The 71,930-nt window shown below is 46.9% G+C and overlaps 1 protein-coding gene across 1 annotated transcript; it reads right to left on the bottom strand.

Annotated features, from left to right (window-relative positions):
• Nucleotides 1-13,160: 13,160 nt before the first annotated feature.
• Nucleotides 13,161-67,778, bottom strand: ST6GAL2 (ST6 beta-galactoside alpha-2,6-sialyltransferase 2). The gene is made up of 6 exons (XM_055539097.1): nt 67,663-67,778; nt 39,038-39,944; nt 32,433-32,530; nt 30,722-30,823; nt 26,219-26,393; nt 13,161-13,577 (listed from the first exon to the last, which is right to left on the bottom strand). The coding sequence occupies exons 2-6, from the start codon at nt 39,894-39,896 to the stop codon at nt 13,324-13,326; spliced, it is 1,488 nt and encodes a 495-aa protein (XP_055395072.1). The 5' UTR covers nt 39,897-39,944; nt 67,663-67,778; the 3' UTR covers nt 13,161-13,323.
• Nucleotides 67,779-71,930: the final 4,152 nt, after the last annotated feature.

Here is a 71,930-nt window from a genome sequence, read left to right as displayed (position 1 = left end):
TAGGCCCATCTTACAGTTAATCCTAGCCCGAGAGGAAAAACCTTCATTATGATCCCTAGAGTCTGGAATGTTGGAGCCTGAAGGCATTTCTTTCCAAGAGCCCACAGTCCTGGAGGAGGGTTTGTCCTTCTTACTCACATACAGGACACCTGGCTGTTTGGGTTTTTCTGGTTTCCTAGTTGGAGAAGGCAATGGCACCCCACTCCTGTATGAGTTTGAGTGCTGCCTTCTCCATTTCTACAGAAAAAGGCGTTGATATTTCAGTAGAGGTGGCATTGAATCTGTAGATTGCTTTGAGAAGTGTTATCATCTTGGAATTTTGCTTCTGGAACATGTTTTTTTCAAGGTGTGAATTATTGAATTACTTGAGTTTTTAATTTCATGTTTCCATAAATACAACCTCACACTGATGACTAATCTTTATCTACCAAGCAGCATGTTCAATGACGCGGTCGACGTGTCAAGCACATGTAATAAGCTTCATAAAGTTACTGCCGACATAATTTACAGGGGAAAATCAACTCTCAAAACCTTCCGATAGAAGCAGAACATATTATGTCTTTAAAAGTAGATGTCTTTTCACAATGGTTCAGAAATTTTCAAATGGAGAGAAGAAACTCAAAAAATTGTTTACTGAGGTGTCAGATGTTCATTAAATGTCATGTAAAATTAGCAGGATGATACATCTGATTCTGAAGCTCTGGAAAAAGTACAAGGAAATCTGTGTTTGGGAGGAAAGTATACAACCACACACACACACACACACACACACTTGTATATGTACACGTGTATGTAAATTATATACATAATTTATATAGTTATTTGTATTGTATATGTAAGTTATACTTGTATATGTAATTTATACCTTATCTCATTTCTGATTTTACAATAGCCAAAGTATTTTAGCTTTCCATCAGCCTACTCTGAAATTTTGAAGCAAATTGTAATTTATATTTATAATACTAACTTTAATAAACGTTCTAATTTTTCCATTTAAGTTAATTTCTTACTTACAAAAACTTTTCTAATGAACATGATGTCAAATGATGTTATCAAAATATTTCAATAGCTGTGATTAAAAGTGGTTGCTAGAAAGATACAGAAAAAAATTTTTGCTAGAAAATTGTCTAATTTTTGAGGAGCGCTTTTGATTGATTGGGATACTAGTCAATCCTTGGTTGCAAGAGATAGAAACAGACTTAGGCAAGTTCATCAGAAGAAGAAGGATGTTGAGCTGTTGATGACAACAGTGAGAGGGCTGAGAATCAGTCCTTTTTTAAAATTGGAGGATAATTGCTTTACAATGTTGCATCAGTTTCTGCTGTACAACACAGTGAATCAGCTACATGTGTATGTATGCACCCCCTCCCACCTGGACCTCCCTCGCATCCTCTTCCATCCCACCCTCTAGGTCATTGCAGAGCACTGAGCTGAGCTCCCTGTGTTTTACAGCAGCTCCCCACTAGCTATCTGTTTTACACATGGTGGTGTATGTATGTCAATGCTACGCTCTTGATTCGTCGCACCTTCACCTTCCCTTGCTGTGTGCACAAGTTCATTCTCTACACCTGCGTCTCTGTTTCTTCTCTGTAAATAGGTTCATCAGTACTATTTTTCTAGAGTCCACATATACGCATTAATCAATAATTGAAAATGAACCAACTGATGAAGAATTAATCTCTCATATATATGAAGCAGCTCAGAGAGCTCAGTATCAGGGGTGTAGTCCTGAGAAGTAGGAGGTGGGGCTGTGGACAGAGCCCAGCTCGGGGCCACTCGTGACCTGGCCAAGATGCTGTCACGGCTCATGTCTCAATGATCTTGGGGAGTTTGTGCCACAAATGCAAACCTCAGAGTCCAGGGGGAGGACATGCAGTTGGTCAGTGCACGGCTGTGTGCCCACCCTCTTGGTTGTAGGCTGGGAGAGGAAGCACGCGGTGTTGCCAGTTTCCCTACTGCTTCCCATGAAGACTTGTAAGGAGGCATTCCTCCCAACTTGAAAGAATGTGTGAATCAGGTGGGCACATCCTCAAAACTGTGAGCTATTTCCTGCACCCACACCTTTGATTACTCAGCACCTGCCTAAACCTTCTTTCTACCTTCACACTTTTGAAGTGACAGCTCCCACCTGAAATAACACAGCCCTTCTCCACAGGATCCGGTCCAAGCCACCATCATTCAATCAACCAGCTCCAGGCATCTCAGGAGACACAGGGGCTTCTGCAGCAGTTGTAATGCCCTCGAAATATTCTGCAACTTATAGTCACAGTTTCAACATGAATATCACTAGGATACCCTTTATGCCAGGGCTCCCAAACCTCCAGAATCTAGTACCTGATGATCTGAGATGGGGCTGATGTAATAATAATAGAAATAAAGTGCACGATAAATGCCATGTGCTTGAATCATCCCGAAACCATCCCTGTCCACGGAAAAATTGTCTTCCATGAAATTTGTCCCAGGGACCTCTGCCTCATACAAGGTGGGGAAGAAGGAAAGGGAAGAGAAAGAAGACCATTAAAATTATGAACAGATGTTCCTCGAGGCAGGGAAGGAAACATGCACAGAGGCCACACTCCCATTCCATTTTCCCGAGGATAACTCAGCTTTTCATTTGCATCTTAGCCTCAGTGAACTGGCCCATGTTCAGGTGTCACACAAGGCATGGCAGCCTAAAGACCAAGGGTTGTCTGGGCTCCATTCTCCTCTTCCTACTCCCATAGTGTAACAGCTCCCACTGTCTCCTCCATGGCAGGACCATGGTACCCCAGCAGACTCTGCAACCTCTCTTCTCTGCTCACTTTTTTGGCCACATGACCCAAGAATACGAATGGCCAAGATGGTGGTGATGTTGCTGTGTTCCCTGCTGGAAGCCTTCCTCTCTTGGTTAGGAAGCCTCCAAACAAGAAAAGCACTGACACTTCCCTGGCAGGCCAGTTGCTAAGTCTCTGCGCTTCCAGTGCAGGGGGCATGGGTATGATCCCTGGTCAAAGAACTAATTCCACATGCCTCATGGTGCGGTCAAAAATAATGAATAAATAAAATTTTTTAAATGAAAGGTTTAAAAAGAAACAAAAGAAAAGCACTGAATTGCAGCGACCAGCAATAAAAATATTTCACTGGGTCTGTCGAGAAGGCCAAGCTTTATCTTGACTGTCTTAGGGGCTCCAATTAGGCTGAGAATTAAGTTGACAAACAGTAGGTTTACAGAAGGGTGTGCAGATTCTTGGGCTTCCCTGATGCCTCAGACAGTAAAGAATACAACTGCAATGTGGGAGACCTGGGTTCGATCCCTGGGTTGGGAAAGCCCCCTGGAGGAAGGCATGGTAACTCACTCCGGTATTCTTCCCTGGAGAATTCAATGGACAGAGGAGCCTTGTGGGCCACAGTCTATGGGGTCATAAAGAGCCGGACACATCTGAGCAACTAAGCACAGCACACAGCACAGTGCAGATTCTTGCAGGCACGTGGGAGCCTCTGGAGGCCTCGGTGCTCGTATAGCACGTTGAACAGAGTTTCCGTCATGGGGAAGAAACTAAAATACTCAGAGGCTAAAGGAAGGTCAAGGTATTTCATCAGAGTCTGTACAGATTTCTCTCCACCTCGACTCCCCTTCTCAGGGAATGGCAATGCTTCTTTTCTCCTAGAACCAGAGGGCATCATTCATAGAGGAGCTTCATTTCCTGCCTCCAGGAGGAAAATAGGTGATCTGAGCACACTTCTTGCACCTGCTGTCTTTCAGGTGCCTTTAGATCAAAATAATCCTTAAGCCAAAGTGGTCTGTTTGAAATGGCCTATTCTGCTAGCCTCCGACATGAGGCGTGATCATAAGATGGGTACCCTCGTTTTGACCTTAGATCTATTTATTTTGGCCAATGATGAGAAAGCACCATATACTGGTGGCTGATTCACCACATACATCAAAACCCTGGACAGTATCCCAAACTTGTGTCAGCACGAGTCTGTGTGCCCACACACAGTGAGGCCAAACAAATGGAAACACTGGAGTTTGGAGCAGAGGTTTGTTGCAGGGCCCTACAGGCAGAAGGGTGGTTCATGCCCTAAAAAGCCCCTAGCTCCCCCAAACTGCCTGAAGGGTTTCAGCAAAACCTTTTTAAAAGCAGATAAGGGAGGGGGTCTCAGGGTGTGTGATCAGCTAGCCCACAATTCTCTGATTGGCTGATGGGGAGGCTGCAGGTGGTGTCACGGGGTGAACATCATCAGTCCTTAGGCTATAGGAGGCCTGGGCTGTGTGCTCAGGGTCTCAAGTAGTTAACACCTTCCACTTGGTGGAGAGGGTGGTTAGTCTGCAAAACAGCTCAGGAAATGTGCATCAAATACTGCCGTCTATGTATTTCAGAGGAGCTGCAGCAGAGAGTGTTGGGGAGGGGTTCTGTCCCCACCCCATCCCCAAGGTCCTATGAGTCCTGCTCAGTAACAGTACCTCCAGCCACTGCCCTGCATGTCCCCTGGACCGCACTCAGACCTTAGACAACATACCCCTGCTGGGACACAAAGGGATTGAACCTGGGTCTCCTGCATTGCAGGCAGATTCTTTACCACTGAGTCACCAGGGTGTAAAGGCTCAAAGCAGAAGCGATGTGCTGTTCATCCCACTCTTCAGGTCCGTTGGCCGGTTCCTCTGCTGGCTTCTCCTGGGTGGTTCCAGGGCTACATGCAGCCGTGGAGTCACCCAGACTGGATGGTTCACCTCATCCCCACGTCTGATGGATGGTGTCAGGCCAATAGGCCCTGATGTTTCTTGTAGGCCAGCGTGACTGAGCGACTGACACTTCCTCTTTCACTACTTTCAGCTTGCTTTGCAGCACTTGCTCTGCAGATAACTGCTGTACCAACAGTGCAAATGTTCAAAGAGAGCGGAAAGCTGTAAAGAAGAGGAAATAAATAGGAACTGAGCTATTGACAACACTCCCCCGTTTGCCGATTTATTCTGTTTAGTGAGAGTTTGTGCAGATTCTGACCAGCATCGCTGAGAGGTGATTAGCTCCTTCCTGGGGGCAATACAATGCAGATCTCCTTATAGCAGTCACAGATCCTCTGTAGGCGGGAAAAGGGTCAGAAAGAAGAAAAAAATTTTCTTTCATATTTACCTGGGCTTCCTTATTTCATGCAAGAGGAGGATTCCTGCTGTATTTTGTTTAGAGAGACTTGAAAACAAATCATCCCCACAAAGACATAGTTTCATTTTACTTTAAAATTTAAACGTCTGAAAGTCTGTGAAAAAGCAACCATCTGCTCTGTTTAGCATCCATGAATGTCCTCTTCTATTAATTATTTAGATATATTAGACTGAAGAGATCAAAATATAAAAATAATAACAAGATCAGCAACGATTCGTTTCATTAGCTGTCAGACCCTGTGCTAAATAATTTACGCACACTGTCTAAATTAATCATTGCAATAATTCAGTGAGTAGGTGCTGTTATGACCTCTTTTTTTGCACATGAAGAAACAAATGTCAGAGAAAATAAATGCTGTACTCAAGGTTGCCTGGCTAGTGAGGAGGTAGGCACTGACCTGGCCTTTCTCATCAATAACATGATCCCGTGCTGTTGGTGGTGACATTATAGGGTGCTGGGTGCTGAACTTACTGTATAGCAGTGAGCATCTGGGGGTTCTGATCCCCACCACATCTGGATCAATTAAATAAATAAAGCAAAGCAGGAGAGGGGTTCTCTTCTCTGACCAGCCACACTGTTGAAGCTCATCTCTTCCCACTAGACCACAAGATCTCCTGAATATTGTTAAAATTTGTTTTTTGTTGTTATGTTTATAGATCTCTCAAAAATATGTAAAGTATCAGGATAAGATAAGCTCCTCATTTTCTCACCATGCCGAGATAATCACTAGTTCTAATTATTTGGGCACTTAAAATTATTTTTAAGTCATGTATGTATTTATGTATGATATAAAGGTCTTCCCTAGTGGCTCAGAGGGTAAAGAATCTGCTCGACAATGCAGGAGACGTGGTTTCTATCCCTGGGTCAGGAAGATCCCCTGGAGAAGGAAATGGCAACCCACTCCAGTATTCTTGCCTGGAGAGGCAAGTATACTGAGGAGCCTGGTGGGCTACAGTCATGGGGTCACAAAGAGTCGGACATGACTTAGTCACTAAACAATAACAACAGCAGCCGGCAGTGCAGCCGTCTAGCAGGCCTAGTAGCTCAGAGGTGGGTGGGGAGGCCAGTAACACCGAAGCAGCACAGCAAAGTGAACAAAGGCTGAGGGACTAGAAGCTTGGATTAGATCCTGCTCCTGCAGCATACCAGTTTTCTATTTTTTTTTATTGCAGTATAGTTGCTTTACAATGTTGTGTTAGCTCCTGCTGTATAGTAAAGTGAATCAGCTATACACACACATATATCCCTTCCCTCTTCAGCTTCCCTCTCACCCCCAGCTTTCTCATTTTTGTTAAGTTATTTTGCCTTCCACTCTCTACAAATTCCCCTTATATCCATTGATTTTTCTGTTCCTTTGACTTTTGTGATCATTTCACACGTAGTGTCTCATTCTTCAAGGTGGTTTCTCCGGCACAACACCGAGGAGTTAGGATGGGAGCTGTGTATGTGTTGGGGGGAGTTTATGGGGTGTCGGCTTTCTCTTTGCATATGAGACCTGCTCCTTCCACTGGGCTGTGACAAACACAGAGACGGGCTGCTAATCAGGACGTAGAAATTGCGCTTGACACATGCAGTTCAGGGGTTTAGGGAACTGTTCTCTCCATAAATTTCAAAGCACAATTTCTCAAAATATTCAAGCAAAATGAGGCTCAAGAGTTGAGCCCTCAGGGTATGTGGGGAGTTCGGGGGGTATTTGAGCCGCAGAGTAGTGTCTCACGGAGAGGAGGCTCTAAAAAGCCTGACACAGTACTTCCCTGGTGGTCCAGTGGCTAAGACTCCATGCTCCCAGTGCAGGGGGCCCAGTTTTGATCCCTATTCAAGGAACTAGATCCCATATGCCAGTACCTAAGACTTCACATTCTGTGAGCATGCTACAACCAGGAACCAGGGCAACCAAATAAATATATAAATATTGAAAAGAAAAAGAAAGCCTGACCTAAGAGTTCCAAGCAGAGGCTTTAAGTCAGATGGGGACTGCAAGCTGGACTCCGTCAGTTCCTGATTGTGGGGTTGCAGGCTGGCGAATTAACCTCTATAATCCCAATATTCCTGAAGCTAATATTATAACTACTTAGAAGCTGGTTTGGGAGGACCACCTGTCCGCCATTAACACAATGCTTGCCTAAACGAGCTCTTGTATTTTGTATCAAAAATTGAGACTCCGCAGATCCTTTCTGTAAATAACCAGATAATACATATTTTAGGATCAGCAGCTATTAGGTCTCTGTAGCAACTACTCAATTCTGTATGGAGTAGCCATGGCTAAGACATCAACACCTGAGTGTGGCTGCAGCCCAATAAAACTTTACTGACAAAAGGAGGCTGTGGGCTGCAGTTTGCCAACCCCTGCTCAGATGAGGGGTTGGTGGAGGTTTGCTGCCAGAGGACTTCCCTCCTGCCAGATTCTGTATACCTGGGGTTTTGTAAGCACAGCACGGAGCACCCAGGGCTGTCTCCCCTGGCTTGAGGCAGGTGGAGTTGGGCTCCTGCTCCCCGCTCTTTGGCCTCATCTTTGACCCGGGCTGCCTCATCTCAGCATCCTTGCAGGGCTCCAGATCTGGTCTTCCCGAATCGGGCCTGCATTTCAATGACCTGGAAGCTGGCATCTTGTACCTTGTGAGGAAAGAAAACTGATGGTGAGCTACAGTGTGGGTCCCCTGTGACTCAGCACATCACTCAGAGGGAATTCAGGGCCTCCCGGCTGCTCACATCAGTCCTCACAGTCAACCCTGGACACTTCCCCTCCGGGATTCCTTCACATTCTAACCAGAAAATCTCTGGGAATTTCCTTCAGGGGCCTAACTAACTGATTTCCCTTCATGAGGAAAGGGCAGAGACACTAAGGATGACGTGACATAGTAGCGGGTAAGGTGACTTCAGTGTCTCCAGGCCTCCTCTAATCATTCATTTATTGTGTGTGCAGGCATCCTAAGTCACTTACTGCTACTACTACTACTACTAAGTCGCTTCAGTCGTGTCCGACTCTGCGACCCCATGGACTGCAGCCTACCAGGCTCCTCCGTCCATGGGATTCTCCAGGCAAGAACACTGGAGTGGGTTGCCATTTCCTTCTCCAAAGTCACTTAGTTGTGTCTAACTCTTTGCAATCCCATGGACTGTAGCCCACCAGGCTCCTGTGTCCATGGGATTCTCCAGGCAAGAATACTGGAGCAGATTGCCATGCCCTCCTCCAGGGGATCTTCCTGACCCAGGGATCGAACCTGCGTCTCCTGTTTCCTGTATTGGCAGACAGGTTCTTTACCAATGAGTCACCTGGGAAGCCTTTATTTGTAGTCTCTAAGACTAAAAGCTCTGTCACTCTGGAGACAGTAAATTAATCAGTGTGCTGGCCTATAGGTAATGTTAGGACCCGTCTGCCTAATTTTGCCTTTTGTGCTGGAGGGCTTCCCTCCTGCCGGATTCTGTGCACTTGGGGTTTCCTGAGCATGGCACGGAGTGCCTAGGGCTGCCACTCCTCTGCATGTCCATGCCCTTTCTCCTGGTCTGGCAGGTAACCCTCTGGTGAGGACCGCTGGCCCTACCTCTGTTTCAGGCTGGCTGTGTCCAGGCTCAGAGTTGGAAGGCATACTGTTCTTACTCCTTTTACAATCTTCCAGTTAGATCTCAGCTCTGTGCCATTTTTTTTCTTGAGACGCCTCATGATTTTGCCCCTCATTCATTATTTTGTGCAACTTCTACAAATTAAAACAAAGGCGCATCTAGACAAATGAAAACATGTTTTATTTACAGGGAAAAAAGTCTGTACATTGTGTACACATAAAAATATACAAAACCAAACTAGAAAATATCAAAGTGTTAAACTGTGTACAAACACGTTTAAAAGGTGACTCCTGGAAAACCTCAAGCCTTAATTCATGTTGAAGAGTACACATTTCATTTTAAAAAGTATCATACAAAAAAATTCCCAAAGCTGTTAAAAAAGTTGACTGGTTTCCAAGGATTTTTTTTCCAAGAAAAATTTTACAAGGATTTTTATTTAGAGTATAACACGATGTGTGGTGTCATAAATGTTAGGTTTTAACAGTTCTGATGCAGTTAATTTGTGTGAAACCTAAGCTAGGAGACTATTTTCCATAGAGCCAAATAAGCATTTCTTCCCCTAATCTTGCAAAAACCATAAATTCTAGATCAACTTCTCATCAAAGGTCAGAGTTCAGTTAGGTTTCTGATGAGGACACAACCTTTAGGTTGTAATTCTACCCTCAGAGCACCTTGTAAATATTTCTGCCATACTTTTTAATGTAGCCAGAAGGTGTGAAATATGAGTGCATGGGAAAACTGGATTTTTTTGTTTCATAGAAAGACATATAACATTTGCTTACTTCTCTTAAAAAACTGGTGCTTGCATAATTAAAAAAATTTATTGTCAAGGTTTTAGAAATAAAGTTTGATGAAAAAAAATTCTTTAAAAGCAACCATGTATGTAGATACGTATATATACAATTATATAACTATATCTACATGCACACTTGTTATAACAAGAGTCAGAACTATATCAGTATCTTTCATTCCTTAAATTCCATTAGCCTGAGCTCATAGAGAAATTTTCTGGATTTCTTCTTACTAAAAGACTTCAGTTACTTAATAAAGCAAGAATCAGAATTTATAATTTATTCCCTCAACCGATTAATATCTTTCATTTACCAGTTGTATAAATAATGCCTGAGAGACAGACACACAGACACATGCAGAATAATTTCATGATGGAAGTATCCAGAGTATAACACACAAGTGTGAACTCAGGCACACTTTCCCTAAGCACTGAATTTCAATATACAACTGCCCTTGTTGGCTGTGGAACCTCTGGGTAAGAGTCCTAAACAATCAGAAAGTGAGAAGTCGACATATGCAATCTGGTTGAATATATTCAGACACTACGTGGCTTGCACACTCAGCCACGTGTTTCTTGGTCATCACCCTACCTCCTGGCTCTGCCTCTCGCCATAGTTAAGCAGCAGTGAGACTCGGTCACTTTGGCCACCAGCCTCAACCATGCACAGTGCCTTGATCTCTAAGAGAAAGGCTGGTCAGGGTGCTCTCATCATGACGTTATCTGTGCACACGAAATTCTCCATCACCTACTATCCCTCACGTGATCCTGATACCGCCAGACTGGACCTAATTAATTCTGTGGCTGTGAGTATTCCTGCCCCTAAGGGACAGCCCACAACATCAGGAATTAATCTGTTCCACCAGAAGGAACTGGCTCATGGTCATGTAACAGAGTGACCCCGGGTGGCTTTAAACACTTACTTTCATTTCCCAGCTTTGAGAAGGCTGATCATTATTTCAGCATGGCTTTGTCTAGATGCTATAGCTACTGTGATGACGATTACTGGGGAGCCCAAGGTTAATTAAAGGAGGGTGTGGGACATGTGGGGAGGGCAGAGCTGGGGTTCCCTGAGCCCTGCATACTGTGGACAATGACAGACCCTGGGACCAAAGTTGAACCAAAGCCCCTCGCCAGCCCTGACGGAGGAGGGTACTTATGCAATTCCTCCTGTCCACCTGTGGGCCCTTCACCCTTAAGGTGATGCACAGGGCCAGCACTGGCATCCCAGGGGACAGCGTGGACGCTCTACCTATTAGACCCTCCCTTCATACCTGGGGAAGGGCTGGAGAGCCTCAAGGGGAGGACCTGAGACCTGGACCCGAGTGAGCGGTCATTTCTGGTCAACATTTCAGTATGACAACAGCAACAAAAGATGGAGTGAAGTTACCTCAAGAAGTGACGCAGTGTGACCTTCTTCAGTCCTGAGAGAGAAGAAAGGACCACCTAATGGCCTTGGTTTATGGAGCATTGCTTTACAGCAAGGGTGGAAGGTCTGGAAGGGGTGAAGCCTGAAAGAAATGCAGCGGGCACCATTTCCTTTAATTCCTTCATGGAAAGGCCGGTTGCTTATTGCAATGTGTGTATTTAGAGGGCTTAGTCACTGTCTGCTGACGAGAAGAGTCAACACATCAACTGTAACTGCCTAATAGATTCAAGGAGCTAAACAACTTAAACTCTTAAGCAGAAGAACGCCCAGCCTGCAATGTATGAATACTTGAACCACGTTGTCTCAGTGTTTTTAACAGACCCTGGTTCCCAAGAGTCTTTAAGGCCATAATAAATCCAAAACCTTGAATTAAATGTTCTTTATCCTCTTCAGTCTTTCTTATAACCTCTGTGAGCTAAAGGTACATTTTAAAAGTGCTTGGGTTACAACAAAATGTATTTGGAGGCCTTTTAAGTGTTTTCTGAGGCTTCTGAACTTGAATATCTATGCTGACCTGTCAGCAAATTTCCTTCTGCCCAGAATCTCATGCCAGCAGAAGGGGCTGTTCTGGATACAAGGAGGCCCAGAGGGAAACCCAGTAGGAAGGTGAGTAAAGAAACTTCAGTGTCATGGGCATCTGAGGTCAGAGCCTGCACAGTCTGGGGAGGGCCCAGGGTGACTGGACCAGTCACCCTGCACCAGCCACTTCGCAGCGTCAGGACTCACTGAACACCGCACAGGGCTGTGTCCCTTCAGGAAACGAGGGAGAAAAGTGGCCTGCTCATGTCTGCTTGGATATTAGTTGGCAGGCTGGACAGAACTATCCACCCCTTATCATAAATCTGGAAGCGAGGCTCTCACAGTAGGCTTGTAGTGGATATTGTCACAATCAAAGCTTTTCGATGACCCCAAATTCACTGAGACAATAAGCCATAGGAGATGTCTGGGACTTGGGCCGATTTTTGCTGAGTAGACTGACCAGAGAGGCCAGTTTCTGTCAACCATTCTTGCTCAGGAAAAAAAAAAAAATCCTAGAACAAAAAAACCTTCTGTACTAAACTTTCCTGATGTTCACACACTTGTGGAGGACACATTTAAAGAAGCTGTGACTGTTCTGGCCAAGAAGTTGTAACTGGACCGTGGAGATAGGTGTTGGGTATGGATTGAAATTGTACGTTGAACTAAGGTATTCCATAATGTTTCTGTTTTACTACATTTATGGAAAAAAAATTTTTTTTTGATGCTTTTGTGACAAAAATTGAGATCACAACCAAATGAGCTGCTATAGCTAACACACTGGGCTGACTCTCCCCTCTCACTGTCTTTCCCTCTGAATCATATACTTTTATTTTTTATTTGTTAAAGAGCAGTGCTTTCACGCAAATGTATTTAATTATATGGCTTTGTTATGTTACTGACGCACAACAGATCTGTGAAGATGATGGTGGGATTCCTAAACATCTGACTGTAGGAAGAATCAGCGGAAGTCAGTGTATCACCGTCAGGATCCCAACAGATGATATGAACCTGTGAGGAAAACACATGGAAGAGACAGGTGTACAGCTCTAGAAGCACAGGGACAGCTCTAGGCTGGAAGGACCCCCACCACCACCACCATGGGGAGTCCTAATCGTCAGTGCCTGTAGACACGCAGGCCGTGTGGAGGGCTGGCGGGTGCTGAGGCCAGAAAAGCTGGGGCCTGGGGCCATGCTGCCCACAGCCGCCTGCTGCCCCATTCTGTGCACACCTGCCGCGATGTTCCCGCGTGCCTGGGGATTCTAGTCAAGCAAGGAAATGCTGCAGGAGAGCAAAGTGCCTCCCCTGGGTGCTGCCCGGGGCTGGCTTCTTCCTGGACTATCCAGGAAGGGGGCTTCATGCTTTTAGAAATGTGTCCTGATACACAAAACTGCAAAGCCTTCGGTGGCAGCTGGGAGCAGAGGTGGAGAAGACACCTCACAGGATATCCTGTGGGGTCTGCTGTTCCTATAAACAGGTCTGAGTGTAATCCAGACATTCGTCATCAACCCTAGGCTCTTTCATGACAAATGACATACAAATGACACAGCAGATGTGTCAGGTACTGTCCCAAAGCGAGGCTGCTTCCAGGTACAAACCACATCATCCATCAGGTGTGTCAGCTGAAAGCAAAGACCAACATTCTGGAGCTATTTATCCATTTCTTACACATTTTTTTTCCCTAGCTATCTTTGAAAATTTTTCTTTTGTATCTTTCCGGAGTTTCTTTGAATTCCATTTCTATGTTCTGAATGGTCGGACACACTCAATGGCTTAGAAAGGGAAGGATCCCCATGGTCAGCACAAAGTCACAGCTGCAGACACGGGGTCACGCCGCCTCCAGGGTGCCTTCCAGCATCTCCGGGATGCAGAGCCCGGCTGGCCCCTCAGGCACCTGGCGGGCAGCGCACGGCCTGCAACCCGGGCAGCACGACCTTGCCTTTGCGGTGCAGGTCACCATGGGTGCCCACGTTGAGCCGCTGCACCAGCAGCTTCTCGTAGAGCAGCGGGTGGTAGGCGCCCAGTGTGCAGGCGGCATCATGGTAGGGCTCGTGGTAGTGACACAGGTCTGTCTGCCGCACCGACGGAACGTATTCGTACACGTGCACCTCGCCACACAGGTTCATCATCAGCAGGATGCCTGGTGGGGGAGGGGGAAGCAGAGCCGTGAGCAACTCGGGGAGGAAGGGGCATCAGTCCTCAAGGTGGCGGATTCCACCGTCGTTTCTTCCTTGTCTACATGTCTCCCTGTCCTAACCATGTGTCTGCTTACAGTCTCTTTCCCACCAGACAGCAGAGGGTTTGAGGGTGAGGGCTGGGTCACTTATCCATCTTCTTGTCATTAGTGGCATGCACAGTATTGGTGGAGAGTTAAGGATCCATGTTTGTTGAATGACTATATGACCTACTTTCTTTTTTAAAATTTTAAATTTATTTTTTAAATGAAGGATAATTTGCTTTACAGAATTCTGTTGGTTTCTGCTCAACATCAACATGAGTCAGCCATAAATATATATATGTTCCCTCCCTCTTGAACTTCTCTCCCACCTTCCTTCCCATCCCACCCTTCTAGGTTGTCAAAGAGTCTTGGTTTGAGTTCCCTGAGTCCTATATGACCTACTTTCTTAAGGAGAAGTAATGGGGGGGGGACATCTTTAGATGGGGTGGAGGGTCACAGTTAGGGCAGGAGATACCTGCTCTGTGCCCCCTGCCTTGTCAGCCCACCTTGTGACTCTAGCTTCCAGTGAGTGGCTTGTGTGAGGTCTGGGGACTGGGGCCGTGCTAAGACACAATGCTATTACACATTCACCCATCCAGCTGACCACTGGGGACCCGGGAATGAGAGAAGAAAAGACCAAGCAATCAAACTTAAGCAGAGGACAGTTGGGGCCAGATCTGCATCCCCAAGTCCAAATATACTATCTCATTCCACACCCAGATCCACCTGATTTACAACAGGAGGATTGTGATGTAACAAAGAAATGAGTGTAATGTGAAAAAAAAATTTATTATAAAATCATTAAAAGGAAAGAGATGGAGACACAGATCAAGATTCATATTAACAGTGTTTTTCTCACTGGAACTATCCATATTACTTTCTTTGATTTCTTTTATATTTTTAATATTTCAAATAGCTATAAAACTGCATCATCATAAGAGGAAGTCTCATCTGGATCTATGCTAAAAAGCGTTATTTTCCGAGCTCTGTTATTTTCCCCATCACCTCTGTTAACACTCTTTACATTTGATCTTAGCTGAAAGGGCGAGAAGCGATGTAGTAACACCTTTTAAACTTAAAATAATGTATGTGTGTGTGCTAAGTCATGTCTGATTCTGCGACCCTATGGACTGTAGCCTGCCAGGCTCCTTGGTCCATGGGATTCTCTAGGCAAGAATACTGGATTAGGTTGCCATTTCCTTCTCCCTTTTAGGAAAGGATAATCCTTGTTATGAAAAAGACATGAAATCACACAGTGAGTTCCTGTTACAGACAAGGCTGGTCTGCAGAGGACAAGCATATTTCTAAGTAATCAACTGTGTTTGCAGCATGAAAATGCTCACAACTGGGGAAAGTCCAGCACAAGGGCCTGGGGGAGCAGTGGGAAGGGCTTGGGGATGCAGAGAAAGGTTCCTGGGGGGCTGAGGGCTGAATCTGTAGGCACCACCTGGGGGGAGGGGGAGGGGAGACAGGATGACAGAGAGGCCCTGGTGTCCTGTTCAGAAGACATCAGGACGTGCTTTTACAGCCATGAAGCTGCTTGCGGCTGTGAGTAAACTTGGCTCCTTACAAGAGACACCGAGATTCTTCAGGTCTGCTTCTAGGAAATCAAGCTGTTCCCAAGAGCTATGTGGAAACATCAAGTCCCAGCTCAGTCCCCCTCCTTCCTCCCAGCTCCGCTGGCTCCCTCCTCCTCTCCCCCTTCCATGAGCCTCCCAGTGTGACCCAGATCCAGGTAGAGCCAGAGAGAACCAAGGACCAGTGCCTTCATATATAAATATATTTTAAAACAACTCTTAGAGCTTCAGAAATTTGCTAGGTATTTCATGGCCATCCCAACTGAAGGCCGACAGAGGTTTAGGAAGTGGGGTCCTTATCTTGAGTTATCTGCATTCTTCCTCCTGGTTTTTGCATCTCATTTTGTGTTCTTGTATGAACTTGCTTCCCTGGTGGCTCATGTGGTAAACAATCCTCCTCCAATGCAGGAGACCCAGGTTCAATCCCTGGGTCTGGAAGATCCCCTGGAGAAGGGAATAGCAACCCATTGCAGTATTCTTGCCTAAAGAATTCCATGGACAGGGGAGCCTGGCTGTAGTCCACAGGGTCACAAAAGAGTCAGCCATGACTGAACGACTAACACACACACACACACACATATGAACTTGTGAGTTCCTGTAACCATGAGCCTTGGTCCAGAGCATTCTAAAATTTAAGTTAGAGCCGATTCTGCCCCAAGTGTTTAAATGACAGGCAGTTGTAGCGGTGATATCAAATCGTCAGGGCAACACCTTCAAAGGGAGGGAAAAATCAGTTTGCAACTTGTAGGGTACATGTGAAGTGTGGGCAAGATTTAGAAAACCAAGTGGAGAATATTTTTAATTATTCAAAAATTTTTCAGACATCATGGTCATTTCATTTAGCATATGTATACTCTGCTTTTTAATTTACCAACCCTATATTACACATAAATTTGAGTTTAAATTTAAACTCTGCCATATAATAAATATTGAACATCATTATTAAATGTGGTTAAATCTGCACATCACTTTTCCTAGGAGTTTAGAGTACTTAGCCACACACAAAATCCTGAAATGAAATTTCTGCATGTGTTGCAAAGAGGAAGTGGGTGGACCATGATGTCTGGAGTGTGTGCCAGCCCTGGCACAGCTCAGGGCTAGAGTTGGGAGATGGGGTGTGAGGAGGAAAGACCGCAGGAGGTGGGGTTGGGACCACACTGGGAGGGACCAGGCTGTTAAGGACTGTTGGAAGCCTCTTCAGTTAAACTCACTCTGTATTCAACTGGGCACAGGCTGAGGACTGGGATTTATAAAAAGTTTCTTTAAGAAAAAAAATGTAGGGTCTACCCTGGTGGTCTAGTGGTTAAGAATCTGCCTGCCAATGTAGGGGACACAGGTTCGATTCCTGGTCCAGGAAGATCCCACATACCGTGGGGCAACTAAGCCTGTGCGCCACAACTATTGAGCCTGTTCTCTAAAGCCTATGAGCCGCAACAAGAGAAGCCACTGCAATGAGAAGCCCGAGTGCCACAACTAGAGACTAGCCCCTGCTTGTTGCAACTAGGAAAAGCCTGAAGACCCTACTAGAAGACCCAACACAGCCAAAAAATAAATACATAAATCTTAAAAAAAAAAAAAGTAAACTAAACTAAAGAACGAATGTTTACATTAAAAAACAGGCAGCAGGCCCATGACCTACCATCCTGAGGATGACTGAAGAGAGTGTCTTCACTATGGTCTGAGACAAATGCCTGCACTGCCGGCAGCATCTCTTCTGACCTGCGGTGATGCTGCTCTATCACCATGGTGACGTCAACACCAACAACACGTGGGCCACAGACATTTTCTCTGCGCTATGCTGATGAGGGACCAGGTCTGAGTTCCCCAGCCTGCCTCTGGGTTTGATGACTTTCCAGAGGGACCTACAGGACCCAGCAGAGAGTCAGTGATTTATTACAAACCTGGCTCACACTGTCCAGACTCCAGAAGGATGCAGGTGCTGGGAAGAGGCCCCACTGCTGCATGAGCATCTGGGCACAGTGACCCACCCTGCCAGAAGGGAGGGTCTCCCCAAACCCGGGCTCCCAGAAGCCAGCCAAGGGTCAACCCTGCAGGCAGGAGTCCCTGGTGGTCAGCAGGCAGGCCAGCGGGGCTGCAGCCTGTCTGCACAGATACCCTGTATGTATAAACTCACAGCATCACATTATTCCTCATCATTCCCCCAAGTCAGACCCATATGGGGAATTCACATCTGGCTACACTAAAAAAATTTTTTTTTCATTTCCTTTCTTAGGACTGTTCAGGATTACCCCAAGAGCAAAAATGAATACAAATCATCTCATGCTATCTTATTCAGTAAAGAATTTTTAGAAAAATCACTTAAGGAACTTTTATGTTACATAATTTCGTTTATGGACTATCCAAAAGGAACTGCTTTCAGCACTAATAAAATTTTACTGCTTTCAGTGTGGAGCCAGACTTTTTGATAAGTGGATCAATATTTAGACACTTTTTAATGTATTTTTCCAAACCAATCAAATGGGCATGCAGCCAGTTCCTAAAAATCTTTGAACATAATTCATGTTAAGTTTTTTGGCCAAGTTTTACAAATGAGGAGGGATTCATCTGAAGAAAAAAAAGTGCAACTTTTTATGGGCAATTATGACTCAAGAGCCATTCATCTGCCAAATTACAGGTTTTAAAATATTGTATAATTCAATATAATTATCTAACCAATTAAAAAGCATTTCCACTGGTCTTAATAAAAAGTCATAGTCTATGACTCAGCTTAACAAGCAGTGTGTACACTTATTTATTTTTCCAAAGCCTGGATAAAAAGCAAACTTCCACCTGCATGTTTGCATGTAATGTTCAGATGACCACAAATTCTGAATAAACAATGTTCTCCTAAAAAGACTCTACTTTTGGGGCTCCTCTGGTGTCCAGTGGTTGACAATCTGCCTTCCAATGCAGGGGACACTGGTTCAGCACCTGCATGGGGAACTAAGAGTCCACATAAGCAACTAAGCCCACTCCACAACTAGAGAGCCCACACCCTGCAACAAAGACCCAGCCCAGTACAACCAAAAAAAAAAAAGAAAAAGAAACCCAAACCTCTACTTTGCAGATACATAGATGTGTTTGATGTGTTAGAGTCTAACAGAACTTAATCATTTAGACTTTAATTGTGATCACACCAAATTATCTTACTTTGCACCTGGCAAAATATTTAAAATGATACCCCAAATTGTTAACAATAATAGGATTTTCTCCTTGATGAGTGTATCTTTTTAACATGGGGCAAAATAAGCTATGGACATAAATAGAACCTAATGCAAGTGATGGGAAAAATACAGGCTCTCATCAATTTTAGGTAATACTTGAACATAATTCAAATGAGAAATTTCTGAGAATATCCAAAAAACCCTGCAAAACATGTTTCTGAATGAGGGGTGAGGGTGAAAAGTTAAGGGTATTGAATGTGCTGGTCTAATGGAAATGTAGTAGCTATTCTGTGGTTTCTCCATAAATTCATCATAAGATGGAAAATTATGAAAACTACTTAAGATTACTGAAAGAGCAAAAATGACATTTTAAGTGACATTTCCAGAAGATATCTGTAATTAAAATGTGGTTTCTATGGGGATGAGATGAATTGGGGAATTGGAATATATATACTATTGATACTATTTATAAAATAGATAACTAATGAGAACCTATTGTGTAACACAGGGAACTGTGGTGAATGGGAAGGAAATGGGAAGGAAATCAAAAAAAGAGGGGATATATGTATACGTATAGCTGATTCACTTTGTTGTATGGTAGAAACTAACAGGCCATAAAGCAACTATACTCCAATAAAAATTAATTTAAAAAAATATCAAAGACAATATTCACAATAGCAGCTCAACAAAATGAGTTACTTAAATTGTAAAAAAAAGTGGTTTGGAAATTTGCATTTCATGTAATAAAATAATAATTTAACAAGCATGTACTATATTAAGTAAAATCATGTAATGCATGAATAATACTTGAAAATCAATTTTTTAGCCCATTTATATTGTATTATTTGATGGTAACATACATTCGAGATTCACTGTTTATAGGGAAATGAAAAAGTTGTTCCTCGTCAACATAATAATGATTGGTTTTACACAGTCATGTATGAGATGTTAAGCGGCTTATTATTTTGAGTTAACGTGTTATTATTTTGTGTTACCATCTGAGTTTGGATGATATATTGGAAAATTAGAGTCCTGAATGCAAAATAAAGTGGAAAAGAAATGAAGTTATGACTTGTTTTTAAGCATATTATTCTTGCCTGTATATTCAATAGCCTGAAATTACAGCGTTTGCATCTCTGAAGTCTAGAAATAGTACTTATGCTATAAACAATTGAGGCTGCCTTTTCAAAAGGTGTGAGGGGGTGTTGGTGGTTTGTACAATGAAAGCAAGTCCCCTATTAGTGCTGGTCAGGCTGGTGCAGCAGGCCAGTCTGCCTGATGATGCTCAGCCCGGAACCCCCGGGGGTGAAGCTGGAGGGCCTCCTACATCAGACGGCAGAACCATCCAGCCAGGCTTCAGGCCTCCGGATGAACTCACACGCCTCCCACACAACAATCAGTGTGTATGAAGGCAATGTGGAAACCATGGAATTCCTAGGAAATGACTCTCCATTCCCTAGGAAGGCCTCAGTGCTGTCAGAACCACCTCCCAGTACCAGGTAATGAGAGAAGGCCTCCAGCATCCAGACAGGGATGAAAAAGAGAGATGTTCTTGCCATGTGAACAAGTGGCTCCCAGTGGACTGAAGGGTCCTGACACTGTGGAACAAATGTTCCAAAGAAACGGGTCCTGTGGAGCATCCAAATTACCTGGATGTGTGCTGCTGCTGCTGCTGCTGCTGCTAAGTCACTTTAGTCGTGTCCGGACTCTGCGACCCCAGAGATGGCAGCCTACCAGGCTCCCCCGTCCCTGAGATTCTCCAGGCAAGAACACTGGAGTGGGTTGCCATTTCCTTCTCCAATGCATGAAAGTGAAAAGTGAAAGTGAGGTCGCTCAGTCGTGTCCGACTCCTAGCGACCCCATGGACTGCAGCCCACCAGGCTCCTCCATCCATGGGATTTTCCAGGCAAGAGTACTGGAGTGGGGTCCCATACATCCCCAGGATGTATGCTATTTCTTTGTATAAAAAAAGAGTTTTTTTTAATGTGGATCATTTTTAAAGTCCTTATTGAATTTGTTACAATATTGCTTCTGTTTTATGTGTGTGTGTGTGTGTTTTTTTTTTTTTTTTGCCACGTGGCATGTGGGATTGAAAGCATACCCCCTACATTGGAAGGCAAAGTCTTCATCACTGGACCACCAGGGATGTCCTATGTTACTTCTTTTTAATTAAAAAAAATATAAAGCAGAAAAAACTCAGGTTGGTGCTCTGTGATGACCGAGAACAGTGGGATGGAGAGCAGGTGGGAGGAAGAACCAACAGGGAGGGGATATGTGTATGTTGTTTTGTCCCTCAGTCGTGTCTGACTCTTTGTTACCCCATGGATTGTAGCCCACCAGGCTCCTCTGTCCATGGGCCATGGACAAGCATACTGGAGTGGGTTGCCATTTCCTTCTCCAGGGGATCTTCCTGACCCAGGGATCGAACCCAGGTCTCCTGCATTGACAGGCAGATTCTTTACCACTGAGCCACCAGGGAAGCCCAGATACACGTATCAGATCAGATCAGATCAGATCAGTCTCTCAGTCGTGTCCGACTCTTTGTGACCCCATGAATCGCAGCACGCCAGCCCTCTCTGTCCATCACCAACTTCCGGAGTTCACTCAGACTCACGTCTATCGAGTCAGTGATGCCATCCAGCCATCTCATCCTCTGTCGTCCCCTTCTCCTCTTGCGCCCAATCCCTCCCAGCATCAGAGTCTTTTCCAATGAGTCAGTTCTTCGAATCAGGTGGCCAAAGTACTGGAGTTTCAGCTTTAGCATCATTCCTTCCAAAGAAATCTCAGGGCTGATCTCCTTCAGAATGGACTGGTTGGATCTCCTTGCAGTCCAAGGGACTCTCAAGAGTCTTCTCCCAACACCACAGTTCAAAAGCATCAATTCTTCAGCGCTCAGCCTTCTTCACAGTCCAACTCTCACATCCATACATGACCACAGGAAAAACCATAGCCTTGACCAGACGGACCTTTGTTGGCAAAGTAATGTCTCTGCTTTTGAATATGCTATCTAGGTTGGTCATAACTTTTCTTCCAAGGAGTAAGCGTCTTTTAATTTCATGGCTGCAGTCACCATCTGCAGTGATTTTGGAGCCCCCCAAAATAAAGTCTGACACTGTTTCCACTGTTTCCCCATCTATTTCCCATGAAGTGATGGGACCGGATGCCATGATCTTCGTTTTCTGAATGTTGAGCTTTAAGCCAAATTTTTCACTCTCCACTTTCACTTTCATTAAGAGGCTTTTGAGTTCCTCTTAACTTTCTACCATAAGGGTGGTGTCATCTGCATATCTGAGGTTATTGATATTTCTCCCAGCAATCTTGATTCCAGCTTGTGCTTCTTCCAGCCCAGCATTTCTCATGATGTACTCTGCACAAAAGTTAAATAAGCAGAGTGACAATATACAGCCTTGACATACTCCTTTTCCTATTTGGAACCAGTCTGTTGTTCTATGTCCAGTTCTAACTGTTGCTTCCTGACCTACATACAAATTTCTCAAGAGGCAGATCAGGTGGTCTGGTATTCCCATCTCTTTCAGAATTTTCCACAGTTTATTGTGATCCACACAGTCAAAGTCTTTGGCATAGTCAATAAAGCAGAAATAGATGTTTTTCTGGAACTCTCTTGCTTTTTCCATGATCCAGCGGATGTTGGCAATTTGATCTCTGGTTCCTCTGCCTTTTCTAAAACCAGCTTGAAAAAAAAAAAAAATAAAACCAGCTTGAACATCAGGAAGTTCATGGTTCACATATTGCTGAAGCCTGGCTTGGAGAATTTTGAGCATTACTTTACTAGTGTGTGAGATAAATGCAATTGTGCAGTAGTTTGAGCATTCTTTGTCATTGCCTTTCTTTGGGATTGGAATGAAAACAGACATTTTCCAGTCCTTTGGCCACTGCTGAGTTTTCCAAATTTGCTGGCATATTGAGTGCAGCACTTTCACAGCATCATCTTTCAGGATTTGGAATAGCTCAACTGGAATTCTATCACCTCCACTAGCTTTGTTCGTAGTGATGCTTTCTAAGGTCCACTTGACTTCACATTCCAGGATGTCTGGCTCTAGGTCAGTGAGCACACCATCGTGATTATCTGGGTCGTGAAGATCTTTTTTGTACAGTTCTTCTGTGTATTCTTGCCATCTCTTCTTAAAATCTTCTGCTTCTGTTAGGTCCATACCATTTCTGTCCTTTATTGAGCCCGTCTTTGCATGAAATGTTTCTTTAGTATAGCTAAAAAAAATTCTACTCTTTTTTTAAAAATAATACATGTGCCATGCATGAGGGGTAAGCATCTCTTTGCTGCTGCTCTGGACAAGGGGATGGTACACAGAGTACATCTCTGACACACATAAGGATGTCCTTCTGTGACCCGGAAGCACAAATATGGCCTTTGGTCAGAAGTCAGGGAAAAGGCAGTAAGTTGGTACTTCCAATGTGATCAACATACCATACCCTCTCCTCAGCACTTATATACACCTGGGAATTTATCTTAAGGAAATAGTTTAAAGGGAAGAAAAGTCTGCATGTTCACGTATAGAATAAATGATAGTATGTATTAGAATTGACACGTGGATGTAGTAACAATTCATCAATATGATGGATAACATCAAATGTCTTCCATCAGAGAGGTCCCTGCCCACAAAGCACAGTGTCCAGTAGGAACTGGTTGCTCCTCCAAAAGTTCCTTTTCTTCCTGCTGTCCTTCGTAACTTTCCCTGTGGTGAAGACGGTCTCCATCCACACTGCCCAGGGCTATAGCCACTGGGAACACAGGATTTTAAGAGCCTGAAATGGGGCTCAAGCACGGAGGGAGAGATTTTCCTCCTGTTTAATCCTAATAAACTTACACTTGAGCAGCCACCGGTGCCTAAGAGCTGCCAGCCTGGACAGGACGGAGCTAGAAAATGACCACAGGTGTGAACTGGCCCCATAAAAAGGTGTTGCTATGACTCTCCTTTCTCCCAGGACCGTGAGGACATTCACAGGAGCAAGTGACTCGCCTGCAATTGGAAAGCCAGTGACATCAGAGGACTGTCGTTCAGCCCAGCCCCCACTCCTGAAATGACCCCCAACTGCAATCCCCTCATCCTGGAAAAGAAGCCACACAGGCAAGCAGTGTCCCTGAAAACTCTAAATGCTCAGCACATAGCTGTGAAAGGAAGCTGGCCACAAGTGGTAGGATTTCTTTCAACAGCAAAAACACACGGAAATGTTGTTCCCCAGCTATGACTATGTCAGAGGAAACTTTCAAACTTCATATCGGTAGTAAGTGTGTCTGAGAGCCCCCACTGTGCTCCCAAGCTCTTGCTGTGATCAGATTTCCGCCACAGGAATTCCCAGGGAGACTTGATTGGATGGCCATGTCCCATTATGCTGTCTCAGCATCATTCCATCCTGTTTCACGTTCTTCCCTAGGTCAGCAGGATTCCGTGACACCACACGAAAGACAAATCATAGTCCACCCTGGTTTTTCTGACCTATTCTAATCCCAGATGTCTGCGCCTAAGACTGACACTTTGTAGTTTGTTCCACTCATACTGGAGCTCCAGAATCCTTATTTGGTAGCTTGGATTACTGTATCTAACCTGCCATTACTTTGCCAACAAAGGTCTGTCTAGTCAAGGCTATGGTTTTTCCTGTGGTCATGTATGGATGTGAGAGTTGGACTGTGAAGAAGGCTGAGCACTGAAGAATTGATGCTTTTGTTTTTTTTTTTTTTTTTTTTTTTTTTTTGGAATTTTCATTTTCTTTATTTATTTTTTTTTTTTTAATTTTATTTTATTTTTAAACTTTACATAACTGTATTAGAATTGATGCTTTTGAACTGTGGTGTTGGAGAAGACTCTTGAGAGTCCCTTGGACTGCAAGGAGATCCAACCAGTCTATTCTGAAGGAGATCAGCCCTGGGATTTCTTTGGAAGGAATGATGCTAAAGCTGAAACTCCAGTACTTTGGCCACCTCATGTGAAGAGTTGACTCATTGGAAAAGATTCTGACGCTGGGAGGGATTGGGGGCAAGAGAAGGGGACGACAGAGGATGAGATGGCTGGATGGCATCACTGACTTGATGGACGTGAGTCTGAGTGAACTCTGGGAGTTGGTGATGGACAGGGAGGCCTGGTGTGCTGCAATTCATGGGGTTGCAAAGAGTCGGACATGACTGAGAGACTGAACTGAACTGAACTGAACCTGCCACTTGTGGTTATAATATAATTACGTATCTGTACCCTTTGCTCTGGGAATTTTGCAGTGTCTCCTAGCAGAATACCCAGAGTAATCGTTCACTCACAGAAAAAATAAAACATAACATGGACGTCCCTGGTGGCACAGTGGCTAAGAATCCACCTGCCAATGCAAGAGACACAGGTTCGATCCCTGGTCCAGGAAGATCCCACATGTCGCAGGGCAACTAAGCCCGTGTGCCACAACAAGAGAAGCCACTGGAATGAGCAGCTTGCACACCACAACTAGAAAGTATCCCCTCTTTCCACAACTAGAGAAAACCTGCACACAGCAATGAAGACCCAGCTCAGCTAAACATAAATAAATAAATATTAAAAAAAAAAAAACCTTAGAATCTGACAAAGTGCCTTGGAAACAAAGTGCATCAAAGGCATGACATAAAATGGGTGCGGGAGCTCTGCTTAAGGAAAATAACATGCAGTCATGAATTTTGTCTTGAGTTCTGCATAAAATATTTCATATTATCATAATACCTCAAAACTGCTCTAAACCCACAAGCCTCACTTTGCATGCTTCTTGGGCCTGTATTGCTGACCAACCCACGTCACTTCCATAAACATTCCTTTAGTCATGGTTACCACCTGTGCAGCCCAGTGCAGGTTGTATATTCATTAATACTAGGGTAGAGACTGCTATCAGTGTTTTATGGACAAAATTCCTATCCTGTGTTTCCACTGCAGCTTTCATATGCCAAGGGGAGCTAAGGTCTTTCTTAATATCACCCTATTCAGGTACCACCAAGACAATAACAGGACAAGAGGCTGAAACATGGGAAAAGAAATGGTTAAGACCACATTTGAGGATGAAAATCTGAGTGCAAACAATACACTAGGCCAAGTGTGATGCCCTTGTTACATGAAGTCCACTATCTTGTGGAGAGAGTGGTGCTCAGCCTGAGAATCCTGCTACTCAAAGCCCAGACCCACTGGTGACCTTGCAACCCCCAGAGGGTGGTCCAGTGGCCACGAATTCCCATCCTCGACCTGGCCCCACATCAATGTGCATGCGAGTGGTGGTGGTCCTGAGTGGCCCTGAGGTCTCCACCCCTTGAGTCTGGGGGGCCTCTGACGTCTGTGACCCACAGAGTGTCCTTGGGCTTCTGCCCTGAGAAAGCCTGCTTCCACTTCCTGTCACTGGAACACCTGCCAGGAGCCCTGAGCTTCCATCAAGAGTCCAATTACCATGAGGCCACCACCTACAGGCACATGGTCACCAGGCCAGATGAGCTGCAACCCCCCAGGCATCCCAGCAGATGGGCCCAACAGGGGGAGCAAGGTCACCCCATGGGGCAGCTGAATGCCCACAAGTGACTCCATGAGTCTGGAACAAAGGGGTCACCCAGCTGGGCCCTTCCTGACACACTCCATCAAGAGAGAAAATGAAACAGTTCATTTCAGATCTTGGAATGTTGAGGTAGTTTCTTACTCACCCGTAGAAACTGAAACAGAGTCTTTGCACTCTTTTTAGTGAATCTATCTTCCCTCTAAAGACACCCTCTAGATGCTCTTATATAGCATGGATGTACCTTCACTTAGCATGAACCTACACCTGCTGCTACTCACCCAACGTGATAGCCACATACCGATAAAGCCAGAGGACGGCGGGTTGGGCTGGATCTTCTCCTTCGTGTTCTCCTGGATGATGTCCCAAAGCTGCCAGATAAACTTGGGGTGAAGAATGTAAAATGGCTGGTTCGGGTTTCTCTGACGATGCTGAACATAAGGTGTGAACAGGTTGTAATCTGGCTTCTTGTACCACTAAAAGAAAAAAACACACAGTCAAGGCGGAGGTCCACACTGTGAAAAGGAAACCGGGCAGTGCTGGGGTTGTGGGTATTTAGAGGCTGAGGACCAGGTTGGGAGGGGGGGTTAGGATGCCCCTTCTCTAGGCACTTCTACACTGGATGAGGGGTGAGTGAGTATAGGGGCTGAGGTCCAGCATGCGGGACTGGTGATTATTCTTTAGTAAAAGGAGGGAGAAGGGCTAGAGCAGGGTCAGCAGACTTTTCTAGAAGGGGCCAGGTAGTAAAAGAGATTAGGCTTTGGGGCCATGGGGTCTCTGCTGCAACTCCTGGGCTCCACTGTATACTTACATGGAGAGCAGCCACAGATGGTACAATACGTGGCTGTGTTTCAATAAAACTTTATTTACAAAAACAGAGGCAAACAAAAAGAAGTAAAGAAAAACAAAAAAAAAAAAAAAAAAGAAGGGAAAAAAAAACAAAAACAAAAAACAGGGCCAGATGGCCCATGGCCATGGTTTCAATCACTGTATTTCAGAAATATGCTTTCCCAATCTAATCTCTAGTGCAAAAACATGTCAGCTGTTGCCTGGGGTTGGGACCAGGTCTGGGAGGTGAATGAGTGACACACAGGACTCTCTGCAATGATGGGGAGATTCTGTTCCTTCATTGTGGTGCTGAATACAGGACTGTATACATTTGCTGCTGCTGCTGCCGCTAAGTCACTTCAGTCATGTTTGACTCTGTGTGACCCCATAGATGGCAGCCCACCAGGCTCCCCCATCTCCAGGCAAGAACACTGGAGTGGGTTGCCATTTCCTTCTCTAATGCATGAAAGTGAAAAGGGAAAGTGAAGTCGCTCAGTTGTGTCCGACTCCTAGCAACCCCATAGACTGCAGCCCACTGCCCAGCAACACACACATGTACAAAGATTACACATAAATGATTGCATGAAACCTCTTCATGGAGGGGTTTGGTGGAGGGGCTTATGTAACTCAATGAAGCTATGAGCCATGCCATCATGGCCACCCAAAACCGATGGGTCATAGTAGAGACTTCTGACAAAATGTGGTCCACTAGAGAAGGGAATGGCAATCTGTCCCAGTATTCTTGCCTCAAGAATCCCATGAAGGGCATGAAAAGTCTTAAAGATAAGACATCAGAAGATGAGCTCACCCATGCACTCCATTGGGTGGCAATGAGTTGCACACAGCTTAGCGACTGAACAACAACAATTATATGAAAACATACACACTAAGGTTGATTTTTAAAAAGTCTTCAGAAGCATCTCAGGTGCCACCAAGAAGTGGGGTTTGGAGAAGGTGTGTGGGGAGGGGCTCATCAGGCTGACCACCATCCCTTCAAACAGACACCTCAGGCAAAGGTACTGGTGTTTCCGCTCAGTGGTGTCTGATACTTGTGGCCCCATGGACCGTGCCTGCCAGGTTCCTCTGTCCATGGGATTCTCCAGGCAAGAATCCTGGAGTGGGTAGCCATCCCCTCCTCCAGATCATCCCAACCCAGGGATCAAACTTGGGTTTCCTGCATTGCATGCGGATTTTTTACCTTCTGAGCCACCAAGGAAGCCTGGGCTTGCATTACGATCCTACATTAACAGTCCCTGGTTGAACGTGGTCTGTGGCTTTAAACATTTTGAGAAGAATAATTTGAACTGTGGCCCCCAAACCCCGGGGGCAGTAAGAGAGAAGCTCAAGGGTCTTTGCCACCTCCTCCAGACCCTTATGGAGCAGAAGCAGAGCCTGGCCTCCCAAGAGTGGCACAGTCACTGCCCGTGTCCATCGATCAGACAGCTCATGCCCTGAGCTGGGAAGCTTCCAAATCAGGAGGAAACCAGGCCCACAGCCAGAGACTCTCATGGGTCCAAACCAGCAAGAAAGCTGTCAGAACTTAAAACCACAGACCCTCAGACTGGAAGGAAGCTGACATGTGCAAACACCCACTTGATCCTGGTTCTCGGTAGACGGTGTGTGTGAGAATTGATTAGAGAGCTCTCTCAAAATCACAGGTGGAGGCTGGATACAGCCAGATTCCTGGGAAGGGGCTTTGGAGATGTGCAGGATAAGACTTCAGGAGATGCTGATGTGCACTCCTGGGTGAGAATAGGTGTGTGTCCAGCCTCTGTCTCAGAATGCACGGTGACAGAATGCTTCTTCCAGAGGGACAGTCCACCATGGGCAGCTCTTTTGGAAAGTTACCCCCTGGTAGGGCTGAAATCTGTTCTCATCTTCATCAGAGGAAGCTGGCATCCTCTGGGGTCACGGAGAACAAGTCCACAGCCAGTGGCACAGCTTACAGCATTGCTCATGGGGATAAAGTGCAGCCCATCTTCCTAGCCCCCTTTCAAAACAGGTAGACTGGCTTTCCACGCCAGGCTTCCCCAAAGTACAGAGGTTGTGAATGTAATTCTCTTATATATGTATTTTTTCAAATAAAGAGCTGACTCATTGGAAAAGACCCAACTCATTGGAAAAGACCCTGATGCTGGGAAAGACTGAGGGCAGGAGGAGAAGGGTGTGGCAAAGAATGAGATGGTTGGATGGCACCACTGACTCAATAGAAATGAGTCTGAGCAAACTCTGGGAAATGGTGAAGGACAGAGAAGCCTGGTGTGCCGCAGTTCATGGGGTAGCAAAGAGTTGGACATGACCTAGCGACTGAGCAACAACAACTTACTTTTGGCTGTGCTGGGTCTTTGTTGTTATGCACAGGCTTTCTCTAGTTGCTGGGAGCAGGGGCTACTCTCTAGTTGTGGTGCTCGGGCTTCTCATCCAGGTGGCTTCTCTTGTTGTGGAGCACAGGCTCTAGGTCACTTGGGCTTCAGTAGCTGCAGCACATGGGCTCAATAGCTGTGGCTCCCAGGCTCTAGAGCACAAGTTCAGTAGTTGTGGTACATGGGCTTAGTTGCTCCATGGCATGTGGGATCTTCTGGGATTAGGGATCAAACCCATGTCTTCTGCATTGGCAGGTGGATTCTTTACCCCTGAGCCACCTGGGAAGCCCACTCCCTTATATTTTGCTGGCTGGCAAGAATCTTGTTTTTTTTGCCTTTTTATACTTCTCATGGGGTTCTCAAGGCAAGAATACTGAAGTGGTTTGCCATTCCCTTCTCCAGTGGACCACATTTTGTGAGAACTCTCCACCACAACCCATCCATCTTGGGTGGCCCTACACAGCATGGCTCATAGTTTCATTGAGTTAGACAAGGCTGTGGTCCATGTGATCAGTTTGGTTAGTTGACTGTGATTCTGGTTTTCATTCTGTCTGCCCTCTGATGGAGAGGATAAGAGGCTTATGGAAGCTTCCTGATAGGAGAGAAGGTCTGAGGCGGAAACTGGGTCTTGTTCTGATGGGTGGGGCCATGTTCAGTAAATCTTTAATCCAATTTTATGTTGCTGGGTGAGGCTGTGTTCCCTCCCTGATGCTTGACCTGAGGCCAAACTATGGTGGAGGTAATGAAGATAATGGTGACCTCCTTCAAAAGATTCCATGCACGCACTGCTGAACTCAGTGCCTCAGACCCTGCAGCAGGCCACTGCTGACCCACGCCTCCCCCGGATATTCATTGGAAGGACTGATGCTGAAGCTGTAACTCTGTTACTTTGGCCACCTGGTGAGACGAACCAACTCATTGGAAAAGACCCTGATGCTGGGAAAGATCGAAGGCGGGAGGAGAAGGGGACGACAGAGGATGAGATGGTTGGATGGCATCACAGATGCGATGGACATGAGTTTGAGTAGGCTCTGGGAGTTGGTGATGGACAGGGAAGCCTGCGTGCCCTAGGGGTCACAAAGGCAGGACTGAGTAACTGAACTGAACTGAATAATCTTGTTTATCCTCTATAAGATTAAGAAGGTTTGGAGGCAGAAGCCAAAGAGCTGCACACTCAGGAAAAACCTGTGACAGGCTCCATTTCAATGAGTTGTGGAGTCACAAAACTTAGCCTGTCCCACCAAGAACCTCCCATTTATTTCAAAATATCTTTTAAAAAATGGGAAGGTGATGTAATCATCCTACAATGGAAAAACCCAGCATGTAAGCAGTCCAATTTCCGGTATGACTAGGACTTTCCTAGCATCTAGATGTTGTACGTTTTGTTTTTTTAAGTCCTCCAGAACAAAAACACTTTATCGTCAGAGGGTTGATGCTCACCATGGAGCTACTGCAACTGGGAGTCAAACAGTATGAGCATATGTGAATTTAATTAGCGCCTATGATCAGTTTCATTCCGCCTGTCCAAGTTCAGTCCCTGACTTCTTCCTGTTATGTATCAGTCAAAGGCATCGTCTGACCTGCAAGGGTCAAGGCACCAAGGAAATACTCACCAGGTTAAGATTTGCAGAATAAGGAGCTGGGTCCCAGGCCACCAAGATGACATCTTTATACAATGCACTGTCCATGAAGTGATAGCTGGGGTTGGTTAGAATCTGCAAATATATACAAAAATCACTGCAAAGCAAGGGCTTAGGTCTTCAGAATTACTATTTTTTAAAAGGTGAAAACTTGTTTTTTATAATCTCATTTATTTTTGGCTGTGCTGGGTCTTGGTTGTTGTGCAGGCTTTTCTCTAGTTGTGTTGTGCAGGCTTCTCAGTGCGGTGGCTTCTTTTGTTGCAGAGTACAGGCTCTAGGGCATGCAGGCTTCAGTAGTTGCGGCACTTGGGCTCAGTAACTGCAGTTCCCAGGCTCTAGAGCACAGGCTCAGTAGTTGTGGTGCACGGGCTTAGTTGCTCTGCAGGATGTGGGATCTTCCTGGACCAGGGATTGAACCTGTGTCTCCTGCATTGGCAGGTGGATTCTTTACCACTGAGTCACCACAGAAGCCCAAGAAGTGAAAATTTAAAAGAGGAATTGGAAAAAAATGTTCCTCAGATTTTCTGGGGGAGGGAGAGAGGCAGGCTTTACATACTAGAAATTTAGAAAATATCTGGAGAAAGGAGGGGGGAGCAGTTTCCTTTTTAAAGAAAAGAGCCCTCAATGGACCCATCTAAAGATACCAGCTCTGGATTGAATCCCCTGGTTGCTTGGCTACCCCAAAAGCCTCTTCCTCAGTGGCTTTCACAGGTCATTGAGGGCGAGCTGCAGACTTAGAAGAACCAGAATCTTCAGGTGCCTCCCTGAGACAAACAGCCTCAGGACAAATGGAGCCCAGAGATCTGGAGACTGGGGCCCTCTCTGGCCCTGGGTGAGTCCTTCAATTTCATCTGCCCATCACCTTTTTAAAACTAGAGTTTGGTGGTGGGGTGGGGAGGGAGGAATGATGCATTGATTTGTCTCAGTTTTAAGACACTCTTCTTCACATCTTAGTATTTCTGAAGTTAGGGTGTATCTCACAGTGACAGGTGTCTTAATTTGCTGGAGCTTATCTTCTCCTCTTTGAAAAGCTGTCGTCAGACAGAAGAGGAATCTTCAATCAGTGGCGTCTCTGCATTCAGGAAGCAGGGCCTGACTCTCACCTCTCTCTCAGGCTGCGAGCCCAGGGCCTGATGCAGAACGCACACCTTTTGTTCGGTAAGAAACTCACTATAAATTTCTCATCACTCCATTTTTTACATACAGTTTGAAATGCTAGAAATTGTTGTGGTTTGTTCTGAGAATAATTTTGTTATGAATTTTGGAAAACATTCTTCTTAAGAACACACAAAAAAGAATCTTCCTTTTTAAAATTTTCAAATGACAATGACAAAGTGAAATTTCTGAGGTGTTCTGCTGCCTCTTGAATTCTGTATCTTTGTCTTTCTGCCCTCCACCCCAGATTTATTCTGTTTAACTTCCTTTTTCACAGTTCTCAGAACTCAGTGTGCTACCTATATATATTTCTACCTCGAGTCTGATTTTTCCTTTTGATCTTATTTACTTTTTTTCCCTCTTCACAGCACACATGAATTCCCATGTCTCTGCATTTTTTCTCAGTAATTTTTTATTATTACAAAACCCTGAGATCATGGTCATTGAGAGCTGGGTGATTTCTCTTCATTCATCCAGTTAAGCTATTTACTTGTAAAACATACATCCATGAAAAGTCTACCCAGCTTACCTGGGAATTAATGATGCGGATGGTGGTTTTATTTCCGACATCTTTCTCGTAGCCACGTGTAGGAGCAGAGTTAAACCTCAAAACCGCATCATGCGAATCTGAGGGACACATGTGACAAAATGACTTTTTTTTTGCCTCTGCATAAAAATCAGCATTATCTAGAAAAATATCTTAAAGGAAATATTTCAATACCTGAAACTGGACCCCAGTAAAGTTCAGACACTCCTCCCCCCTCTCCACACACATTGTTCGGTATACTGTTTATTTAGAATGAGATCCTGGCTGGGGGCAAATAAACATGAAACCATATCAATCCATTACAAGTGGTCCTACAGCATCTAAGTTATATTTAGATGCTTGGTATGCATTCATAGTCTTTAAGGACATGCTTTACGTGTGCAGGAAATGTCAAGATGTGTGTGTATATCTAGACTGCTCTGTGGAGTCTCATGTGTTCCCTAGAAACAGGGCTGAAACCACAGTTAATCAGCAATAGGAAATTTCTATGGGTTTTCTCCAGTTTCAAAACAGTATGGAGGTTCTTTAAAAAACTAAAGCCAGAGCTACCATATGACCCAGCAGTCTCACTCCTGGGCATATGTCAGAGAAAACTCTAATTTGAAAAGATACGTGCACCCCAGTGTTCACAGAAGCACTGTTTACAACAGCCAAGACACAGAAGCAATCTGAGTGCCCACCAACAGATGAACAGAGAACGATGTGGTACATCTATACAATGGAATGCTACTCAGCCATAAAAAAGAATGAAAAATGACATTTGCAGCAACACGGATGGACTGAGAGATCATACCAAGTGAAGTAAGTCAGACATAAAAAGACAAATCTATGATATTTTTATGTGGAATCTTAAAAAATGATGACAAATGAACTTATTCATAAAACACAAACAGACTCACAGACATGGAAAACAAGCTTATGGTTACCAAAGCGAAAATGAGTAGGGAAGGGACAATTAGGAGTTTGAGATTAACAGACAGACAGCACTATATATAAAATAGATAACCAATAAGGACCTACTGCATAGCACAGGGAACCATACTCAATATCTTGTAATAACCTATAATGGAAACGACTCTGAAAAAGAATATATGTATGTATAACGGAATCACTCTGATGTACACCAGGAACTAACACAAAATTGTACATCAACTATATTTCAAGTTTTAAAAAAATGATTCACCCATATATAGTTTTTAACACTGTATAAGGGTCATTTGGAAACTATCAGCTCATTAAGTCATGCAGATCTTTCAAATATCTATGCATTTCATTATAAGGTATCAAATATCATATATATCACCATGGATACCATCACTTTTTAAGTTTGGGAAGCTTCAAAGCTCATGGTTGAAAGCTTTGTCACGGGCAATGAATACTGTTGGTTATGTTCCTAAAAGTGACGGGCTTACTTACTTCCTTTTTGAGAAAATACCTGCCAAATGTCCAAGTCTAAATTAAGTATATCTGTCTATCAGTCATCTGTCTCAAGTATAACTGTGTTATGTGATAAAAAGTGCTCGTTCCACTCACAGCTCAATCACAAGAGTGCTTTTCCACTGGGGGCTGGTTTGCAGAAATGCTTTCATTGTTATTTCCCATTTGGTCTTAAAAACACATGTACTTCAAAGACTGAAATATAATAAAACCAATCATTTTTACTGCTTAATCAAGGGCATCCATATTTGGAACTGGCACCCTTTCCTGTTACTGTTAAGCTTGGCAGCAAAGCATTCCATGAAGGCTAGTACCATTGGGTACCACTGCTTTCATCTGTTTTATCCACTGCTGCTCCTGCATCATCCTATTCAACTGCCAACAGCCAAAAGGACCTGTGAGTACTATAATGGAAATAGTTTTCACCTTGTGAACCCCTGAAAGGGTCTCGGGGACTCCAAGTGCAAGGTCACACACTCTATGAACTGCTGACCTGGGGCAAAAGTTGGGTGGCCTCCAGGCACTGAGAGGTAATCAGGGTGGGCACCAGGGCCAGAGGTAGGATGCTAGCACTCCTGGACCAGTTCTCTCTCTAATCCAAGCCCCCTCAACACAGCCTCCATCTAGAGGTAAGGTGAACAAACTGAGGAGGCCAGGCAGTGGGTGCATTTCTAACGGATTATGTAGAAACTTCAAATTAATCGATCACTGCAGCAAATGCCCCAGTTTTTAAAAGCTGGTGTTCTACACTGAAAGTGTTAGTTGCTCAGTCATGTCTGACTCTTTGCAATCCTATGGACTGTAACCCACCAGGCTTCTCTGTCCATGGGATTCTCCAGGCAAGAATACTGGAGTGGGTAGCCATTTCCTTCTCCAGGGGATTTTTCCCAACCCAGAGATCAAACTCTGGTATCTTGTACTGCAGGTGGATTCTTTACCATCTAAGCCACCAGGGAAACCCTGTTCTACACTGAGGTGTGTTTTAAGCCTCAGAAGGACTTGACAAGGCACAGGGCACAGAAACGTAATCTAGCTTCACTCTTCTGGAAGTGGCATGAGTTTGAAGAGTTAAGAGGTCAATTTCGTGGAGGACATAGAGAGACAGGGACAGAGACTGAACCTCCTCCAGCTGTCAGGGAGCAGAAGGGACCAAGATGGGAGGGGGAGTGTGCAGAGCACGAGCTGTGAGAGTCCATCAGGTGGATCTTGCCTGGCTGTGCCTCTCCCAGATAATCGCCTTAAAAACTGAACTGTCCATTCACATTTAGAGGGAGAGGAACGGATCAGACAGGAGACAGGAGAAGAGAACAGAGTCAGTCATTTCTGGAGGACACATTTCCAGGCAAGAGCCACTTCGCGTTGACCTTGAGAACAGAGCCAGGCTCAGCGCATCACTGAGGAAGATGAAAACCCTGCAGGGAGCAGCCGGACAGAAGGCGCAGCAGCATGAAATCCAGACCCAGCCCCAGTCGCTGCATTCCCAGAGCCCACAACCCTTCCTGAGGGCAGGAATCTGTAGAGGGAGCCCACGCCCCAGTCTCTGGGGAACAGCCTGCCAAGAAGACAGTTCTTCTTCCTCCCAAACCTGCCACTCAGGTCTTTCTCACCTCATTGTGACTTTCACAATGTGCTCGCTCCAATCTTGGCTCTGGATCAATCTTTCCCTAATGAGACCCTGATCCATCACTCCTCCACTTTAAGATTTCAGAGCTCTGCACCAGGAAGCCAGGGATGGAGTCGGAGTTTCTGAGACCCAGACTGGAGTTCAAACCCGGCTCCACCCTCTGTGTCTCTAGGTGCATTGGTTTCCTTTATCTACAAAATGGGAATTATCTTGTCTGTCACTTGGCATCACAAGGCTGGTTAACACATAAAAGCATGGAGGATGGGAACTTCTCTGCAGTAACAGGGAAGACCCTATACATTGCTGTTGTTCAGTCACTAAGTTGTGTCCAACTCTTTGTAGCCCCATGGACTGCAGCTCTCCAGGCTTCCCTGTCCTTCACTATCTCTCAGAGTTTGCTCAGACTCATATCCATTAACCAGATGATGCCATCCAGCTATATGTGGTACCTACTATTATGATCATTATGTGAAGTCTAACTTCTGGAGAATGACATATGAGAGCATGGGGCTGACCTGCCACTGGTCCAGCTTATCTATTGGCTCTCCACCCCCAGCCCCTTGTGCTCTCCCACACCAAACTGTTTTTCTCATCCACCTGCTCTGCTGGCCTTCAGCCTGGATTTACCTCCTTAGACATCAACCCTCAAGGGGTGGCCAGATTCCAAGTTCATTTCTTCCCTGTCTACGTGTCTCTCTGTCCTAATTGCGATACCAGAAGTGTCTCTTTATAGTCTGTCTTTCCCACCAGACAGCAGAAGATTTGAGGGTTAGGGCTGTGCCTCATCCATCTTTCCATCACTAGTGGTGAGCACAGTGGCTGGTGAAGAGTTGGGGACCATGGTTGTTGAATGACTATATGACTGCTCTCTTGCTTTTTTAAGCAATGGTAATAGGATGCCAAATTTCAAGTTCACCCAGGAAGACATCCCCTCCCTGCAAGGCTTCTCTCCATCCTCCCATTTCCCACATGCTGGCCGGAATCTGAGTTTCAAGGAACAGACTTGATCTCGCATTCCAGGCGATGCCTGTTAGCTTAGGGCAGACGTGTCTTGTCTAGAGCGTGCTTCCCCAGGATGGCTGCTAGTGAGCTCACAAATAATTATTATTTACAGAACAGGTGAAAAAAGATCATCTCACGACTCTAGCAATGAGTGTTCCATGTTTCCAAAACAGTTCAGTTTGCTTTTCAGTAACATATTCAAAGTGGAGGTGTTTACAGCTGCTACACTGTTCTCAAAAACAATGACAAGGTAGCCTCAGTGCAACAGAATTGGGGAAACACCGTGGCGCCGCAGCAGCCAGAAGAGGGAGCTGCTGAGGCAACCCTGAGGCATCCCTGGATCCCTTGGGGAGGGGGCCCAGGGAGATTTTCTAGCTCTGCCCTCATAAGACCAGAACCTCCTGCAAGTCTTCTGATCTTCACTTAGCCAATTCACAAGTACAATAGATGCTTAGGGGTTAAGATGAGTTTAGTTAAACAGTACAGCATGGCTCAGATGGTAGAGAATCTGCCTGCAATGAGGGAGACGCGGGTTCAATCCCTGGGTCAGGAAGCTCCCCTGGATAAGAGAACGGTTATCCACTCTTATATTCTTGCCTGGCGAATTCCATGGACAAGGAAGCCTGGTGGGCTACAGTCCGTGGGGTTGCAGAGAGTCAGACAGTATGAGCCACTAACACACAGCATGCCCAATTCCAAGCTTCCTGAAGAAACTGGCTCTGTGACTTTGTTCTCATCAAGAGAGGAGCTAACAACCGTGTATTGATAAGTGTGTGTACATTCAGTTCATGTCAGCACTGGGCATCATGAGTGCCGATGCTGAGATGCCAGCTTATGAAAATGAAAGGCTTCTTTCTTGTCTTTACAAATGGAATTGTGCTATATTATATACTCTTAAAAAGGCAGATACCAAACTGGATTCAAAGGAAATGAAGCAAAACAATAGAGAATTTTAAACAATTTCCAAGTGTTGGTTCTTCACGTACCTTTCTATGATTCTAAACATGAACCTTTGTGTGAGCGCAGATGCTGTCAATTAAATCTGGTTTCCAGAAACTAAGAAAGATATAACTGACACATCGTGTTCCCCAGAAACATGGAATTCCCAGTGCCATTCACACTCTCTTCTGAATTCTGAACAGAAAAGAATTTATAAGACTCTGGTCAAATAGAAGACAATTTACAAGACTCTGGTTGGGGATATTTGCACCCGAATAAAAAGTGAGGGAATTCTGCCTGATGGATGAAAGCAATGCAAACACACAGGTAGGAGGCAGTGGGGCTTAAAACAAAGCAAAAATAAAAAAAACCAAGAGCAAGTCGGCGCCTGCTTTAAAGCATGCTGGTTAAATTCCTCCTTCCGTGATTAATCATGTCCTGGGAACCAGAGGGAAGTGTGGCTTTACTTCACCCCAGGGGCCCCTGAGCCAGAGCTCCGTCCTAATTGGAAGCAGCCGCTCTGCTCAGCTCTGGCAGCAAGTTTCTGTGACACTCGGACAACGTGATTATGAGCCTGCTTAATGTCAGCACAGGGACACTGGGGCTCCAGGCTGCAAGCCCAGGCCTGAGCTTTGTTTTTTTTTAACTTGTTAAAAATTTCAGATTCAGCTTCATTGCCGAGACCCTGTGGGAGTGGGTCTGGGCTGTGCAGCCTGGTGATGGGGCATCAGCCACTCCTAGAGGACATGGAAAATGCCCAGGCCCCAGAGATGGCGATGACTCCTTTCTGTCCAGTGGGCAGTGACCCCTGCAGATTGCGTCCAGGGGGGCTGAGCTAACACCGTCCACCGTGAGGAGTTACAGGGGCGTGGTTTTACATCTGGCCTCGAGGCCAAGGCTGCGTCCAGTAGGCACTTGATTTCTTGGCACCTGGTACAGAAACCTGCCCAGAGGAGGGGCCGCGTGTCTGCCTAAGGAGTGGAGGAGCTACCGGATCACTGGTGCTGCAGCTGGCTGGGCTGGTCACTGGGGGTGTCGAGGGCCTGAAACTAGACTGCAGTTTCTTGAGAAGGGTAACTGCATCTAGATGTGGGAACCCTCCTCAGTTGCCTGCCGCCAGCATGCCCCACAAATTTGGGGCTCCAGGCTGCAACAACAACCCTTACATGCATTTCCAGACAGCCTATCTGCCTGTCCAGTGGCCTTCAGGTTTCCCAGTTCCCACAAGGGCAGGGAGGAGGCCTTAAAATTAACCTTTCTCTCTACAGCAATGCAGGAGACACAGGAGATGCAGGTTCGATCCCTGGAGAAGAGAATGACTACCCATTCCAGTATTCCAGTAAGAATACCTATTCCAGTATTCTTGCTTGGCGAATCCCATGGACAGAGGAGCCTGGTGGCCTGCAGTCCATGGGGTCGGAAAGAGTCGGATATGACTTAGCGAGTAAACAACAATAAAAGGAGACCTCTGCTGGATCCACCTGGGTTCATTTGGTCCCAGGGAAAGAAGACCCAAGACTCTCCAGAAACACAGTGTCAGACTGGCCGCCCTGGGGGTGGGGGTCGGGTGGCCTCGGGGACCCACCTATCTCCTCGCCCAGAGATGAGTTGAGGATGGCGCCTGCCGACGTGACCACGGCGCAGGTCCGGAGCCCGCGCGGGAGCAGCCGGCTGAGTGGCACCGGAGGGACCAGTGCGCGCCAGCCGAGTGCCGAGAAGGGCGGCTCAGTGCCGTCCAGGGTGCGCACCTGCACGCGGCCCCGCAACGCGCACAGAAGCTCTGTGCGGCTCCGCCCGGATGCGCGGCGCCCTCGGAAGCGCACGCCGTGCTTGTTGGCGCGCAGGTAGGCACCCATGGCCTTCTGCAGACGCGGGTGCAGCATGCGCGCCGACGCGTCGCCCTTCCAGAGCCGTCGCAGCAGGGCCCGGGACATGGACGAGTACAGCCGCTCCCCGTCCTCGCCCCGCGCGCTCAGGCTTTGCCTCCGTGGCCCTCGCTTTGCCCGCCGTCCGGGGGCTGCGCGTGGCGGCCGAGCCCCCTCCGGGCCTGGGTCCCCAGGGGAGAGGCGCCCCGACGTGCCCGGAGCGGAGTCCTCCGGGGGAAAAGCGCTTAGGGACGTTCTCCCTGTCTGGGCCGAAAGAAACTCTTGTTCACGTTTAAAGCCATCTCCGGCCCATGTCCGCAGGGGGCCGGATGGGAGTCCCCGGGGAGACCCCCGCCGCGAGTCCGCGCCCTCGGGCAGGCCCTCTGAGGCCCCCATGATGGCCCGCTGCCTCCCTTGTGCGGGCAGCAGCCTCCGAGTCTCCAGGAAGGAGAAGGAGCTGGGCGCGGGCTTGGCTGGGCTGCTGTCGGTGAAGTAGAGGAAGATCACCACAAAGAGGAGCCCCCACGCAAACACCCCGCAGAGCATTCCTTGTCTCCATTGCTTCAGGTGCGGTTTCATGGCAGGTCCACAGGGTCAGCGCTTGTGTCCTGAGGTGGCGACCTGGACCTGAAAACAGAGGGTGTCACAGTGAGCCACGCATGAAAGCGCTGGGGACAGTCCATCCTAGAGGGTCTCTTGGGGCGGTTGGAAGGAGCATCAGAAACCAGGATGGCCTGGAGCTCCGGCTAAATTCAGCGCTCATATGCCCCCCACTCTGGATGCCTACAGAACAAGAAGTCACATCCCCTCAACCCAGGGTCTTGGGAGAAGGGAGGTGAGCTCGGTGTACCATGAACTACCCAAGGCACCTTGGTGATGTGTCTGCCTGCCCACCACCACGACTGCTTAATTCTCCCCCCTGCCCCCCTTCCCCGACCCCTCCCCACAGCTGGTTCCAGATTTCAGTTTAGTGAAGCTGGCAGCAGGGCTCAGTCCGGGTCGCCCTCTCTCGTCAGAACACTGGCTCAGTGCTCAGATCCTGTACAACAAAGGGCCAAGTGCTTCTAAGGGAAGCTTCCCCACAGTGCCCCGATGGTCCCTAGTAAGTGATGGCCCAGCCACTGAGGCTGCAGGGGAAGGTTATGTTAGGGTGTCTGTGGACCTCAAAACACCCCCAGATGTTCACCCTCACCACCAGCCTCTGATAGAGTAAAATGGACAAATGTCGAAATTTTAAATAAGGGAGCAGATGAGGAGATGGGAGCAGATGAGGTTTTCATGCGAGGGCAAGGGGTTTACTTAGATAAGAACTGAAACCAAGTGCGCGATCCCTAGGTCAGTGTGATCACCTGAGGAAGCTACACAGAGTCTCTTGTGGAAAAAATGATGTGCTAGGGTGAGAAACCCACACGCCTTATGGCCCTGTAGCTGATTACAGATAGACATGGGTCCTTTGCTCTCTTCCCATGGAGAGGTGGGTCTGGGTCCCTCCCATTTGAGCAGGGGGAGTGCTCTGACCAGTTACCAGGCTCAGGTCCAGCAGCTTCCATGTCCTGCCTTTAAAATGCTCACGAGGGAGGAAATAATCACCAGCAGAAGCAGACATCTCTCCATGGACTGAGAGATGCCCAGCTGAGCCCTGGGTGTCCAGTTGTCCCAGCCCACTACCATCCTGGACTTCAGCCCAGTGGAACGTTCAGATGATTCTAGTTCTGTCCAGCCTCTGGCAGCAGCTGCATGTAAGACCCCAAGCGGGAACCCAGTGGAGCCAGTTAACCCTCAGAACCAGGTATGATAAAGACACTGGTTTAAAGTGATAGAAGTTGCTCTTCTGAGCCACAGGTCTGCAGCTGATTCGTTACATCAGAAACGATCATTGGAACAGGCTCTGCTAGAAAAGCCAGATGAGAAGTTCCCCAGATGCCTTAACAGTCATGCACCCTTGAGACAAGTCCAGCCTCTCAGAGGGATTATGTGAAGAGCAACATTCACTGAAGTGTTTTTTAAGTTGTGGCTTCTTAAAAGCTGCTGTCTGCTTGACACATCAAAGCAAGGCTGTAGATTTCCTTCGCAGCCACACATCAAACCCACACACAGAGCATGGTCTCACCAAGCCAGACACACTCATGCCAGCGAACAAATGTACAAGAAATAGTGCCAGCAGTTAACTTGCTCTCTCTCAGACTCTGTGCTCACTTAACATGTTTCCTTTGTTATCTTATTTGGTCTTCCCAGCACCTAGTCAGGCTTCCCAGGTGGCACTAGTGGTAAAGAATCCACCTGCCAATGAAGGAGACATAAGAGATGCAGGTTCAATCCCTGGGTTGGGAAGAGCCCCTGGAGGAGGAAATGGCAGCCCACTCCAGTATTCTTGCCTGGAAAATTCCATGGACAGAAGAGGCTGGGGGGCTACAGTCCATGGGGTTGCACAGAGTTGGACATGACTGAAGCAACTTAGCACAGTGCCTAGTAAGTAGGAAACACTGCTATGTCCATTTTATAGAGGAGGGGGTTGAAGCCCGGAGAGGTTAAGTAACTTGCCCAAAGCCACAGAGATAGCACGCAGTAGACAACACCAAAAAAGCCACCTGCTTACACTTTTAATGCTAAATTCTGACTCCATCTGATGGTACCAGATGAGGCTGTCTATTCTAAATACGCCAAACTGTGGGACTCTGAATACACATTTTCATTCCTGACTGTCTCGGCAATGTCCTGGTACTGGAAAAGCTCTCAGGGCTCACCACCAAGTTCTGTCCATAACTCGTGAGGGACAGCCAACGAGCAGCGTCCCCAGACAGACACTGCCTGGGGACCACACTGAGCAGAAACTGCTAAATGATCTTCCAAAACCTGTCCACTCAGGAGCCCGTGCTTCAAACTGTGATGCCCCAGACTGATGATCGAAAAGCTGTTTCCAGGATCTCAACATTTCTATTAGCAATCACAAAATTACCCTTAATAACAGTTATTCTGTGTTTCCTCCAGCTGAGCTCCATGCCGCATTGCTCTGACACCAACCACCGCAGCTAGCAGGGCCCCCACGGGGAAAAGACTCAGTCCCACGCGATGGCCCCACTTGAGACACCAGCCTGGAGTGGGCTCCCCAGGCCACTTGCACTTCTGGCAGTTTGGCTACTGATCTGGGGGCTCCCTTAAGTTTGAAGATTTGCTAAAGAGACCGGCAGAACTCAGGAAAGCACTAATATTAATATACACCAGTGATCACAGTCTCTGGGAAAGGGATACACAGAGTTTGAGGGCTGGGTGGGGGTAGTCCCAAGGGCAGAGGTTCCAGGCTCTCTATACCTGGGGTCTAGGAATGTCACATGAGGGACATGAATGTGTTGACCAATCACAAAGCTCCACTGAGCCCTGACCCAAGTTTAGTTGGGGTTTCACTAGGTGGACATCACTGACTGAATACTTGGCTGTGTGACTGAATTCAAACTCCAGTTGCCTTCCCACCTCCAGAGAGGTCAGGCTGGCCCAAAGCCCCCACCATCTCATCACTGGATTGGTCTTTCTGGTGATTGCCCCCATCCTGGAAGGTTCACCAAGACTCACCTCTTTAGCACAACAAAGACCCTCTTATAACTCAGGAGATTCCAACGGTTTTAGAAGCTCCATTTCTAGACCTGGGACAAAGACCAATTCTTTGTACTACAGTAAGGCAGTAGTAGCTAATTTAAAAGGCAGTCTTTCTGCTCCTGGCTGGAAATCCTCATTACTGCTGGCTGCACTGGGAATAGCTTTGAGCTAATCCTGGCAGGTCACTAAAGAATAGGAAACAGAGGCTTCTTATTTCAGCATTCGCTTCAGAGTCAAAGTGAGGGGTGTGCACAGGGCTGAGGTTGGCAAAGCCTTGACTTCCTGAGGAGGAGCTGGGGGCCAGCACAACACCCAGCTGCCTCCATTCAGCAGGGTCAGGAGGCCATGGGAACTGAGCTGGCAGGGGACCTGCCACATCCCACGGCACACTCAGGGCATCACATGCACAGCCTGCTTTATATGGATATGCCTGACCCCCAGCAGAAGACTCGAGAAACCCTTTCCTTCATGGGGAAGTGAGAGATGTGAAAGGGGGGGAGGTGAGAGATGTGAAAGGGAGGGATGTGATGAGAGGATGTCTGGGGACTCAAAAGGAGGAAAGGAGAAGCCCTGCAGGACGGACGGAGCTGTAAGGGGCCAGGACCCTGGGGGATGTGGGGTTCCCTCCACAGGTCTCTGGGAGGTGGAAGGGCAGGTCTGTGAGGCCTTGGACGTGGAGAAACGAACATTATCCCAAGGTACAGGATGACTTCTCATCAGGTGAGACTTCCGCGCCTGATGCTTGGTAATAACCTGAAGGCATGGGTTCGCTGCCTCCGCTCTGGGTGAGGCTTCAGCTGTTAATAAACTGCAGCTGTGCCTGCAGCCTCTGTCACTGCAAATCTCTGCTGCCAGTTAAGGAAACGTCCTCCAAAATGATGAAATCTCAAGGAGGTGCAGATCCTCTGCCAGCAACAGGCTGCAGAAATCATTACATGTGTCATGGTCCCAGTTATTGGTACTTGTGCAAAGATCCAGGACGCAGAGGTGGAGGATACTGTCAGAGGCAGAGCCTGGATCAGTTTTTGCCTTAAAATAACCATACAGCCTAATAGGGTTTCCCGGGTGGCTCAGTGGTAAACAGTCCGCCTGCCAATGCAGGAGATGTGGGTTCGACCCCCTGGGTCAGGGGTCGAATAGAAAATGGAATAGAAAATGGCAACCTACCCCAGTATTCTTGCCTGGAGAAACCCATGGACAGAGAAGCCTGGCGGGCTATAGTCCACAGGGGTCGCAAAGACTTGGACATGACTGAGCAACTGAGCACATGGCCTAATAGGAAGAAATGTTGGATAAATGATAGAAAAAACATTTTTCCCCCATTAGTATAGTACACCTGAAATGCTATGATGATACAGCTCAAATGGATAGTGTCTGTAACTCACTGATCTATTTCATCAGCAGCAGGGGGGCATGAATGGCACCAGGGACATACAAATAGAGGCTCATCATACAAATCATCGGTCCCCAGGCGGTGACAAAAAGGGGTTCCTTGATGGAGCACATGCAGCCTTTTCTGGGATGGTGTCTTTGACTGAGGCTGTTGAGGTCCTGCTGGCCAGGTAAGAAGCATGGCCTGTGCTGTGTGGATTTCTCTCTTTTCCTTTTAGGATTCCAACATCAGCACCTGGCCGTGCTAGGGTATAAGTTCCAATTGGGTGCTCTCTGCCTATTTCAACCAATTTTCTTTGTTCTCACCTTTTGCCTACTTTCTGTCGCCTTTGTAGCCAAGCTTCTAGGAAACGTAACATATGGACAAGGATTAGAGACAAAACAAAAAAAGTGACCCACCGCAAGAAATCATTTTGATGCTTCTACCTGCTGTGGAATTCTGATGCCCAAATCTTATATACTAATTCTCAGAGAAATGAGTCCCATTTCTGCATGGATGTTCCTCAAGAGCACAGAGTATTCAAATGCTCCTTCAAGTCATTCAGAAAGAAATCACATTCTCAAAAAGGCACAATTTGTGATAAGTTGTCCGATGAAATTATGCAATGTAAGCACCGGCACAGACCAACACCACGATGCAGCTGAGGATTGCGTACATTTGTGCTCAGTCACTTCAGTCGTGTCCAGCTCTTTGTAACTCTATGGACTGTGGCCCACCAAGCTCCTCAGTCCATGGGATTCTCCAGCATGGAGGGAGCTGAGGGTTAATACCATCTTATTAAGGCTAAAGAGAAATTAGGGCTTCCTTGGTGGCTCAGTGGTAAAGAACCCACCTACAAATGTAGGAGATGTGGGTTTGATCCCTGGGTCCGGAAAATCTCCTGGAGAAGGAAATGGCAACTACTCCAGTATTCTTGCCCGGAGAATCCCATGGACAGAGAAGCCTGGCGGGCTACAGTCCATGGGGTCGCAAGAGTAGGACACAACTCAGGGATTAAACAATGACAACAATGAAAGAAAAGTTAGTTCTGGGCTTTGCTTCTTGAATACTGTCCTACCTACTCCCTGAGGTTGACAAGCTTGATTGCTGGTTTTCTTGAATGGAGAGTGTCTTTTCTTTTCCTTTTTTTTTTTAACACACACATTCATGGATGTGTCTGCCCCCACTGCCATTCGGCCAGGTTTTCTCTTGGTTTAAGAAACTCTTGTGCCCTTTTTTTTGTGTGTGTGTTGTCTAAAACCTAAGTATTTGTTTTAACACTGAGATAATAATAAAGAAGATGTAGTGTATGAGCTACAGTGAGGCACTCATGCATCTTAACAGCCTTCAGGAGTCATTTTCTTTCAAGAATCATTTTTCTAAAATTAGCTATCATCACATCTTCAAGGAAACACTCAGCCTGCCAAGCACAGGAGGGGGCTGCCCTGGAGGCCTTCCCTTCACAGAGGACCCGCTTTTGTTTTTCATTGTTTATAAATGTGAGGAATCCTCAAGGCCAGTAACAGTCCACTCCTTATGGCATCCTCTATCCATTTCAGCCCATTCGTAGGCTGATGTCAGAAGAATAGAAAGGAAAAGGTCAGCCAGGTCGAGCAGAACTCCTGGTGGGAGGAGAACCCCTTCTCTGTCTCTTAACCAGCAGGAGGGCAATTCATCCTCAGAGGGAAGGGCACCCCACTGCTGGTGGCTTCTGGTCAGTGACCCCAGGCCCTCAAAAGGGTGCGGCAGTCCCGGATGGGAGGAAGGATGCTACCGGGGCTGGACCACGGAGGGCGCTCGCTGGGCAAAACAAACCTTAGCACCAGGCTTCCTCTCAGGGCAAAATGTGGCGGCTGGGGCAATGTCAGAGCGGAAAAGTGTGAGCCATTTGACGTCCTATGAGCGGTTCCCAGCAAAGGAGACCCCTGTCGTGGGGTCATGTTAGGTCAGGCGGGGGCAGGGTGGATTATGAACAGCAGATGTCAGGGGGGTGGACCAGACCAGCATCACTTGCTGCTATCAGCAGGTGCCCCCACAAACCACTGTATCTATACTGTCTCATTTTAATTCTTCATTTTCAGTTTTACCAACTCCAGTATTCTTACCTGGGAAATCCCATGGACAAAGGAGCCTGGCGGGCTACAGTCCATGGGGCTGCAAAGAGTTGGACACAACTGAGTGACTGAACACACACAATGTTTATAACAAACTCCTTTTTGCTAAGTCACTTCAGTCGTGTCCAACTCTGTGTGACCCCATAAATGGCAGCCCACCAGGCTCCCTTTTCCCTGGGATTCTCCAGGCAAGAACGCTGGAGTGGGTTGCCATTTCCTTCTCCAATGCATGAAAGTGAAAAGTGAAAGGGAAGTCACTCAGTCATGTCTGACCCTCAGTGACCCCATGGACTGCAGCCCACCAGGCTCCTCCGTCCATGGGATTTTCCAGGCAAGAGTACTGGAGTGGTAATGCCATCGCCTTCTCCAACAAACTCTTTACAAACATTATTAATCTCATTTGGCTCTGAATGGTTCCCTTCCTCTACACCATTCCAGAGTCCCATCTTTTTCTATTATATCTCAAAGCTGGGGATGGTGCACCTTGCTTAAAATTTTAATGAAATTTTTTCCCCCCTCTGCCCCAAATACCATGCTGAATTCTAGCCTAGGTCCCTGCACTGGTGGGATCATGTGGTCCCCTAAAATCCTGTTTCCCCTAACATCCTTTTTTATGTTCACAGAATCTACAGGGCTCTGAGCTGGCAGCCACTGGAGAGCCTTGCCCGGCTGGCCAACCACATGAATTCCGCCCATCAGAAGGGGAGGCCAGCTCCCAACACTTTCGGAGGAGCTCCAGGTGTAGAGGTCCCTGATTCCAGGGGGTTTGCTCTCTCAGTAGGAAGACAAAGTGATGATTCTGACTACCTTCGCTGTCCCAAGATGGGTGAGTGGACAGAGGAGAGACTGGGATTGAAGTCATCCTGGTTGCTTCCAAGAGGAGGGGACCAGAGGCGGTCCGTGAGGGACAGAGTGGAGTTGGGGGCGGGGCTCAGTCCCTTCTGGCCAGGGGGGTGAGCCTGGCTGTCTGGTACGCACACGGGCGACCAGGAGTGGTGGGATACCCAGATGGACAGGGACATGACCTCTCATTGGGACCATCTTCCTCAGCAGTTCAAGGTCTGTCCTCTGGCAGCAGAGCAGATGGAAAATGGTTGAAAAGGCAGAGACTTGCTGGATTTAAAATAGATAAGCAACAAGGACCTACTGTACAGCAGAGGGAACTCTGTTCAATGTTATGTGGCAGCCTGGATGGGAGGGGAGTTTAGGGGAGAATGGATACATATATATAACTGGCTGAATACCTGAAACTATCACTACATTGTTAATCAGTTATACCCAATAGAAAATAAGAAGTTCAAAAAAATAAATAAGAGACAAAGGTTCACACGGGCAAGTGGCACTGGGCAGCTTTTAGCTCTCAGAACTTTCTGCAAGGGGGGTGGCAGGTGGTGGCAGGGCAGTGGGGCTGGGGAGCCTGTTTCTGGCTGTTCAGAGATGCACAAGCTGACTGCCAGCTGGGGTCTCTGGCTGCCTGAATCTGCTCTGGACAAAGTGGTCTGTTTGTTTTATGATAATCAGCATTCAGATATTTACACTTTATACCAGTAATGTGCCAAGGCTCACAGCTGAAGTAGCTCCAACACTCACGGTGATGGGAAGGATGGGAAGTGGCATACTGCCATGGAGATGTAAGGTTTCTCCCAGATTTGCGGTCAAAGTGTCAGTAGCCAGCAGGTGGTCCTTACGAGGGGGCCTCCAGCCAGCAGGGACCCTGCTTCCTCAAGAAATGCAGGCCTCCCTTCTTCATCTGAGAGGGTCCGGAGCATCACCAGCTGGAGACGGGATGCAGTGGTGGGGGATGCTGGCACCACCCAGGGGGCAGCTCAGGGACACCGCCCCCGAGCCCAGACTGCGGGTTGGACAGTGAGACCCACGACTCTACAGTGTGTAGCTGACCAGAAGGCCCTGAGGTCGGACAGCTTGTTCTGAGCCTTCTTGTCATGTTAGAAAAATCTGTTAAGCCTCAGCTTCTTCATTCAACATGCACCATACGTGTCCTAACCCTCATTGGTCTACAAGACTCACCACAGTACCTGGCTCACAGTGAGAGTTCAAGACACAGTAGTTTTCATTTCAGGTTTGGTATTGTGTAAAAGTAAAGAAGTGACACCGTGCAGACAGAGAGAATAGACTTGTGCACATAGTGGGAGGAAGGAGAGCGTGGGACAAACTGAGAGAGTCACATAGACATATATACGCTATTATGTGTAGATAGCTAGTGGGAAGCTGTTGGGGGCTCAGCTTGTGCTCTGATAACCTAGAAGGGTGGGTGGGGTTGAGAGAGAGATTCAGGAGGGAGGGGTTATATGTATACTGGTGGTTTGTGTGATAAAGAATCCACCTGCAATGGGGGAGACCTGAGTTTGATCCCTGGGTCGGGAAGATTCCCCTGAAGAAGGGAATGGCCACCCACTCCAGTATTCTTGCCTGGGTAATCCCAAGGACAGAGGAACCTGGTGGGCTATGGTCCCTAGGGTTGCAAAGAGTCCGACACGACTGAGGATGCACACATTCCCCCAAGAGCCCAGAGAAGAGGGCGCTTCGGAGACCGCCTCTCAGGAGTCTTCAAACAACCCACGAGGCGTGTGCAGTCCATCAGAGCGGAAGTGGGCAAAAGCCACTTTCTCAAACTCCAAGCTCACGGCTCTAGCTCTGTCTGCACAGAGGAGTGCGGATAAATGTCAGGGAAGCACTGAGGCGAAAAGGAAGCTGCAAAACAAACCCAGCACATCCTACTGTTTATGTAAAATCTGACAACTCCAATACAAATGGCAGATAGAAGCTCCTTTGAGGAGGGAGGGAAGGGCCTGGGTGGGAGGAGGAGGGGTGTTGAGTTTCACCGCTCAAGCATGTCTGGAGTAAAATGGCAAAATATTCACAACCATGCAATCTGAGTTTGGAAACTCACTATTTCTGTTTTACACAGATTTCAAGTATTTACGATTTCAAACATAACAAAATTTGTCAACATAAAACTTGTCCTGAAAGTTGTAAAAACAAGAATAAGAACTCGTTAATTGTGTTTATATTTATGTTTCTGTTTCCCGATCTCTTTGGGTCGTAATTCCTGCCAATACATCAGCACAAAATATAAATCTGACAGTGAATTCCAGCCTTGGTGAGGACTTTCATGTGACAGCATTATCAGTCTGGAAGAGAAAAGCTCAAACCTAAAATGATTTATGGAAGCATAAAAGAGCTCTAAGCTCACAGCAGGCTGTGAGAAAAACATTAATTTTTGTTTTAAAACACATATACACACTTATCATGGAGTCAAATAGGAAATCAACTTGAAGAATTAATATAAAACATGAGACTTTAAAGACACTTCTCTGTGTGGAGCTTTCAACTCTGCCCTGAGCTTCAAAGCCAAGTTTTCCATCTGCAGACCTCACCTCAGCAAAGGTGCGAGGGGCTAGGTTGGACTCAGTGGACCTCAGGAAAATCCAACGTGGTCTGGATGTTTTCGGTCCAGCCTGCTTTTCCAGATTTCAGTTTCAGAACCAGTAAAATGTTTCCAGGTTATGAAATAGTTTCTGAAGTTTCTCTGCGTTTCGGCCACCCGTGATAACGTACTCTAGTTCCTACCTGCCTCTGGTCGCTGCCAGTCACTGGGTCACTGTGCCCTGGCTGAGAGCTGCACAATTGTTCTTGCATCTGGTGTGTGCATACACAAACACAGTGCTGATTTTCCATTGCTTCATTCATTCATAAACTCCACAGATACCTGCACACCTGACACATGCTGGATTCCAGGTATGCGATGTTAAACACATCAAACATACCCCCCGCCCAGGCCTAAAGTAATGTGGGAAAGACAGAACCAAGTTCACAAGTCTGGCAGGATGCTAGGCATCCTGACTGATTTTTTTTCCCCCCTTTTGCTGTACCTTCCTGAATTCACAGGGACAAAGAGCAGACCTTCTCTGACCCAGGATGACTGTCACTGAAGAACCAGCAGCCCTTTATGTTAATTCTCAGCTTTGAAGTTCAAAAGCTGTATTTCAAGGACTGTGGAGGGGAGGACACAGATTTGGAAGAATACTTTCTGAGCTGGTTTTCCCTTGCCCAAAAGGAGGTAAAAACTATCCCTGGTGGCTCAGATGGTAAAGAATCTGCCTGCATGCAGGAAACCCTTTTCGATCCTTGGGTCAGGAAGATCCCCTGGAGAAGGGAATGGCAAAACACTCCAGTATTTTTGCTTGGGAAATCCCATGGACAGAGGAGCCTGGCGGGTACAGCCCGTGGGGTCACAAAGCGTCAGACACGACTGAGTGAGTAGCACACACAGGCTGATGGAAAGGAGAAGGGGAATTGAAACAGGAGAGTGAGACACTCAAAATGCAGCTTCTGTGGAGTTTAGATAAAGCTGCATTTCTTGAAACCCGGGGATGTGGGTTGAAGATGCTGCATCAGTGGGGGGTTAGGTTGTGATGGTGGTACTGCCCGTATGATCTCTCCACCCCTACCCCTCACACACTCATCTCCTCAAGCGCTCTTCTCCCCAGTGACCATGGTCATCTGCTCCGGGGCCAACCTCAGACCCATCCTGCAATGAACAAGGGAGCACCTGAGTTCCCCAAGATACCTTGAGCTCTGCGAGGATGACTCTATAGACTCATGGTCTAGGGAAATGCGGCACGCTACCTGTGAATACAAAGTTGGATGTGGTCACAGTGAGAACACAGATCCCAGGGCTGAAGTGCACGCCCTCGTTCTGTCTTCTCCTGTCATTAAGTGATGGAAAGAGATGGAAATATCTAAAAACCCACAAAAACCTCTTCCTCTCGCGACACATTCCATGTCATCTAATGATACTAAATAGATTGAACCATATTTTACATCCACAATCTTATAAAGTCCCACAGCTGAACAGAGTGCTGCAGGAATTAAGCAGGAGGAAAATTAAGAATAGAATGACTATGCTGTAAAGTCTATAGAGTCATCCTCGCAGAGCTCAAGGTATCTTGGGGAACTCAGGGGCTCCCTTGTTCATTGGAGGATGGGTCTGAGGTTGGCCCCAGGGCAGATAACCGCAAGGTGGCTCCCAGGGCTCACAGACAGGACCCCCAGGGTCCGTGTTCCCGAGAAAAACCCCCGGCAAGTGGAGAGAAGCATGGGTGCCCCACGTATTATGGTGGGACCTGCGCTCCTCAGTCAACGTCTACTGTCTCTGTTCTTAGCTGGAAAATTAGGAACAGCTGCTCTGAATGTCTCACAAAGTGATTGTGGGGACAGATTGAGACTGGGAGCCAGAGGGACATGGAGCTGGAAAGAGCCTTATTATTATTGTGCATCGTCTTCTCTTGGTGGTGAAGACACAGAGGTTACAGAACAACACTTCTGTGAGTGGTGCTACACGTACGAGAAAAATGAGAAATGGAGACAATGGATGACACATTGGAGACAATGAAGACGTAGAGAACAATGGATGGACAGCAAGGGGGAAAGGGCCAGGGGGAGGATTAACTGGCAGATTGAGGTTGACATATATACACTATTGATACTAAATAGAAAATAGATAACTAATGAGAACCTACTGTAGAGCACAGGGAACTCTACTCAGTGCTCTCTGGTGACCTCAATGGGAAGGAAATCCAAAAGAGTGGAGATCTATGTATACATACAGCTGATTCACTTTGCTGTAGTCACTCAGTGGTGTCCTACTCTTTGCAACCCCATGGACTGTGGCCTGCCTGATTCCTCTGTCTGTGGGATTCTCCAGTCAAGAATACTGGAGTGGGTTGCCATTCCCTCCTCCAAGGGATCTTCCCGACCCAGAGATCAAACTCTAGTCTCCTGTGTTGCAGGCAGATTCTTTACTGTCTGAGCCACCAAGGTAGCCCATAAAATAGAAAGCTAATGAGAGCCTACTGCATTGCACACGAAACTCTACTCAGTGTTCTGTGGTGACCTAAATGGGAAGGAAATCCGAAAAAGACGGAACATATGTATATATATTCACTTTGCTATACAGCAGAAATTGACACAACAGTGTGAAGCAACCATACTCCAACAAAAATTAATTAAAAAAATGAAACCTCCTGGCATCTGCTCCAGACTTGAACCAAAATCCCAGAGGCAGGGCCCATGTGCCTGCATTGCATGTTGGCCCTTGGATGGCTGCATGAGTGACTAAAACCTCAGAGCAGGAGAGAGAACAGGCACTGCCCTCCCATGCAGTCAGGAGGTGGTTTGGCAGGAATCCCCAAACTACCCACAGAACCACCCACAGATGCTTGTCTGACCACAGCTTCGTAATCCCCATCACCTCTCCCCAAACCAGCCACACCCACCTTGACCCATGCAGCCCTGTGCAGCCCTGGACCCCACAGGTGAGACTGGGCTCCCAGCTGAGTGCCTCTGCGAGGGCCATTTCCTCTGCAGGAAAATGGGGGCTGTCACCTCAGGAACCAGCTGGGGCACCCTTCCCTGGCTGCTTCCTGTGCTACCCAGCCCTGCATCCGTGCCTGCTTCTCCCACTGGCAAGGGACTTTTAACACCTGAGGCACAGATACATGAATAAAAGAAACAGCAGAGTGTAATTATGCTTACAAAAACTTTCCCATAGCGTTGAACACTACTGCCTTTGCAAATCATACCCAGATTCCCATTCTACAGAAGGAAGATGTTAAGGAGCTGAGTCACAAACACCAGTTCTCTCTCCTCTGAAAGGCTGAGTGCCATCACACAGCTCAGCCGGTCTTCCAGAGGATTTTTATTAGATTCTACACAGTTCATGTGCTTCCAGGCATGGGTGCTCCCAGAATGGTCACCCCTTCTTCCTTTTTTCCTTTTCCACACTCTCTACTGGATTCTGGAATGGTCTATGATAAACACAGCTTGTAACAAACCTTTCAAAAGGAACTTCTCTAAATGCCATCCCTGCTCAGCAATGTACAGATAAAAGTTTTAAAATTGGCTCTCAGGCAAGGGGAGTGGGGAGAAGACCTGATTTTTAGCATTTGTCTTTCTATGGTGTAAGTATTTCCACCACAGCCAATTTGAATCTACTTATGTGTCCTTATTGAACTCAGAGGTGGGAACAGACACAGTATTTTTACTACACAGATGCAATAGATGCAAAGGACTCCTGAAGGAGAAAAGGCAGAAGATGTGATGAAACTTAGGAATCGATGAGTTTTGAGAGCTGACCATCTTTGTTTTTAATATAATTTAATAATTGGCTCACAAAATTCCTGGGGGCTTCTCAGGTGGCTCAGTGCTAAAGAACCCGCCTACCAGTGTAGGAGACACAGGACATGTGGATTCAATCCCTGGGTCAGGAAGATCCCCTGGAGGAGGAAATGGCAATCCACTCTAGTATTCTTGCCTGGAAAATCCCATAGACAGAGGAGCTGGGAAGGTACAGTTCACGGGGTCACAAAAGAGTCAGGCATGACTAAGCGACTGAGCACCCATGCACAGAGTTTCTGAACATTGGCAAGGGAGCTGCAGAAACTGGGGCACCTCACCCCTCCCAGAAGAAGTCTAACCTGCAAGGGTGTTCATGCCAGGGTTCCTGGTTGTTCAGACACCTGGAGGGCTTCAGGGTCCTTTAAACAGATGCAGAAGTACAAGTTTAGACCTTCGAGGAGGGTGCCATGTGGCTACCAGACAGCAGGTGTCTGTATGGCAGTGACAGGTGCACATGGGTGTCAGTCCTGCTGGTGAAGGCTCGGCTTTGGGGAGAGGGTCTCCAGCGCTGCTGGCTTTCAATGCCCAGATGACAGGATGGTGATGATAAAGCTGGTTTGCTGTTTCTTCCCAGCATGTCCTGTTACACACATTCACATGTCTTGACTTTTATCTAGGTCCCGCCTTCTTGTAAGACTCTACATCATGATGTCCAAGCTCTGGGATCCATCAGCCTCAGAGGCTTTCGCTTCACAGGTGAGGGTGCTGAGGTTCAGGGGAGGGCACGAATTCTCAGGGGAAAGTGATGGGGGCTGGCAGCCAGGTTTTGTCTTTTTATAAAACCACTTGCTGTTCAAAGTGCTGAAGGCACTCTATTTTATTTGCTTGTTCATCTGTACAGGCACTGACTCATTTCCAGAGGGCTAATAAGATTCATCCTCCGTGACTTATGGAAACCTCTGTGCAGCCTGCTCAGTTCTGGAGGTGACACTGAGTGGCCTGGCTGCATCTGACCAGCTGCCTGTGTTTAAGCCTCATCCGGTGGTAGAAGGAGTAGAGCTCACAGGCTCCAAGTGTGCTGTTGTGTCAGTGATAAACCTAAGAATGACCTGTGAGCTGGGCGCTATGAGTGCCTTAGTTTCATGATGAGAAACCGAGGTTAAGAGTCCATGGGACATTAGTCGGGCCAGCTTCACAGGCACACAACCGGGAGCCCTACAGGAACCCGGGTGCAAAGGGCCAGCCTTGGTTTCCTGCTCCCCTGTCGCTGTCTTGGAGGTCTTCAGAGTTGTGTCTTTGATTCTGTGTATTCTAAGTGAAGCTGGAAGGGAGACCAAGACCATGGAGCATGTGCTCCAGCAGAACAGAGGTGGAGTATTCTCTGTGCAACCACCAGTCCTTGCTACTCATCCATGTGCGGCAGCTGAGTTTTTGTGTGGACATAAGTTTTCAACTTCCCTGGCAGCTCAGATGCTAAGAAGTCTGCCTGCAGTGAAGGAGACTCATGTTTGATCCCGGGTTGGGAAGATCCCCTGGAGAAGGAAATGGCAATCCACTCCAGGATTCTTGCCTGGAGAATCCCATGGACAGGGGAGCCTGGTGGGCTACAGCCCATGGGGTCAAAAAAGAGCCAGGCACAGTTTAGCAACTACAACAACAACATCAACAACATAGAATGTATAAACCCAAGAGTGAACCCAAAGGTTAACTATGGACTTTGGGACATTATGATGCATCAATGTAGGTTCATCGGATTGCAACAAATATACCATTTGGGGTATGCTGATAATAGAGGATGCTGTGCAGGTGTGAGGCAGGAAGTCTCCATATGTTCTGCTCATTTTTGCTGGGAACCTTAAGCTGCTCTAAAAGTCTGAAATTTGTTTTAAAAAAATAAGAACAGAAAGAAGAAAAGAAAAAAGAATAATGACCACAAATTCCTCCAAAGTGGAGGCCTGGAATCTGAAACTTAGTCTGTTGGCTCCAGAGTTCATGTCTCTCACAGCGACTGCCCTCTACAGTTTACAAAGGGTCTCCCCATACTGTCAAGTCAGTGCCATATGGGTTTCAAATTAAATGTCCAGTTCTGACCTCCGGTGCGCTCAAAAGAAACTTTTCACAGCTCATAAATCGTTAGCACCTGCTATAATAAAGTAAGCATCAGTGTTCAAGTCTCCAAGCAGAGGTCAGGGGCTGAAATCCCCTGCCACGCCCCCACAGTGCTCTTGTAGGTATGGATGCAATGAGGTGTGTGTCAGAGAAAGAGATGGAGACGGAGGCTGATGGCAGGGAGCACGGAATCCGGCACAAGAAACGTCATCCGCCCTCCCTCAGGGGAGAGTCTGGGAGCTGCGGAGACCATGACAAGAAGCCAACTTAGTTCTCTTTTTAAGAAGGAGATGTCTGACCTCAGCACGTTCCTGTTCCCACACTTGTTAACTGTGGCCAAAGAGTGTAAACCAGGGAGTGAGTACAATAACAACCCTGTGAGATGCACGATTCATGGAAGGAGTGTCCTCGGCCCCTCTCCTTGACTCCCCAGCCCTGAGGATAAAGAGGCGGTGGGTGGAACTCCACTGCTTGATGGCAACAAGCCCAAGTCTGCCATGAAAGGAGCGACTTTTACTCAATAAATATCTACAGGATCTACTGGAGGAATGTTTGAGCTGGCGACACAAAGGCAGACTACATAAGTTTCCACATCTCAGAGTCTTTTTTTTTTTTCAAGTAATTAATTTATTTGATGGGGGATAATTACCTTACAATACTGTGATAATCTTGCTATACATTGACCTGAATCAGCCACGGGTGCACACGTGTGCCCCCATCCTGAACCCCCCTCCCACCTCCCTCCACACCTCATCCTTTTGGGTTGTCGCAGGGCTTTGGGTGCCCTGCTTCACGCATTGAACTTACACTGGTCATCTGTCTTACATATGGTAATATACATGTTTCAATGCTATTCTCTCAAATCATCCCAAATTATCTCGGCTTCTCCCACAGAGTCCAGTGTTCTTTATGTCTGTGTCTCCTTTGCTGCCCTACATGTAGGATCATTGTTCAGTTCAGTTCAGTTCAGTTGCTCAGTCATGTCCAACTCTTTGCGACCCCATGGACTGCAGCATGCCAGGCTTCCCTGACCACCACCAACTCCCGGAGCTTGCTCAAACTCATGTCCATCAAGTCGATGGACATGAGTTGGATGGTGATGCCATCCAACCAACTCATCCTCTGTTGTCCTCTTCTCCTCCTGCCTTCAATCTTTCCCAGCATCAGGGTCTTTTCCAATGAGTCAATTCTTTACATTAGGTGGCCAAGGTATTGAAGTTATAGCTGCAGCATCAGTCCTTCCAATGAATATTCAGGACTGATTTCCTTTAGGATTGACTGGTTTGATCTCCTTGCAGTCCAAGGGACTCTCAGGAGTCTTCTCCAACATCACAGTTAAAAAGTATCAATTCTTTGGTGCCCAGCTTTCTTTATAGTCCAACTTTCACATCCATACATGACCACTGGAAAAACCATAGCTTTGACTAGATGGACCTTTGTTGGCAAAGTAATGTCTCTGCTTTTTAATATGCTGTCTAGGTTGGTCATAGCTTTTCTTTCAAGGAACAAATGTCTTTTAATTTCATGGCTGCAGTCAGCATCTGCAGTGATTTTGGAGCCCAAGAAAATAAAGTCTGTCACTGTTTCTACTGTTTCCCCATCTATTTGCCATGAGGTGATGGGACCAGATATCATGATCTTAGTTTTTTGAATGTTGAGTTTTAACCTAGCTTTTTCACTCTCCTCTTTCACTTTCATCAAAAAGCTCTTCAGTTCCTCTTTGCTTCCTGCCATAAAGGTGGTGTCATCTGCATATCTCTCCCAGCAATCTTGATTCCAGCTTGTGCTTCATCCAGCCTGGCATTTCGCATGATGTAATCTGCATAGAAGTTAAATAAGCAAGGTGACAATATACAGCCTTGAGGTACTCCTTTCCCAATTTGGAACCAGTCCATTGTTCCATGTCTGGTTCTAACTGTTGCTTCTTGACCTGCATACAGATTTCTCAGGAGGCAGGTAAGGTGGTCTGATATTCCCATCTTTTGAAGAATTTTCTACAGTTTGCTGTGATCCATATAGTCAAAGGCTTTGGTGTAGTCAATAAAGCAGAAGTAGATGTTTCTCTGGAACTCTCTTGCTTTTTCTATTATCCTCTCTATGAGGCTGAAGGTAAAGACCCCCCCGAACTCCGAGGGGACCCCCTCCCCTGACAGCTGCCCCTCACCCATCCTGATACACAGCTCAGCTGGACAGAGCAGGTGCCTGGCCTCTACACTTGGGAGACAGATCATCTTTATTTACCTGTTTGTCAGGTTTGCTTGTGTTTCAGACAGTAAGGAATCTGCCTACAGTGCAGGAGACCTGTTCAATCACTGGGTCAGGAAGATCCCCTGGAGAAGGGAATGGCAACTCACTCCAGTATTCTTGCCTGGAGAATCCCATGGACAGAGGAGCCTGGAGGGCTACAGTTCATGGGGTTGCAAAGAGTCTGACATGACTGAGCACACACACAGCACAAACAAGGGAAAGGCAGGACCTCTTGTAAGATCTGAATTATTCATCATCAGTTTCTAGGAGGCCACAAAATTGTCTTGACTTTGAGGTTCCCTGCCTGAGAGTAAATCTTCTCAAGCAGTCTATAACAGTTGGAAAGAAGAAAAACAAACAAGCAAAACACTCAGCCTACTGCGAAAGTCAAGGCTGAGTTTACACTCTCCTGAAATGTTGGGGTCCACTGGAAACCAGCTTCAATAACCCATGGTTCTGAATTCCCAGAAGAACACAGCACAAGTTGGTGAGCTAGTTTGATCACAGGCTTAGGCCTTCCTGACTGGCATCACGATTTCAGAACCCAGTAAGAGAATTTTTTACCCACTTTCAGTTACCAAAGACCTTGTCCAGGACAACAACATAATTAAAAAGTGCAGAGAAACCAACTGGTGATGCAAACCTCATTAAGTTGGCACAGCGTGACTCATGAGGAAAATTAAAAGGGCTCAAGGGTGTGCAGAGAGCTAAGGTCCTACTGTTTTCACAGATTTTCAATTTTAATATATTACCACAAATAGCAGTAGCACTGAATATTGTGGGAATCAACCCAGGCCTGTGACAGTGGATGGTGCAGTGCTAAGTCATATCTGACTCTTTGTGACCCCATGGACTATAGTCCACCAGGCTCCTCTGTCTATGGGAATCTCCAGGCAAGAATACTGGAGTGATCTGCCATGTCCTCCTCCAGGGGATCTTCCCAAGCCAGGGATTGAACCCATGTCTCCTGCACTGGCAGGTGGGTTCTTTACCACTAGCGCCACCTGGGAAGCCCAAGAGTGGATGGAGGTTCCTCCAAAGAGCTTCCTTTGCCAGGTGTGTATGTCCAGAACAGACCTGGGTCGGTGAGACTTCGTGGAGATCCTGAGTGTTGCTGGTGCTGGGGGTTGTCACGGGACGGAACTGCCGCAATGCCACAGGCAGCAATGTGGCTGCTAACAACCAACGCACATGTTGTCATTAAAATCCACTTAACTGGATTATGAAAGTGATTTAAAATGACTTCCTTGGGTGAGAGGAAAGCCACGCTTAGGTACCTCTCTTTTCATTTGTAAGTCATCCCTTGTATCTTAAGCATACTTAAATGGAGCAAGAACAGTTTATTCAAATGCTCCATGTATTTTTTTTTTTTAAACTCCATGTGCTTTCATTAAACTCCTGCAATGTTCTATTTACTACGGAGAATCACTTGAAGTCCCTAACTTCAACCACTGGTGACAGTCTTTATTTTCATTCTAGTATGGATTCAGAGTAATGGAAAGAGTTCCTTTAATTAACTGACTCACTCAGGGCTGCCCCGAGCCCTCACTCGACCTTTAAGGAAAGCAATGCAGAGCACTTAGCACATAGAGGACGTAGTCTGGGAAGATGCTTGGAAAATACAGGAAGCGCCATATAAACTCTCACGACTCCAAATGCAGCTGACCCTCTGTCCCTCCCGGGAAGATGCCCTTAGTCTGGGTGGCTGTCTCCAGCAGGGAGTGCTGGCAGAACGTGTAATGGCCATGTGTGACACTCAGGCCAGGTGTGACACACTGGTGGGGACACAGCACAGTACTGTCTCTGGCTTCCCACCAAAGGTGTGTGTTACCTTCTCCACCTGCACCGGGAGGGCCAGAACTCAAAGCAGTGCACTTACAGTTCTTTGTTTTCAGCTGAGATTTGATACTTTCTTGCCCAGGGACCTTTCCCAGATTTTAATATCTGTTCACAGATGATTCATGGGCAAGCAGGAAAAAACTGCAGCCCAACCACAACCACCACCAGCCCATCCCTGGGGACCAGCCTTATTATCCCACCAGGGGCTGCTAATGTGCGTGGTTCTGATTGTTAGGATTTGATACGTTTATGGATCCGAGATGAGTGCTTTTGTAAACTCTCCCTGGGAAGGTCCTACCGAATTTATTTACTAATTACTGGCCAACTACACATGTCCCTCACTTCTGAATGCTCTGTTAAAGAAAGGAACAAAGATGCCCAACTACATCTGGGATCATTATGAAAAGAGAGGCGCTTTTCAGGTGTTCTCTGTGAGATTCAGGGAGGCATACAAATAATAGGGTTGAATGGTTTAACTCTGACTTCCTAAAGTAGCTAACAAAATGTGAGAAAAGAAAGGCCTGCTCCAGACCCGACATATTCCATGATGTCACTGCCCTGGCACCTGGAGATCATCAGATGCTCGAGGTTTTGCTTAGGTGGTAAAGAATCGTCTGCAATACAGGAGACCCAGCTTCAATCCCTGGGTGGGGAAGATCCCCTGGAGAAGGGAATGGCAACCCACTCCAGTTTTCTGGCCTGGAGAATCCCATGGACAGAGGAGCCTGGCGGGCTGCAGTCCATGGGGTCGCAAAGAGTCAGAAAGTGAAATTCACTTTTGTGTATCTTGGTGTGAACTTTACCATCTGTCCTCTGTTCTCCCCACACAAGCAAGGGGGCCTGTGACAGCCCCTGCGTTCTGTTCACCCTACAAACTGCCAGACACTAAAGGAAGGACACTTGGTTTTGAGGTACATAGGTGACTGGACTTGACTTTAAGCAAAAATGTCCTTGGCAAGCACACAGGATAAACAAGGGGAATGTCGAAATATCTAACTGCAACCCTCAGTACTGCTTTCATCCACCATGTAAAAACACAGTATAAAGCAAGCACACACCTGACCTTCCTCCTCTAATCCTGCTCTGAATCTACCTCCCCCTGCAGGGAACTTGAGTTGTGATACCAGGAGTCCAGTCACCTGGCCCAGCCCAGCACCCTAGATACCCTGCTGGAGATGCCACTGCAGGATCTGGTCCCAAGCATGAAACTCATCCTGCACCTACCCGGGTACCGGGAGATGCTGACGCTGTAAGAACCCTCACGCTGCACACAGAGAGAAAAGATCGCGTGTTCCCACACGCAGTCTTTGTTGTTGTGCAGTCGCTCAGTCATGGCCAACTCTTCTGTGACCCCCTGGACTGTAGCCCGCCAGGCTTCTCTGTCCGTGGGATTCTCCAGGCAAGAATACTGGGGTGAATTGCCATTTCTTTCTCTAACACACGGTCTACTTATAATAAACTAAGAATGCAGTTTAAACCCTAAACATTTTTGAGATCTTCCTAGTCCACTGACAATGTGGAATTCTCCAGAGATGACTGATACAGGAAGAAGAGTGTTCTCTTGGTCAGAAGGCCAGGGTCCTGATCCTGAGTTTGCTTCTCAGCAGCTGTGAATCCCAGCCAGGAACGTTTACTTGTCACGATTCACATTCTCTCTCCTCATATTTGACATAGAGTCACATCAGTCCCGGGATGTGTTCCTCCCATATTTAAGTGTGAATGTGTGTGAGGGTGTGCCAATGTGTGTGTGTGCTTGCGTTGTCTTTTAAAAGATAGTCCTCTTTTTTTTTTTTTTTTTTTTGGCACTGGGACTTCTCAGGGGTATAGTTTTCCCAATTGTAAAATATAATTTACATAGTAAGACCCTTCTTCTAATAGGAAAAGCAAATTCATTCATTTAATCATGCACCTATTGGATTAACTGTATCATTTAGAAAACAAATTCCGTATTAATTGCACTTTTTCCTACCCATCTGTGGCCAGAGGTACAAATACAGGTTTTAACACACTGCAAAAGAGCCATCAATAGACTTTCAAGGAAGCTACTTTTCACATTAATTTCTGATTCATGAAAGCTATTGGGGTATCTACAAGATTTACCTTTTCCCAAATGTAATTTAAAGCCAAGTTATTCTACGCTCAGTCACTCAGTCATGGCCAACTCTTTTGTGACCCCATGGACTGTACCCTTTCAGGCTCCTCTGTGCATAGGATTTCTGTGCAAGAATACCGGAGTGGTTTGCCATTTCCTATTCCAGAAAGTCATTCTAGAAGCCACAATAATTAGCAACATGCAAGAACATGTACTTGAAAAATTTGTATAATTTGAACGCAGAAAACCAATGGTTCTAAAGTTAATATAGCATTCTTCTCTCAGGCTCAAATCCTAGAAGCAGCCTGGCATAGGACTAAGTATGTGAATTTTAAATTTCTGAAAACAAAGGCTTCTGATCAAGACACTGCAGGATTTTTCTTGACGATGTATTCTCTAATGCTTTAGCCAATATATTTCTAAACATCCCAAGAGGCTACTTTCTAGGCTTGCACTCTTTGACGACCCAATAACTCAAAAGTGTGTTAGTTGCTCAGGTGTTTCTGACTCTTTGCGAGCCCATGGACTGTAGCCTGGAAGGCTCTTCTGCCCATGGGATTTTCCAGGTAAGAATACTGGAGCTTGTTGCCATTCCCTTCTCCAGGGAATCTTTCCAACTCAGGGATCGAACCCAGGTCTCCTGCATTGCAGACAGATTCTTTACTGTCTGAGCCACTAGGGAAGCGTCAAAGCACAGGGTAATTCTCTTGAATCTTAGCTTATATTTTTCTTTGGAAATGTCACTGCAGTCACACCCCGTGAGCCTGAATTTCACCCTACTACTGCATGACTGGATATCCCAAATGGCCTGGGCCACCTTGCAGCTGCAACTCAGGCTTCTGTCTGCCTCCAGGTTCCAAAAGACACAGACTCCAGGCCCTGTGCTTGCAGCCTGGACAACCTTCTGGAGCCAGCACGCCTGGGTGGGGCTGGGAGCTCCCAGTCAGTGCCCTTCCTCTTCAGAGTGGTATCTCATGTTGCTGCGTGGCCTTTGGAGACACCCAAGTTCAGTTTAGTTCAGTTGCTCAGTCATGTCTGACTCTTTCCCATCCCCATGGACCACAGCATACCAGGCTTCCCTGTCCTTGACCAACTCCCAAAACCTGCTCAAACTCATGTCCATCAAGTCGGTGATGCCATCCAACCATCTCATCCTGTCACCCCCTTTTCCTCCTGTCTTCAATCTTGCCCAGCATCAGGGTCTTTTCCAATGAGTCAGTTCTTCGCATCAGATGACCAAAGTATTGGAGCTTCAGCTTCAGCATCAGTCCTTCCAATGAATCTTCAGGACTGATTTCCTTTATGATTGACTGGTTTGATCTCCTTGAAGTCCCTTCTCAAGAGTCTTCTTCACCACAGTTCAAAAGCATCACTTCTTTGGTGCTCAGCTTTCTTTATGGTCCAACTCTCACATCCATACATGACTACTGTAAAAACCATAGCTTTGACTATATGGACCTTTGTTGGCAAAGTAATGTCTCTGCTTTTTAATATGCTGTCTAGGTTGATCATATACAACCTTTTCTTCCAAGGAGCAAGTGTCTTTTAATTTCATGGCTTCAGTCACCATCTGCAGTGACTTTGGAGCCCAAGAGAATAAACTCTGTCACTGTTTCCATTGTTTCCCCATCTATTTGCCATGAAGTGATGGGACTGGATGCCATGATCTTAGTTTTTTGAATGTTGAGTTTTAAGCCAACTTCTTCACTCTTCTCTTTCACTTTCATCAAGAGGTTCCTCAGTTCCTTTCTGCCATCAGGGTGGTGTCATCTGCATTTGGAGACATCCAAGCCCAAGTTCAGATCCCAGCTCTGTTCTCACTCTTGAGGCAGCCACTTCCTCCTTCTGAGCTCAGTCTCATAGCATGGCCCAGGTTATGGCCAAGGTGCCCCTTGATGCCCTGTGCAGACATAACAGCAGGGTGGGGCATGAAAAGTCTCAAAGCAGAGGCTCTGATTATTCTTGGCGTCACTGCTCTCCCCAGGACTATGGGCTGTTGGAAGGGATGTCCAGTATGGATAACTAAAGGTTCCTTCTCTTCTGAGCAGGGGAATTAGCTTTTCGATACGCCAGAAACACAATTATCCATTCCACGTAATCCCCATGCTGGAAGACACCTTGGAGAGAGTTTAAGCAGAGTCTTCATCTGGCAGCCCTGAAAACCATGCAGGTCTGTGCAGAACTCGGGACCAAGAGGTCGCCCTCCTGCTTCATTCTCTGAGAAAGTCCAGCGCAAAACTGCTACCCCAACCCTCACACTTGTTAGAAACAACATCTGCCTGGAACTGGGGATTCTTTCCTGGAGAAGACCACAGCGGGCAGCGGAAAGCAGGAGGTGTATGGACAGGTCTGTTCAGACAAGTCCCTGAGAGTGGGTGGCGGTGCTCTGATGTCAGTCCATCCACAGGGCAATTCCATGTCAAAGCAGGAGGGACTTGGTGCTGGGAGGCAGACTGGAACCTGCCTACGGCCAAGGGAAGACAGTAGGCAGACCACTGCAGGAAACCCAGCTTTTACCAAGTGGCAGCTCTGGGATGGATGTGAGGGCTGGACCAAACTACTGGCTGAGGACTGCTAGGGCCAGTCTCACACCCTTTACATTAGGGCCACCACTTCACCCACAGGCCAGGTGTGTTCCATGCATTTTGAATTGCATCTCTTCCCCATCAATTTAGGGGGGGCGGGACGGGGCTTAGAATTTAAGATCAGGATGGGATTTTGTAAGAGTCATAATAAATCCATGCTTCTGCCCAAGCCCCATGTTTACACATAAATCACTCAAAAGTAGAAAAATGGCAGATGTAGTAATCCACAGTCTGATGTTTATGCATAAGAGTAGCTGGTCACATCTTCCAGCACACTCAGGGTTTGGACTTGACACCAACCTGTTAAGAACATTGAAAACTGCTGTGTAAATTACACCTGCACAGTCCTGATTCCAAAATTAGTATCTGATTCTATGTAATTATTTCTCTTACTGTCAGTTGTCAATTTAATCCCCTAGTTCTTTTTAAAGGAGTGTCCAATGATTAAAATTGCAAAGCTTGACATACCCCTACCTTGAAGGCACTATCTTTGCTAAGACATTCAAGCAAGAAAAGTAAAGTAGTTCACTTAATTTAAGCAATTACAAATTAAGATGATATAATAGAAGATCCAGGAGGGAGAAAAAACACTGTATACTTAGGTGAATATTAAAACAAAGGCTGTCCCAATTATTAATGCATAAAACATTTTTTATGCAAAAGCATCAAGAATGAGACAACAAATCCAGACATTAATTAAAAGTTTCTCAAAGGTCAAATATCTCCAAGTTTCTGGAAAGGAACTTGTCATTGGCTTACCTAAGTAACAGGTACAAAAGTATAGAAATAAATTGGTATTTATAGAAAGACTTAAGCACTGAGAAACACTTGGATAAACTGTAGACACAGAGGATAAAACTCCAGTTAGTATAAGCATGCACACACTTCATCATCTCAGGAAAAGGAGAAGCTCAGAAAAAAAGAGCTCCAGAAACAAACATCTACAGGAATTTCTCAGCAACCACTTCACTGTTCAACTTATCTCACAGGCTGGCCACAAATCCTTCCCCAGACCCAACTGATGTGTTCACCCCATGAGTAAACTTTTCCCTCTTAATTATTCTCATCAGAGACTGAGCAGCGCTGCCTGCTCTTCTCTACGTAATAAATCCATTCACATATTTTCAGATGTGAAATTATCTCAGCTTTGAATCCTACAGTCTAAATGTCCTCAATTCTTTATCTTTACTTCCCAGATCGCAGGTACCACTTACTACATTCAGCAAATGCTGGTTTCTGCTGAGCTCTCTCCCACCTTTGGCCCTTCTTGTCTGAACTTTGGGGTTCAGAACCCCACTAAGAGCTGAGGTTTATTACACAGTCTCTACAGAGATTTAGCACAAAGCTTCAGAAGCTTCACCTGCACCAAGCAGAAAGGAATACCCCCAGTTTACCTCACTCACAACAAAAATTTTATCAAGAATTCCAATATGTTTGAGTGACTTTTCTTACACTCAACTGTAAAATTCAAGGCAATTCTTCCATTAGTTTCCAGCATTCTCCACTCCCTACTGCCAACAGTTTTCCTGATGCATGTGGGAAATGCGAGCCTTCAAGGGTTGGAAAAATTTTGGTTGCCAGTTTCAGAAAAATAGCAGGGTAAAAATAAGCTCAAGGCCACACATCATTTCTCCTTTTAAAAGAAAACGTCAACCCCAAGTTTGCAACAACAGCATTTCAATTTTTGAAAACCACGGGTCATGAATTTTATTTCAATATGGCAAAGTATGTCGAACAAAATTAAAAAAAAAAAAAGTAACTATCGAGTAACCCGCCCGAGGCATTTAAAATGTGCAGAAAGTCCTTAAAATGCTTTCCGAGTCCCCCACCAATGTCCTCACCAAGCATACAGCCGACCGAGCTGGGGATCAGCTGGCCCCTTCCCGGTCAGAACGCCAACCGCACACAAAGCAAAGATTCCGACCAAATATGGTTTGCCTCTCCTCAATTTTTCAGCCTGATCACTAAAAATACGTTCACAACCAATCCAGCCAAGCATTACTCTTCTCCCAAAGTGCTTCTCGGATTATAAAACAGCTTTGAAAGTTCAGCCTGACAAAACAAACACGGTACCAGGGGGAGAGACCTGGAAGGCGTTCGCAAAAAGTCTCATTTAAATTCCTGGAAAGCACGGCTCTTCAAACAGCTATTCGGATCGCTTTGGAAGGAGGCAGCAGCCGCTTAGCTCCAGCCAGGAGTTTCACTCCGCTCCATTCCCCTGCATCGCAAAATCCGAAGGAGATGGACGTTGCATTCCATACCCCCGAATGCATCAAATCTCCTTTCGGTACATGGTGGAAAGTGGGACAACTCCGAAGCCGCCCTCCTCGCGCCAGTGCGCAAGAACGAACACCCCACTGTTCAGGATTCACAAGATCCTTCTGCCCCAAACGTTTCAGCTACAGAAAACTAGAGATCAGTGCAACGCACTTTAGACTTTAAGAAGCGCAGTTGTGCCTGCGGGTGGGGCCGAGAAGACAATTAAAGACCTCGAGCCCCTTCCAGAGCCAAAATTAAAGATCAGTGTCACTGAGGGGCACACTGTGTCCCCCTATCCCCAGAGCGCAAGTCTTCCGGTGGGCTCACCTCTCGAGGAATTTCCTGCTTCTCCCCCCAAAACTGTCCTCAGCGCTCCCCCTACACCCCACCACAGGTCTGGGAGCGGGTCGCCGAGTCTAACTCGGTGCCGAGTTGCGCCCGGCTCCGGCGACCCAGCGGCAGCCGTCTGGCACCGCCCGACCCCGAGCCCTCGGTCGCCCACCTTTTCCGTACTCCGCGCCTCCCTGCGTCCGACCCCGCGGCGTGGAGTCGGGGACGAGCGTGTCACATCTTCTTCTCCCGCGGCCGCTCGGGTGCGCGCCACGCGCTCCCACAATTGCATGGACTGGAGCAGAGAGCCGGGGCCGGGCGCCAGACGTGCGCGCGGCTCAGCGGCTCCCGCAGCAGCAGCCCGCCTCCGCCGAGCAGCCTCCTGGCGCCGCCCCAGAGACCCAGCGACCCGCGCTCCCGTCCCGGGCGGCCGGCGGGGTCTTCTCTGGTCCTGATCGCTCGGTGCTGGGCGGCGAAAACGAGCGCGGGGGACTCGGCCTCCGGGCCGGCGCGATGCGCCTCATTGTTCCAGGCGGCGGCTCCCTGCTCCCAGCCCCCGCGCAGAGCCTGCGCCGCGCCCCGCCCAGCGCTCCCCAGCGCCCACCCCTTGCCCCCCGCCCCTCCGCCTCCGAGGCTTCCTCCGGCCTCCCCTCGCTGCCGTGCTCACCTAGCGGGCGGCAGCTGGCCTCGGGAAGTTCCGCGACCACTCCCCACTGCTTGGCGGCGGCGGCGCAAAGGGTACAAGGTGGGCGCTCCCCGGCTGCGAGCCGAGCCCCGCTGCTGGCACAGAGTGATCGTAGACTGGGGCGTCGCGGTAGCCTGTAAAGGCACGCCTGTCCGCGCCGCCGCTGCCAGACAGTCCCGGTCCTCCGAGGGTCACCTGCACAGGCTCCGCCCGGCACCGCGCGCCGCAGCCGCTGGCACTCGGGCCTGGCCGACGGCGGGGATGCTGTGAGCTGTGGGGCCGGGGTCGGGGCACTAGGCCCCACGGAAGTGAGTCTTTGTGCGGCCCCGCTGCGACACAGTCTACCGCGGCGCCGAAGGCCGGGCTACCTGCGCGCGAGGCTTCGCCCAGGAGCGGGCCGGGTGGGGCGCAGGGGAGCGAGCGCAGCATCCTCCCGGCCCGCAGGCTCCCTTTGTTCCGCCCGCTCGGCCGGCTCCGGGCCGCCGCCCGGCCCTCGCTCCCGGAAACTCCTCGGAGGCGCAGGGGTCGGGGTTGTAGCGGGAGTGGCCACCTGCCCCTGGGAATTCCCTAATGCACCCTCTGCCCGGCCATCCCCGCCGGGCCGGCAAAGTTCTTCGGACCGCGGCCCCCAGGCTGCAGGCCCGGCGCGCGGAGAACAGGCGCTGGAGCCGGGGGTGGGGCGGCAGATCGGATGTCCCTCTGCCAGCGTGCGGAATGTCCATTTGTCGCCGCGGCCCTCGTCCCTTCTGAGGGGACCGCAGCTGGTCCCTGGGACCAAGAACACTACGCGCTTTGTTTGCTGGTAAACACGCGCCTTTGAACTTCAACGCGCTCCCCGCGTGCGCGAAGGAGGCGGTAGGCAGTTCCCCACCCTGTTGTCCTCCGGCGGCCCCAGAGGGCTGTTGGGGTGGGGGTGGGGGAGCCACCTGGTAGTGGCCGTCTCAGAGGGACAGGTTACCCCCCGGCCCTCCATCCTAGCTCCCAGCAGGAGCTGACAGTTTGGAGATACAAATCCTTCACTAAATACACTATTTTAAAATTCGTATGTACATTCATTGACCTAATTCAGGATTTTTAGAAGAAAACAATGAACTGGATATCCAATCCATTCAATATTTACTGAGTGACTGCTGTGTTCCGGGACTCCAGGCTGGAGAAGGGGCAGTAGACACGCAAGCTGAGTAGCACCTCTTTCCTGCCTTCAGGGAGTTTGCGGAAATTTAAACCATCACCAGGTGTTCAACTAAAACCGACTGGGCAAGATGCCCTGCCCTCGATCAACAGTGGGGGCCAAAAGCTCCCCCTGTGTTTCCCCAGTTGTGGTGATGGTTTCTGACACCTGGAGTTGGGAGGAGCTGCAGTGAAGGCATCGTGTGTCACATGGGCTTAGAGAAGAGTGATAAATGTGAACCACCGACAATATGGCTACAAGAAAATGACCTGATAGGCTCCTGGGCCTGGTGGGGGTGGGAGTAATGCAGAAAAATCCACCCCTTGTTCCCTGACAGAGGCTCCCTAACCTCCGGGGTCTCGTGCCTGAGTATCTGAGGTGGAGCTGGTGTAAAGCAGTATAAATAAAGTGCTCAGTAGATGTAACACACTTGAATCATCATGAACCATCCCCCACTCCAATCCATAGGAAAATTGCCTTTTAGGAAACCAGGAAACTAGTCCCTGGTGCTAGAAAGATTGGGGACCACTGCTCTGAGGGACCCTGGCAGGTCACAGACTCTATGGGCCTTGATTTTCTCTTCTGCATAATGCACTGAAGGGTACCTACCTTCCAGGTTTATCATTAAGAGTAGAGCTCAAGGACTTCCCTGGTGGCGCAGTGGATAACAATCTGCCTGCCAGTGCAGGGGACACGGCTTTGATCCCTGGGCAGGGAAGCCCCACATGCCACAGGGCAACTAAGTGAGCAGAAACTACCTAGCCCGTGTGTGAAACTAAAACTACTGAAGCCTGCGAGTCCTAGAGCCAGGAAGTTGCAGTTACTGAAGCCCACCTGCCCTAGAGCCTGTGCTCTGCAACAAGAAAAGCCACTGCAATGAGAAGCCCATGCACCCCAACTAGAGAATAACCCCTGCTCCCACAACTAGAGAAAGCCCACATGCAGCAACTGAGACACAGACAGCAAAAAAATAAAAGAGTAGAGATCAGGTATTGAAATGTCTCCCTAGTGCCTGAAATGGTATGTCTAATAATTGTAGTAATTAATATATAATAGTAGCCATTATTAAAATCCCTTAACCATGAAATAGAAAATAATTTATATACTTTTCCTATAGTGTATACATATTTAAATGCTGCAGAAGTTAGTGCCTTGATTACCTTAAGGAAATTTTAATGAGAAGTTAAATAAGAGTAGCCAAATAACAATTAACTTTATGCTTGTAGAAAAATTACCACCTGCAGGCAAATATGCAAATCATTGTAAAATTTTAAATGCATTTATTATTTATGGTTGGGTTAATCAATGAAGTGGGGCTAAATTGACTTAATTATTGTTTCCTAAGGAAATCAGAAAGCTAGTTGACAGACATAAAGCTATCAACTGATGATCGTTTCTGTCCAAGTGTATGGTAAATAAAATATTTTGACATCCTTTAATTGCTAAGAGGCATCTCAAGTAGGAACAGATTATTTAGTTTTTTTCCTATTAGTCTACAGATTTGCGAAAAATTCACTTGCTCTTCTGGCATTTTAATATTCCATTCCTTAAAAAAATAAACAAACCAGAATAAATTTATTCTTAAGCATCAGAAACCCATTTGGTAATACCCGTTTCTTCCTAATAAGCTGAATGTCCTTTTCTGTTTTTAAACTCAGGGTCCCACTATCCTTTTTCTTATCCAGTGTTGTCAGATGACGGATGTGTTCACAGGAAACATTCTTTCCCTCTTTTGAAACTTGTCCTTGATTAGCAAATTCAGAAGTTCTGTGAACTCCCATCTGAGAAGTATCTGGGTTTGGGTAGGAAATGGGTAAACATTTTCTAACTGTATCATTGTTGAATCTGGGGGACTTTTTTCCACTTAACTACTGTTTGTAGAAAAAATTGCGGCCCTATTATTATGCCATTCATTCTCACAATAAACCCACAGATTATTTGACAGATGTGGAAACTGAGGCTGACAGATTTCTTTTTCTTAGGATCATTTTCTTTAAGCATTATGTCTTCAGTTCTGAGATTTTCACTCTGTAAATGAAATTAGTACATCAGGGAGGAAAATAACTTACAGACGTGTTCTTCATACTCAATCAGTGAGACAAATGTGTGTGTGGGCCATGCAAAAATGAGTTTTGGATACTCACTTGTTTGGAGTCCACTAAGTAGTGCTAGGACTTCCCAGGTAGCTCAGTGATAAAGAACCCTCCTGCCAATGCAGAAGACATGGGTTTGATCCCTGGATTGGGACGATCCCCTGGAGAAGAAAATGGCTCCCCACTCCAGTATTCTTGCCTGGAGAATCCCTTGGACAGAGGAGCCTGGAAGGCTATAGTCTATGGGTCGCAGAGTCAATGACTTAGTGACTACATAAACACTTAGCAAGCGTGCAAACCATGGTAGGATGAGGAACAAACATTCTTTTCCTAGCCAACTTATTTTTTTTTTTGTTTTCTTCTAATTGCCATTTAGTCTTAGAAATATTAATAGGAAGACGACCACCTTTAAGAAGAAGCAGGCTTAGGATTTTGGATGGATGTTGTGGTTAGAATCCCGGACATGCAGGCGGTAACATCAGTGACCCTTCCATATTTTCAGATGGGGAGAAAAAGATCTTTCTTTTCATCAGATGTGGGCTTCCCTAGTGGCTCAGATGGTAAAGAATCCACCTGCAATGCAGAAGACCTGGGTTCAATCCCTGGGTTGGAAAGATCCCTTGGAGAAGGGAATGGCAACCCACTCCAGTATTCTTGCCTGGAGAATCCCATGGACAGAGGAGCCTGGCAGACTAAAGCCTATGGGGTCATAAAGAGTCAGACACAACTGAGTGACCAACACTTCACTTCAGTAGATAAGAAGCCTGTACCGGAAGACACTGAGGCATGACCATCTCTTGCCGCCATCCAGCTTGCATCTCCCTATCCTGGAACTCCAACTGGAAATGGAGCAGACTCGGGCAGGGTCAGGGGGTCACAGCCACACATATAGAACTGACCTAGGTGAAAACAAGTCAGGCTGTGAAAGAAGTTTCCCTTTTGCAAACTTTTCCATATAATCCATGACCTAAATTTAAAAGGACAGG

The sequence above is a fragment of the Bubalus kerabau genome, chromosome 11 (assembly GCF_029407905.1).
Source record: "Bubalus kerabau isolate K-KA32 ecotype Philippines breed swamp buffalo chromosome 11, PCC_UOA_SB_1v2, whole genome shotgun sequence".
Classification (NCBI taxonomy): Eukaryota; Metazoa; Chordata; class Mammalia; order Artiodactyla; family Bovidae; genus Bubalus; species Bubalus kerabau.
This window is presented reverse-complemented; position numbering and strand designations above follow the sequence as displayed.

Coding starts and splice junctions, on each gene's coding strand:
- ST6GAL2 (XM_055539097.1), bottom strand. CDS start 39,896: ATGAAACCGCACCTGAAGCAATGGAGACAAGGAATGCTCTGCGGGGTG. Junction 32,531..39,037: donor ATCTCTGGGCGAGGAGATAG/GTGGGTCCCCGA, acceptor TGTGTCCCTCAG/ATTCGCATGATGCGGTTTTG. Junction 13,578..26,218: donor GCCGTCCTCTGGCTTTATCG/GTATGTGGCTAT, acceptor CTCCCCCACCAG/GCATCCTGCTGATGATGAAC.